Raw genomic sequence first — 72,089 nt, 5'->3', positions numbered from 1 at the left:
TGTAGAATAGTTAAGTCTGCAGGGCCATTTTGTGAACATAGTCTTTACATCAAGTTTCCTGAAGCTGCTGGCCAAGCCAACTATAAAGTGCAATTCTATGAATATGGAGCGAGTGGTTGTATAGATGGATGTCATGTTTCCATCAAGTGTGTTACGACCTGGCTCTCTGCCGTAACAAAAAGGGACACACATACACCATGGATAATTGAAATAATCAAGAATTGTATATAATTAAAGTTGGCCAAACTGAACAATAATCCAATGGGGTATGATAATCAGTATGTCAGTAGTGTAAGTGAGTGAATGCAGTGGAAAGTATGAGGAGAGGAGGGTGTTGTATGGTGTAAAATAACATAACAAAAGACGCAAACGAGTTTTTGCCCTCTGAAAACGAAGATGTTTAAAAACGCCTGCCAGAGTGAAGATGTTTAAAAACGCTGTATATTCGCCGTATATTTTTGACGTGTGGACGAGATAGACGGAGCTCTTTGTATTCGTGACGTCATCATGCGCGTAGATTTCTATGATCATGCGCACTGCAGCTGTTTGCTGTTCCCTCCAACGTCATATCCTGGCACCAGTAACTACTATGTTTACAACAGGCAACGGTGTTCGAGGCTACACAAGCGAGGAAAATGGATGTGAACAAAGTGCTTCTAGTTCTTTCACTGTTAACTGGACTTTTAACCTGTTCACAGATAAATGCACAGTTAATGATCGAGAACATTGAGAGACAGAGGCGTCTGATTGGCCAGCGGGGCTATGGGGATATCGCCGACTACTGGTGTGGAATGCTCAATGACAGCGTTTATATTGCGTTCATGCGTATGTGGTATATTTTAAGTTACGTGAAACACACACACATACCATGGATTATATGTAAGGCCTTGTAAAAGTCTGATCTCTCCTGAACAAATGGGGGTTGAGACCGATTGTAAGCAAACACACACACACACACACACACACACACACAGACACTGATCATTAACAGATGTTAAAACAGAAGGGGCCGAAAGGTTCCTTGGGGCAGCCTGGAGACACACACACACTGACCACTACACAGAAGGGGCCGCGAGGTTCCTTGGGGCAGCTTGGAGACACAGACACACTGACCACTCCATGTTGGGGCAGGGGACGGGAGAAGGGGCCATCATTGGCTAGAGAATCTTTGACCATATCTCTGGTTTGGTTGGCTCAGGGATGAAGGGATTTGCATAGGACAAGGGATAAAATCCTTTGGAGAACCACTCTCTGTCTCTTTTTACTTCCTGCGACCACCCAGATGACCTGCTGCAGACCAGAGAAGATCATGCTGTGTAAACTGCTTTTTTGAATAAATAGTCTTAAATCTGCTCAAGAACTCTTCCTCATTTTTTAGCAGCAACAGATACCAGAATATACAATAAATGGCGAGCCTAATGGGAGTGAATAAAAATAGCCTGTGATTCACCGTCAGTTTTTGCATCTCTTCATTTCAGCGCAGAGGTGAGTACCCCTCCCTCCCTCGCTGAGTTTAGCCAGGCGAAGGAGGAGTTGTGCAGGATTGACTGTGACTCTCATAAGCTATAATCAAAATAATCTTGATTTGTGTTGAGTATCTGTTGGAAATATAAGATCATTAAGGTTGGGTGGGTTTGAACAAAGAGCCGGATTGGAAACCTGTATTTTGTAAATATATGATTTAATTGTACGATATTGTAGAGTATCGTGTGTGTTGTGGAGCAAAGAATGAATTGCTTCAGTGCTTGTCTTGCGGACGAGCTATTGGCAGAATACTGAGGAGGAGACGTTTTCCCAGTGGGCCGATATACGTGTATTAGATCAGAGAAAGTTCTGATGAGTGTATTAATGTGTTAATGTTAAGGGGATGCGTATTCCTACTTTGATAAGTGTAATTGGACTGTGAAGTCTATTTTGTAAGAAAAGAGCATACTTGAAGTCTATTTTGTAAGAAAAGAGCATACTTGAAGTCTAGTTTGTAAGAAAAAGTATACTTGAAATAAGGTGAAATAGATGCTGTTCTGAATTCGTAGCCCCCACCTCCTCCTCTCCTCTCCTCTCCAGTTTCAAAGAGAAAGGGGGGCTGCGGGTGATTCTTTACTGTGGACAGAGAATGGTCAATGGAGAATATTAGAATGGGATTCATTTGGTAAATAATCAGTTTAACTGCATTAAAAGATAATCTTGATATTGCTGTGTCGTGAAAAGCAATTTGTTTGTGAAAACAAGTTGTGTTAAAGAGGTTGTTTTAAAGCAGGCTACAAACACGCGGTGGTTTTTCAAGGAAAACGGGTTGTAAAGCCCCCCTCTTCTTGCCTCTGCAAAAGCAAACGTACACAAAAAGTGGAGCATTCCTTTAGAAAGGAACCTGAATTTGATTAATTCCATTACTTATTTCTTACAGATAAAGTTAAATTCATTCACATAGGTTGTGTAGTATTTTAAAGATAGAAAGATAGTGAATTGATCATCGGGGTATTTAAAGTAGTTTAAAGATATTTGTTAGAATTCATTCACGAGCCCCTAGTAGAAGTGCGCGCATGTGTAAACATTACACACACGGAGACGCGCGCATGTGCATTTCACACACACAGCAGTGAGCGCAGAGCTCACGTTCAAACCCTTTCTTTCATTTTTCATTTTGTAATAAGGTTGTGATCGTTGAATCACGAAAGTTAAGCATAGTTTGTTAAAAGTAAACGAATAGATTGGGGGCTTTTGATAGATTCAAAGGAAAAGAGGCCAGTCGTTCTGTGAGACATCTGTTGACTGTTTCCTGAGCAGAACACAGGAAGATATTTATGACCCCCAATAAAACGGCTCTGTGACTCTCTGCCTGCCTAGAATATTGACAGAGATCTGTAGAGAACATTCATAGAATGATGTTTGTAAATGACTGTTGAATATTACATTACTTGTTTAAATACTAATTGGTTAGGCAGGGGATTAGGCACCCCGAACCTAGCCAATAACAGGCGGCGGTGGAATTGCAAAGTTCCGAGGGCACGTTAAAGACAGTATATAGTGCTGGGGAGAGAACTGAAGGCCCCCGTGTCTGATGAAGTATGAATGAACATACTACCGTGGTACCGTCTAGTCGGCGCAGCTGTCGCATGTAGGTGTGTGGGCAGTGCGTGGTACGTGGGCGACAGCCCACACCTAGCGGGATGTGAGAGGAAGCTACACCCGTGAACAGGCAAGGCTGGTGTAAACGGTCAAAGTTTCTAGACCCATAGCGAAGTGGGCTAGGGATCAGACCGTCGGTTCCCACCTGGGCGGCTAATCACCGCTACAGGGCCAGTGTTATACATTGGCAGGGGGTCGCTATCGACTGGGTCACCGGCCGGTTGGGTCGCTCAAGAACGTAAGGCCATATGATATGGCAGTAGCTGTTCTGTCTACTGACGCCGACAGAAAGGCTGGACTGAGAGACACGGATACCATTCAACTCGTTTTTCTTATTCTTTATGAAAATTGAATAGATTGTAAAACCTGCGAATGCAGACAACAAAACATACATAAATACACAGCTCTGACACATTCAAAGACTAAAACAAAGCGTATAAATGTTATACAAAGCACGCATCAAACACACTAACTGTGGCATCCCTCACGTCCTGGCATCACACAATGAATCCCTACGCATGGTCTCCCACTATTTAAGCACCTAATCACAGCCCCCAATATCCCTACGTACAACTGGTTTCTATACTCAAACAATTCCCACGCAGTTATGAGGCTTAACCCAAAATAATGTTACTAATAACTAATAATTAATAATTAATAATAACTAATAATTATTCAAATAACATTTCAAATAAAATGTCACATTTGTCCCATTTTATAGGCTAAAATATGCACACTGAACACACCCCATCCTAACTGGACAGCACACCTCCCACCTAGCCGATCTAGCTACTAGTCTAGGGAGGCTACCAATGTCCCTTGTTCCTCAATGGGGAGGAGAACAACCATCCTCCTGACATCCCGGTGGAGGACGACCCCGGGCAGCTTGCCAGAGCCTTTCTTTTCTCTTGTTTTGGCTCCTCCTGGAGAGGCAGGGCCCTGGTGAGCGCTCCTGAGAAGGCCTTCCGTTTGAGCTTGTTCACACTTTCTCGAGCATCAGCTGCCACTTCTGCCGCTGATTTCACGGGCCACTCCTCAAAAGGCTTCTCCAGGAATCCAGGTCCATTTGCCACAGAGAATCTTCGCTCAGTTTTTCAGGAACTGCTCCTCTTGTGCTGATGTCGGCCACATTGCACATCCACGACCACTCGGTTGAAGACCCTGTCTTCCCAGGGTCCCACGTTTCCTTGGCTGAGCTCCCGCCTCCTGCCTCTTGTTTCAGCTGATTTGGTAGCACCAGGGTTTTGGATGTCGCTCCAGGCCTCTCCCCTCCACAGGTTCTGGCGTCGTCCTTTCTCCTCCCACCTTGGCCAGACCGGACCCACGGCTTTAGAAAAAACCCTCCAGCGCTCAAGATCTCCTCCACTCCACTTGTGATGGTGTCGAGCATCTTCAGATCATCATGGGAAGTCAAGATGTCGTCGACGTAGCTGTCTTTCTCCAAGACACGATGCTCTTCCTCCCTTTCAATGAACTGAGGTAGCCCTGCTGTCTCCCTCATTGCTAGTTGAGCAATGCAACCAGCAGGACGGTCTCCAATGTTCTCCCTCGTGATGGCGTACTCCCCGATGTCCTCTTCAGGATCGTCTCTCCAAAGGACCCTGTGCAGGTGTATCTCTCGGTTCTTCAGCCACATAGAGTTGTACATTTTGGTGATGTCGCCCAGGGCCGCATGCTCCCCAGTCCGAAACCGCAGGAGCACAGCCCTGATGGGGTTCAACACGTCTGGCCCCTTTAACAGAAGGTCGTTCATGCTGACACCTTTGTATGATTGGCTACTGTTCCACACTAACCGGACCGGTGTTGTCACAGAATGGGGATTGGGTGCAACCAGGTGGCTCTCGCACCAAACCGGACCTTTCCACTCTTGAATCTTCTCTGGTGTGAGCCTCACTGCTGCGCCCCTCCTTACCATCTCGTGAACCTGCTCTCCGTAGGCAGTTCGCCACTCCGGCTGTTTCAGGAGGCGTTTCTCCGTTCTTAGGAATGTTGCCATCACAGCTCCTCTGTTGTTCGGTAGACTGGATGGATCCTCTGTCCAAGGGTAACTAGCATCCCAATGTGGAGCATCGCTGTGGTGATCGCTGGCGACATAGGACAGACCCTCCTTTATCCTCTCCAGCTCCTTTTCTTCCGCCAGGGTCATCTCTTTTTCACCCGGCTGGCACGCTCCACAACGACATCCCCCGCATTTGGGTTCACAGGCTGCCCCGATGCTCTCCCACTTCCACCATTCCAACACTTCTTTGTTGGTTGCCATTGAGCTCCGGACTCTTGAGTCGCTTTCCTGCCTCAGTCCACTCTCCATGGTCTCTTCGCAGCACCCGATACACTTGACGATTTCCTTATACTTGGCCGCTGCTGTTCTCATTGATCGGGCGAAGTGTGTCTTGGACTCGTAGGTCACCGTCTCCACATCCTCAAACAGATTGGGATGCGTCCCACTCACAATCTTTCCAAGTGGGCCTTCCCACAGGACCAGGTCTCCTACTACCTTCACGGGACAGGGAACCAGCCGCCCCTCTCTTTGGCTGATGAGGAGCTCAATACTCTTTGGCCGGACCAACTCCCGGGTCTTGACCTCGGGGAAGAATCTTTTCAGTTGCTGTGGTTCGATGGCATGGTGCACGTTGGCTATTTCATCTAAGCCGTAGCAGACCAACTGGTGGGCTCTTTCACCTTCCGGGGTCCTGAACCTCACCTTCAGGGGGTACCTTTTGGTGTTGGCTGTCACAGTCATCCCTCCGACGCCCTGCACCACTAGCGTGATTTTCTCGCTCTTCAGGCCAAGCCTACTTGCGGCCGCGTGGGTAATGTAATTTGTATCTGATGCGAGGTCCATCAGAGCACCAATTTGTTGCCCGTCGTTAGCAGTGACCTTCAGGAGCATCATTATTACCGGACACTCGTTTACTCCATTCTCTTCCAGGAGCTTCCCGGATTTTGCTTCAGTGCAGCTTGTAACTGCTGTCTTATTCGTGAAGGCTCTCCTGACTTTTCTCTCAATCTCTGGAGCGAGTTGGGACAAGACCTCTTCCTGTTCAACGGTCAAACTCCTTGCACGTTCACCGCCGCTACTTGGATTTTCTCTCTTTTCCCCACCATCCTTCTTACTGTCTCTACTGGGGCAGAGAAGGTAATGGTGGTCTGACGACTCTCCTTCTTTGCAGCCTCTCTTGGTGCAGAGGAATTTAAGGTTACACTCTCCGTCAGCGCCATGTGATGAAAGGCAGAGCCGGCAGGCTCTAGACTTCTTCACCGCGGCCTTTCTTGCTGCCAAGTCGAGGCCTCTGAACTTCTTACAGGTGAACAGCCTACTTCTGTGTTTATCTTCGCACAGAACACAATTGTCATCAGCGCTGCCTCTCTCAGTGGCTCTAGTGAAAGCAAACTTCTTCTCAGTCTTCTTCTCTGGGATCTCAGTGATCTCCATCTGCTCCAACTGTTCGAGGATGCTTTCCTGCTTTTGTAGGAAGTCCAGGAAGGTGTCAAAGTATCTCTCTGGCTGGAAACCATTTCGGGGGTCTATTTTGAAAGTAAGCCACTCCTTTTTCAAAGTGAGTGGCAGTTTGTTCTCAATGGCTCCAGTTACCAGAGGGTTTTTGATGGCTACTTCATTGTCAAGATCTTTAAGGTCTGCTAGAGCTTTCTCTGTGATTCGGATCAGATCAATCACCTTCCTGAATTGGTGCTCTTTGACTGGAGAAATCTTCTGCAGCTCTGCTACGATCAGGTTGGTGATTGCATTCTTGTTTCCGAAACGACTCTCTAGCACCCTGAAGACATCTTCGGCAGTATTGTGGCTCGCGAGCCTAAGATCCTTCACTATGGTCTCTTCTATACTTTCCAGAAGTTGAAACTTCTTAACTTCCGGAGACCCGGAGGGATCGCCTTGTTCCTGTAGGCTTTCCCAATCCCTCCTCCAGCGGTAGTATTCCCGAATGCTACCTCTAAACGTCGGGAGACTTGTAGGCTTCAGCCTCACTTTTGGAATGCCTCTCGTAGCTGCATTTCCACCCTGTGCGCCTGCTCCCTCAGTCTCCTCCAACGCTTTTTGCTGGGCTTTAACAAGCTCTGCCCGTGCTTCAGTCTCCGCCTGTTGAGCCAGGATAAGCTGGGCGCGTCTGGCGCGTTCTTCCTCTTCAGCCCTCTGGCGCTCTCCTTCAGCTTTTGTGCGGCGGGCGCGGTCTTCTTCCTCAGTTGCCTTTCGAGCTTTTCCTATCTCGGCGTCTCTATCTCGCCTGAGCTTGTTCTTTGAGGACATTAAATGATGCAGCCGTCCCTCCACGTCTTCTATAGCAGCGACAGGGGCCCAGTCTCTCCAGACAGAGAGCTCTTTCTCTGCTCCTGTAGTGAGCTCCTCTAAATGGTGCACTTGTCTCTCATGGCAGTCATGGTCTAGCTGGCCCAATGGGACCTCTTCTGTCTCTTCTTTAGCTCGTTCAGCCTCCCTGATCGCGAACAACACTCTTATTTCACCGTATCTTGACCACAGATGGAGTTTTACGAGATCGCCAACCTCCGACAATTTAGTCATGCAGTCTCTGCTCATCTTCTCGATGTCTCTCGTCTGTTGTTCTGATAGTTTGGTGGGGTCCTCTTCCGCTTCTGCAAGCAGACCCTCTTCATAGCTACTATTGGCTGCCAGGAGCTTCTCAGCTTCATTAGAGAAAGCCTGCCACTGGACTTTTAATTCGCTCTCGACCATGGAGGGTATAACTCGGAGCATGAAGGCAGATTTTTTGCTAAAGTTGGATTTAGCTGAATTTCTCTCTTTTTTCAGTTGAGCTACGGACTGGTCCTCTTCAGCCATTTTCCTATTTCTTTTCACAGACTATCAATGTTTAAATTTGTATTCAAACTCTGTTGTTATTTTCTTTAACAGATTTAAGTCCCTTCAAACTGCTCACTTAGTATTTTTACTTTCGTTTTATTCAACTGTGACGTTTTACAGTCAAAACTGACATTGATTTACTGCCAGAATAAATGGGACTCTTATTTTGAAACTCCGGATCTTCTGTGTATATTTACCTCCTTTATTTACTGACAGAATAAATGGGACTCTTATTTTGAAACTCCGGATCTTCTGTGTATATTTACTTCCTGGTTACTGCAAGAATAAATGGGACTCTTATTTTGAAACTCCGGATCTTCTCTCGTGCTCGTCAGTGACGCACTAGTCTCCTCCTCCTCTCACAGCTAGGATATATCACTCCGCCTAGCCACTTTAGCCGATACAGTCAGTCCCACGTTAATCACTCTGGCTAGCACGGCATGTCTCTATACACGTCCAGCAAGGCAAGTCTCTAAACATCCAGCAAGGCAAGTCTCTATACACATCCAGCTTGAATTAGTCCGCTGGTCAGTTCTGTTGCTTACCCGACCGCTTTCCTGGTCTTGCTGTCCTCTCTCGCTGTCTCGCGCTGCCGACACTGTCACTTTTCCAGTAGGCTCTGCACAGACACGCTTCACAGACAGCACACCTGGCTAGCTAGCTCCGGTTAATTGCAGCCACTTTTCCGAGTTCCCTCGACGCTTGTATTCGTCCCGCGGAGAAATTCTCTCTGAATGTGGCTGTCAATTTACTTCTCCACCACCTCGGGAATCTTTTCAAAGATATTTCTTTGACGCCCGGGCCGTAGGTTTTACAATTGTACTGTCTACTGACGCCGACAGAAAGGCTGGACTGAGAGACACGGATACCATTCAACTCGTTTTTCTTATTCTTTATGAAAATTGAATAGATTGTAAAACCTGCGAATGCAGACAACAAAACATACATAAATACACAGCTCTGACACATTCAAAGACTAAAACAAAGCGTATAAATGTTATACAAAGCACGCATCAAACACACTAACCGTGGCATCCCTCACGTCCTGGCATCACACAATGAATCCCTACGCACGGTCTCCCACTATTTAAGCACCTAATCACAGCCCCCAATATCCCTACGCACAACTGGTTTCTATACTCAAACAATTCCCACGCAGTTATGAGGCTTAACCCAAAATAATGTTACTAATAACTAATAATTAATAATTAATAATAACTAATAATTATTCAAATAACATTTCAAATAAAATGTCACATTTGTCCCATTTTATAGGCTAAAATATGCACACTGAACACACCCCATCCTAACTGGACAGTACAGTAGCGCTCAGCTCAACGTACAGTCAGGCCACCATAAGCTGAAAGCGACGTACAGCTAGTAGGCGAGTGGTGCTTTCTGTGATCAGGGCTCTGAAAAGGAGACACCTGGGAAGCAGAGAGGCTGAGATGAGATGTCCTTTGGAAAGGACCTCAGCGGAAAGGGTTCCAGCCTGAGACTGCGCCCTGGGAGGGGAGGTCTGAAGGAACCAAGTGTAGAACAATAATTCAGATCATTCATTGTCTGTTTCACAAAACAATTGATTGATTCCACAGGTTTGATCAAATGTCTGTGACTGTCTAATGAAAACCATTTTGTTTGATATTTTGATAAAAGATAATTGACTCCACAGGTTTTAAATCAATGTATATGATTATATAATGAATAATTCTAACTAATCATTCATTCCTTTCACTTAACAGTTGATTTATTTACGGATTGTAATTAATATTTGTAAGTTACATCTTTTATTTTAGTTAGAGGGTCCACAGCTTTTGATTAGGAATAGCAGAATAGTTCGTATTGATAGTTGAGCAGTAAAAGGGTTTTTATAGATCAGTGAATACTTTTGTTTAGCAAACAAGGCAATAAGGAGGTGGGTTGTAAGAAAAGTACACCTTATCTCATATAGAATATTTTCAGCATATTGAGATCGCTGAAGCATTGTGTTTGTTAGGAGACAATAATAGGTTGTGACTTGAGATCACGACAGGGCGTTTTGAAGCAATCGATACACAAGTCGGTTGCTTAGCTCCATCTGCTGGCCAAAACACGACAAGACATTTTTAAAACATTGGTTCTCTGTAAGTTGATGAAATACAACCCTCCTTCATTGATGGATGGTTGTAAATGATTGTTATATATTACACTACTTTAATTAATTTAATTAATTACTAATTGATTGAATTAATTATTCAGATCATTTCATTTTCTGTTTCACAGAACTTTGATCAATTGTTTTGTGATAATCTAATGATAACCATTTCTTTTTTTTAATATTTTGATAATAGCTGAATGACTTCACAGGTTTACATCAATGAAGTGTACGATTGTACAATGACTAAGTCTAATTAATTATTCATTCCTTTCAAATAACAAGTCGATTTCTTTACAGATTGTAATTAATAATTAATCATTCATTCCTTCCAAATAACAAGTCGATTTCTTTACAGGTTATAATTAATATTCGTATTTTACATCTTTTTATTTCAAGTTAAGTTCTTATTCACAGCTTTTGATTAAAGAATAGCAGAACAGTTTCTATCTGAGGATTGAGCAGTCAAGGGTTTTGTGAATCAGAAAGACTTAGAGCGTGACCTGCCTTTGTAATTTGATAATTGTGTTGACCAGCCTTTGTAGTTTAATAATTAAGTTGACCTGAACTATAAATAGTATTGAATGGGCAATTAAGTGACACACATTCATACACAATAAGGAAAAAACATTTAGGTGAAAAAAAACACACACATAAATTACGTTTAGATTAAAACACACACACATAGATTACATTTAAGTCAATAATACACGACACCACTGAGGTTGTAGTGATTCTGTGTGGACAGCTGATATAGTTCAGACATGGGAGCCGAATCCAGCAAAATGATAAGGGCTGTTAACACAGATAGTGGAATATTGGCAACTTTATCCCCTGTGGCTATAGTGGAAAAAATGAATCCTCTTGTTAAGGAAATTAGCAAAATGTCTACGAAATGGAATATTCGTTGGCCAGACATTGAACAACCGTGGCCAAAAGAGGGCACCCTTAATTTACAAATAATTGCAACATTGGAGATACTTATCAATGTACACAAGGCAAATCAGAAAGGGAAAGATAGGTCAGAGAAACGCAAGTTAGAATTAGACATCTTAGACCTCTTTAAGGTAGAGGGGCAGAAAGTAGCATCAGCTTGGAATGAGAAAACAGCTCACATGAATCCAGAAGAAAGAGATGAATTGGCCAAAGCAATGGAAGAGAAAGTGAACATTCCATTCTCACACATATCTCCAGTCTCCAGTCCTCCTCCCTATGCCAAGGTACTGGAGGACAATTCTCAGCGGATCTACCCTCAGGTCCCCGTCCTAAGTACGAACGGAGCCTTCACTATCCAAGATGAGGATGATAATGTACTAGAGAGGGGAAGAGCGAAAGTGACCGTGGATTTCGAACCAGAGAACAGGTCAGGTGCCAAACAAAAGAAGAAAGAGAAGCAATTAGTGAAGTGTGACAAGAAAAAGGTCAGAAAGGAAGACCGCGAGGAGGACAAGAGTAACAAGACAGATGACAGTGAAGATGGCAGTGGAGGTGATAGCGAAGGTTCAAGTGATGACAGCAATGCACAGGGAGGCTACAGTGCTCAGGTCAGAAAACTAATAGCCAGGGCCGAAAAGCAGGGAGGGACAAGACGCTATAAGAAGGGAAAAAAGGAAAGTAGTTCTGAAGATGAGCAGAGGTCTCTGAAGGTAGGAAAGAAGAAAGAGAGCTTAAAGCAAAAAAAGAAGAGGCTGCAGAAAGAGGAGGAAGAGAGGGAGGAAGAGGAGGAAGCAAGGGTGACGAAACGCCGTGGAAAATCCCTAAAAAAGGATGAGGAGGAGTCAAGAGAGAGGGCAAGAAAACTCCATAAGAGAATCCTAAGAGAGGAAGAAAGCCACAGACGACAGATGCAGGAACTAGAAGCAGAGGAAGCTCAAGCGGCATCATCACATACATCCCAGTTTAACTTCCCAAGGTCCGCAGCGACACCAAGGCGGGACGAAAAAACGAAGCCACTAGTAAGCGATTATGACCTAAGGAACCTCTCTTTAAGGAACAAAGGGAAGGCATCGGAGGAAGAGGAAATTCAGGGGAACTTCCCGGTGCTGATTCGAGGTAACCAGATAGAATATCGTCCTTGGAATCATACAGATCTGTCAGAAGTGATAGAAAAACTCCCAGTCCTGGAAGATGGTGGCCACCCATGGACTACGGAAGTCGACGTGAGACTGACAGGAACGCAAGCCGCAATGGGAGACCTGAAAAGACTCTTAGCTACCATTACAGGATTGGACACCATGCAGGAAATATTGATGAAGGCAGGACTTCATAGATATATCGATACATCAGTTTATGACCCAGAGCTCTTCGCAGCAAACAGAGGCAGGCTGTGGAAGGCAATCAGAGAGACATACCCTACTCACATTCACCCAGACAATATCATTGTGAAGCCACTGTGGGGAGATGAGAATCGCAGGGGTTTTGTTGCCCGTGTGCACTCTCAATGGAGAAGTGTGACAGGGAAGGACGCTGAAGATAACCCGTTAGAAAAAGCCATAATCAGGGAAAAGATACAACAAGGTCTCCCTACCCCAGTCAAGAACAAGTTAGCAGAAGTGGTGGGGCTACGACACATGAACAAGGCTGTTTATATAGACAACGTAGCACACCAAGTAGAATTATTTAGAAAGAAGATTCAGATACAGAAGACACAAGACGAAGAGTCACTCAGAAAATTAACTCAAGTACAATTGACTGAAGGCAAGAAAACCAAAGAGAGAGTGCAGGCTGTAGCCCTACAGGTCCCAGCTCAGCCACAGCAACTGCAAACTGTCCCTCCCCAGTCATACCTACAGGGGCCACAAGGGGGGTATCCATACCCACAGGGGCCACCAGGGGTGCAAGTGGTTCCATACCAGCCATACAACCAGCCTGGCCAAGGACCACCACAAGAGGGATGGACCGCAGCAGGGAAGAAGATGCTAGGACCATGTTGGCAATGTGGCCAGCATGGACACTTAGCCCGTACCTGCTGGAAGAAGAACCAGGGGGGCGCAGGGGGGAAACAAAAAGGAGGATATAGGCCCCCTGCTACACCGGCTCCAGGAGTGGTGAACCCCTACGGAGGCCCAGCAGCTGGGCTATAGGGGTGCCCAGAAGATCCGAGAGGGGGGTGCCAGCTGGTGGTGACAAACAGGCCTGAAGATGAACCTACAATATGGGTGTCGGTCAACCAACGTCCATTAGAATTGATGGTGGACAGTGGAGCAGCCTATACCTGTCTGAAGCCTGAAGACGCCACGCACCTTCCTATGTCCGGGAAATAATATGTGAAGACAATCGGATTCGAGGGAATTAAACAGCTGATCCCTACTACTGAGCTTGTAAGCTTAGAGTACAAAGGACAGAGAGCAGATCTGTCAATACTTGTATCAAAACACACGCCAATAGGGCTACTAGGGAGAGATGCACTATGCCAATTGAACTGTACAGTGAAATGCACACCTGACGGCTGTCAGGTGACAGTGCCACAAGAGAACAGACAGCTGTCTGTCATGATGGACAACAACGCATCTATGGTGTATTGGGTGGGAGGGCTTAGCCCAGACCTAATGGAACCAGCAAGGATGTGGGACAATTATATCCTGGCACACATGTCAGAGGCCAGAAGGCCTACTGATCCATTGCATTGTACACTCCAGTATTTTAGAGAAGTTGCAGACGCAAACCCAGATGAGTGGCTGAAGCATCAGCCAAAACAGGTACAGCTTAGCACAAGTTGTATAATCCTAGGGCCTCAGGGAGTGGCTATGAAGATAAACAGTGACACTTATCTAGATCAGGAGCATAAGGTTGAGGGTAGCATCCCTCATGTGACACTTATGATATCTGAACACTATGAACAGAAGCATTTAGGGGCAATGATGGCAGACTCAGAAAAGGCCAGATTTGTAACGACAAAAGAAAACCCTGCTATCTGGAGGAGCATTGATGGACAGTTTACAAAACTGATGATCTCTGCTCAAGGAATGGGACATCCGCAGACTGTGAAGCTAATGAACCAGCTAATCCTTCCTGTACAAGCTGAAAAAGACCTCAGAGAAGAAATTATACAGAATGTGCCAGCAGACCTGTGGGCAAAGAACAGTACAGACATTGGATTTGTGAAATCAGCTCGTCCATTGAGAGTTGAACTCATACCGGGTGCAAAACCCCCTTGGAAAAATCAATACCCATTGAAACAGGAAGCAATTGATGGAATTGAGCCACAGATCAAAGGATTGTTAGAGGCAGGAGTTTTGAAGATAACTCAATATCCGTTAAGTAACACACCTCTTCTGCCAGTGACGAAACCTGATGGTTCATATCGTCTGGTACATGACCTACGGGCTGTGAATGAGGTAGTTGTCAGCTATCCAGCTGAAGTTCCTGATCCTCATGTGCTGTTGACTCAGATTCCATCTACAGCCAAAGTGTTTACAGTGATTGATTTATGCGGGGCTTTCTTTTCTATACCTCTTAGTGTAGAAAGTCAAGGGTTAGTTGGGTTTACCTACAAAGGTCAACATTATCAATATACCAGAATGCCACAGGGGTACAAACACAGTCCTCATGTTTTTAATCAGGTCTTGAAGGAGGACTTAGACGGGTTAGGGCAGAAGTAGAAGTAGAAGCAGTAGTACTGCCATTCAGTACATGGATGACATACTCCTTTGTGCCCCAGATGAAGAAACATGTCACAGGGATTCCGTTAAACTGTTAAAGGTTTTGGCGGAGAAGGGACACAAGGTGTCTAAAAAGAAGCTACAGTATTGTCAGGAAAAGGTAACTTACTTAGGGCAATCTATTACACAGGGACATCGCAGTGTCACTAATGTACATTTGGAAGCTATTCAGAAGGCTCCAAAACCACGAACGGTTAGGGAAATGATGATGTTTTTGGGCATTACTGGGTATAGTTCAGCATGGGTGGAGGATTACACTAGACTGGTCGCTCCATTGAGGGGGATGATTAAGGAAACAGGTAGTGATAACCTCCAATGTTGCATTACTTGGACAAGGGAAGCTGATTTGGCGTTTGAGACAATTAAACACAAATTGCAAGAAGCGCCAGCTTTAGCGCTTCCAGATTATTCCAAAGAATTTGGATTGTATGTTTCTTCTTCAGCCGAAGGGAAGTATGCCTGCGCTGTTCTTACGCAACCAACAGGCATTGGACCTAGTCCACAGCCCATAGCCTATTATTCTGTCGCATATTCAGAGGTAGAAATGGGTTTCGCGCCATGTTACAGAGCAATGGCCGGGGCATATCTTATGTACGAGAAGGCAACAACCTTAACAATGGGGTACCCAATTACCATTCTCTGCCACCACAGTCTAAGGAATCTCTTGAATCAAGGCAAGTATACTTTGACGATGCCTAGGATTAGGGATTATTACAGGATGTTGGAAAGGGAAGATGTAACATTACTAAGATGTAACACACTTAACCCAGCAGAGACCTTGCCAACCCCAGAAGATGGGGAGCCACACGATTGTGTGAAGGAAGCCACAAGGTACTCCAAGCTTAGAGCAGATCTACTGGCTTTGCCTTTAAAGGAAGCCGACGTTGAGTATTGGACTGATGGATCTTGTTACCGGGTAGGAGAAAATTTACGTGCTGGGTATGCCATAGTCCGATCCCAAAATTCAGAGTTCATTGTGGAACAAGCCGAGGCTGTTCCTCAGCCTTGTTCAGCTCAGTTGGCTGAGTTGATTGCCCTCACAGAAGCATGCAACTTGGGAACCGGACGAAGAGTGACAGTGTACACCGACTCTGCCTACGCCCATAATGTGTGTCATTTACATGGAGCTGTATGGAAGGGACGGAGTTTTAAGAAAACTGATGGTTCGCCTATTCAGCACCACGCCCAAATCATGAAGCTGTTACAAGCCATGATGAAACCAAGGGAATTAGCCATAGTGAAGTGTGCCGCACACAGATCTGACTCATCACATGTCACACAAGGTAACAGGGCTGCAGATGATGCAGCCAAAGCCATTACAGGAGCAGACAAAGCAGGTAAAGTTCTGCTGATCACACATGAAGCACAGTTACAGGGCATGGTCACGCTTGAGGATTTGTTGATGTTACAGAGTGGGGCAAATGCGCTAGACAAAAACCTATGGTTAACAAGGGGGGCTAGTCAGGATGACACAGGTCTATGGAGAAATCATGAGGGACTGGTTGTGGCACCCCCAGATTTAATAGGCATGCTGATACAGGAAGCCCATGGATTAGCACATGTGGCCAGGGGGGAGGTAAGACGCAAGATCACCAAGGAATATGGTTTTTGGGCTCCATATTTGCTGGAACAAATAGACCATATCCTTGGTCAATGTGTGGTCTGTTTGAAAAACAATATCAGACCTGGAATACCAGTGGGAACTGGGCATATCCCTACCCCAAACGGGCCAATGAAACATTTGGTGATTGACTATGTGGACATGATTCGTCCTGTTGCAGGATACAGGTACATGTTAGTTGTAGTGGACAGGTTCAGCAGATGGGTAGAAGCTTGCCCCACTCGAAGAAAGGATGCTCAGTCTGTAGCAAAGTTCCTATGCAGGGAATTCATACCTAGGTTTGGAATTCCAGATAGGATAGCGTCAGACAATGGAAAGGAATTTGTGGATAAGACGGTAAAGCTTATACTACAAAAGTTGAGGATCAAGCAGAGATTTGGGTGTATTTACTCACCTCAAAGCCAGGGGATGGTAGAGAGGATGAACGGGGTCCTTAAGAACCGTCTTTCTAAGGTCTGTCAGCATACAGGTCTTAATTGGGTGGAAGGACTCCCTCTTGCATTGATGGCCTGTCGTTCCAGTGAGATTCGAGGGCTGCACTTGACTCCCCATGAACTGGCTATGGGGAGAGTAATGACAGCTCCCTGTGCACGAACCAGTGGGAAAGGGCCAAGTTTGGCTCTCCTGGAGAGTGACATGAAAGCCTATGTACAGTACATGACTAACCGGCAAAAGAGTATCTCTTCTTATGTGCTCCACAAACAGGAACGTGAAGAGGAGGTGAACGCACAGGAGAGGAAGGACGCGTTGCAACCGGGTGACAAAGTATACGTGAAAGTATACCGACGGAAGTGGCATGAGGCTCGACGGGAAGGACCGTACGAGGTCGTTCGGTGCACTGGGACTGCCATTCAAATCAAGGGGTCCCCCACTTGGTATCACGTTCATCACTGCATCAAGGCACCCAATGAGGAAGATGAGGGAGAACCTCAGCAGGATGGTGAGGAAACCCCTGGGGACGAGGATGTCCACAGCTTGGACATCCGGGCTGACGAGGATGTTGGTGAGTATCTGCGTCATGATGCAGCTGATGCCGGGGGCCTCGTCCCAGACCCTGTCCAGCCCAGAGATGAGTGGGCCAATGGAGATCGTGAAGGATCCAGTGACTGCGACACCCCTCTTGGGGATTCTACCAAGCCTGGTGTTGCCCCTGTTGTCACCCCTTCCGACCCAGACAATGCTCCAGACGGAGATGTCAACAACCCGGGCGGCTGCCCGGACCAAGGTACCATTGAGAGACACAGACCTGTCAGTGATACACCCCAACCAGACAGACCCCGTGATACACCAAGGCCAATTAGGAGAAAACTCAAGCCATGCCGTTTCAGAGACTAGTATACCTCTTAGTGTTCCTACCCCATTGACTTCTTTGGACAATGTTACACTTCAGTCACACACTGTTATGCCTGGACGTGAGAGAAGAATGACCTCATCAAGTAGATCTTTTTCTTGCCCACATTCACGTTGTATTGTTGATGATTGTTTGCTCTATACCGCCGAATATGACGAGTGGTATTTACTGAATGCTAAATATGTTACACTTAAGCATCAGCATCACGCAAGAAACTCGTGTGACATTAACTAATGTTGACAAGGAGTTGAACCCGTATTGGTGTGCTAGACGTAATATCGGTGATCAGGTGTCTAATAAATCCAACAATTTCAAGGACCTAGTTTGTAAGTCCACTCCTGACTTTCCACACGTTTGGCAGTTGGACTGTAAGGAATTTGAGCATGAATATGTTCAAGTTGTGTTACCAAAGAAGGTAAAAAAAAAAAAAAGTTGCTGTGATTGCTTCTACGAAGGCGCCTGTAGTCGCTACTGAATCAAAATCAAATCAAATCAAATTTTATTTGTATAGCGCATTTCTTACAAGATGCAACTCAATGCGCTTCACACAATGAAAATGTTCAGTCAATCAGTCAATCAATCAATCAATACTGACAGAGCCGCGAGCAGGCAAAAGTAAAAAACCTGTATACTATGTAGCCAGGAAAAAATTCCCTTGCAGCCCTCTACCAATAGAGCGACTACTAGCCAGTTTGCTTACCAGTACCCAGCGGTCCCCCAGGGGAGGCCAGGACCACCGGCACAAAGCAAGCAAGCAAGGGCAAAAACCTGTACACCATGTATCCAGGAAAAATTCCTTGCATATTATCGGCGTACACACTGTCCATACATTTTGTGTTGTATTTGCATCGTTCTGCATCCAGTATGGTCACAGGTCCTGCCAAAAGAGAAACTTAAGCACAGTTATAATGCAACAACACAATAGAGACAGTAAAGATGACAGCAATACAACCTGATGGTGGTCCTGGTACACTCTTGTACCGGTTCCAGTACTGCTCTAGGTGCTATTTGGAGCTGACAGTGCCTCATCAGCACCCGGGTCCATTTTCCTGTCAATACAAATCTTAAAAACACGAGTATGGTGTAGTGGCCTAGTGATCCTAGTTCTATAATGTCCAATGTCTCCCTTAGTATCAAAAGGCGACATTGAATAAGTAGGTTTTGAGGTCACGCTTAAAAATGTCCTGAGTTTTAGACAACCTCAGGCCCTCAGGTAGGGTGTTCCACAATCTAGGAGCATATATGCTAAAAGCTGATCCTCCAAATCTCTTTGTCCTAGCCTCTGGCACTATTAAAAGTTCTGTGCCACTAGACCGTAAGGGTCTAGCTGGTGTGTATCTTATGAGCATGTCCACCATGTAATTGGGTGCATCACAGTGAAGTGATTTATAAACTTGTAAAAGGATCTTGAAGTCTATTCTATGACTGACAGGGAGCCAGTGTAGTGATCTCAAGACAGGTGTGATGTGCGCTCTCCGTTTGGTCCTAGTAAGGACACGAGCAGCAGCATTTTGAACCATTTGTAGTCTATTTATCATTTTTTTGGGGAGACCTGTCAGGAGAGCATTACAGTAGTCTAGCCTACTAGTAACAAACGCATGCATTAATTTTTCAGTGTCTGCCTGGGAGAGAAATGATTGTACCTTAGTGATGTTTCTTAGATGGTAGAAGATTATTTGTTGTTTGATTCTAATCAGCTGGGGACACGGTCCCCCCCTAATTCTGCCACTAGTATCATGAAGGATTTTGCTTCAAAAATGAATTATTCTGATTGCTGGATTTGTCAACAGGTCCCTGTAAGTACGTCTGCTCCTATGTTTTTCCCCATACCGTTAACTAAAGCAGAATGTTTTCATTATAATTGGCAGGGTTTAGCCCATTTTGTTTTACAGGGCAAGGACCAGAGCTCTTCTTGTCAGCCCAGCACGATTCTGGTTCCTTTAAATTCTTCCTATGCAGGTGTCGATGTTGGTATGTTGGAACGTCTGACAGCAGAAGTTAACGAACACCATAGGCCTAGCGGTTTGGGGAGGGTTATTATTGATAGGCTTACACATTTGTCACAACCAACAGGTCCGAAGATGATGTATATTATCCAAGCTATGTTCGTTCAATTGAATGGTACTGCATTGAGTCCTCATCTGTCATGTTCTGGGATTGTGACTTCTACACAGTGGAGAGCTTCAGTTGTTATTTCTGGATTGAAATGTAAAGTTGTTGATTGTGCTATGGTGCCTCAAATGAAATTACATGATACCAATACTACCAGACGGCAGAAAGGCACCACGCAGCTTAAAGTCATGCCTCTCGTGAATGTTACAACCTGTATTGACATTCAATCTCCGCTCAAGGGCAGCGCGATTCGTCAGCTAGGGGACGCGTCTTGTATAGGCCCTAGTTATGTTTTCTCGTATCCTGGTAAGGAGCTTCAACTCCCGGAGGGTGTGTTTCTTGTGTGTAATAATGATGCATTCTCTAAGCTTCCTGCTTTGAGTGAGGGTATTTGTTATTTGGCTCATCTGATACCTTTGATTAGGAAAGTTACTCGGAAGGAGATGTCTGTACTTCACAAACAAGCAACCCATCGTAGTCGTAGGGAGTTATCTACTGCTCAGAAGTTTTTGGGCCTAATACACCATAAAGTTATGGTGTCTACAACTCTCAGACTGAATTAAGTGCCCTGTCATCCGTTCTTGAAAAACACATTAATGCTTCGGATACTGTGATATCTGCCCTGGCTACTGAATTGACTGAAACTAAGAATGTTGCTCTCCAAAATAGAATGGCTTTGGACATTATTTTGGCCGGTCAGGGTGGTACTTGTGCATTGATAGGCGGTGAATGCTGCAGTTATATTTCGGATTCTGGTAAAGCTCTGTATGATTTTCATGAATCTAACAAGAAGGGTGTAGAGGATTTACATAAAGAACATGGTTGGAATGTATTAGATTTCTTTGATTCTGCTTTTTCAGGTATTGGTAATGTGATCAGGTCCGTCGCTATTATTTTTGTTGTCATTATCATCTGTATTATGTAACTTGGTATTTTAATCAAATGTTGTGGAAGGTGTATTTCTGATGTTCCTGTTAATGCTTTAATGTTGACCAACATAGCTGATGAGCAAAAGCTGGATTCTGTTTTGCTTTCTGATTTTGTGACCTCTTTTGATGATTTGTTTATTAAGTGATGTTTTGTGATTGTTTGCTTCGGTTCCTGTTTGTTTCTTTCTATACCATGTGATTGATGTCGGTTGAGGAGTGATGTAATGGTTACGCGAAGCTAGGAGAGAGGTTCTGTTCCTGGCGCAACGAAAATGGGAGCTCCTGACTATGAAAGTGTTATCAATCTGAGACAGCGGTAAAGGCTGTTCTCCAACTGGGGTCACGTGCTAGTAACCTCTGACCCTGACGATTCAAGGACGAGGACAACGTCGGTCGTTGGAAGTTTCTGTATTGATTTATGCATGTTGACCTGTGTTTAGTTTGATTGTGATTGTTATTTTCAAGATTCTTTTATTATTGGTTGTTTTCTATTTTTTGTATGTGATATCTTTGGTTCCTGATACTGGTCCTGGGTTGGTCTGTGTTATTGTGCTTCTTGTGTTATGTGTTGATGTAGTTTTTCTGTCTGTTGTTGTTATTTTTTTGGGCTGCGGTATGTGGGGTTTGTGTTTTTGTTTTGTTTTCTGTGATCATTTAGTTTCGGAGCACCCTCTGGGTATTCCGAGGGGGGAATATGTGGTATATTTTAAGTTACGTGAAACACACACACATACCATGGATTATATGTAAGGCCTTGTAAAAGTCTGACCTCTCCTGAACAAATGGGGGTTGAGACCGATTGTAAGCAAACACACACACACACACACACACACACACACTGATAATTAACAGATGTTAACACAGAAGGGGCCGAAAGGTTCCTTGGGGCAGCCTGGAGACACACACACACTGACCACTACACAGAAGGGGCCGCGAGGTTCCTTGGGGCAGCTTGGAGACACAGACACACTGACCACTCCATGTTGGGGCAGGGGACGGGAGAAGGGGCCATCATTGGCTAGAGAATCTTTGACCATATCTCTGGTTTGGTTGGCTCAGGGATGAAGGGATTTGCATAGGACAAGGGATAAAATCCTTTGGAGAACCACTCTCTGTCTCTTTTTACTTCCTGCGACCACCCAGATGACCTGCTGCAGACCAGAGAAGACCATGCTGTGTAAACTGCTTTTTTGAATAAATAGTCTTAAATCTGCTCAAGAACTCTTCCTCAACAGTTTTTCTTCTTCAAAAAACTGTTGAAGACATAAAAGAAATGGAAAGAATTACTTGCAAAGTGGGAGGCCGTGAAGAGCAATTCACTATGAACTGGAGTAAATGGACCGAATGAATGAGTAGGAAGGAAGCCCCCCCCCCCCCCAACCCTCCCCGATCCCACCCCTCCCACCCCCCTCCCTTTGTCTCTTACTTTTCTATTTCTATCCCTATAATTTCTCTCCTTTTTTCTTTTTTTTTCTTTCTTTTATTTTTTCTCTCTAGTCTCTATTCTTTATTTTCTTTATTTCTTGTTCTCTCTATAAAAAATAAAAAAAACAAACAAAAATGTTGCAGGATGAACTTAAACAAGTGAAGAACTTGTAAAGTGTGTGAAATGAATTTGTGAAATGTGATGTAAAGTCCTGCAATAAAGTATAAAAAAAAAAAAAAAGAACTCTTCCTCATTTTTTAGCAGCAACAGATACCAGAATATACAATACGTATGCATGTGGACACAGACATTGTTTATAAACATGCTGGTGTGGACGGTAATATTTTTATATATGAAAAACGTTTATCAAAAAAACTTATAGGTGTGGACAGGGCCAATGTTATAACCAGGAGACCCAGTCAGCCCCCTAATCAGCCTGATTGGGCTCCAGCCCCACCCACCAGGCAGCCTACCCCCTTGTTAAAACACAAACAAAGGCTTCGTTCACACGGCAGTGAAATGTGACCCAAATCCGATTGTTTTGCCGACATGCGACTCAGGTCTGATTTACGCATGACCATGTGAACAGTGCAAGTCACATGAAATCTGACTTTTTAAAATCCGACCTGGGTCTCGTTCAGAGGTGGTATTATATCGGATACATATCTGCTATTTAGCAATGCACCCGGAGTCTGAACTGTCAAGTTGCGTTTAATGCGACTTTTACATCACTCTAGCAGGGTTGCCAGATGGGATTGACATTTGCAGCCTAACCAGTCTATAACCGCTAAATCCAGTAGTCCATTCGGCAGTAACCCGCCCCATCTGGTAACTCTGCACTCTAGACGCAAATATAACAGCGAGTGCTTGAAAATGAAACCGGTTGTAACGTTATCATGTTATCCATGGTTACTTCCGTAAATAGTGCGCTGCGCGCGACATCCTGACGTCATTGTTATTGTCCTTCTGCACATGCGGGTCTGTTCAGGGCCATGGAATGTTCACACGGGAGTCAATGTAGGTCAAATATATATTTTAAAAGTCATGTGAACTGCCAGCTCTCCACTCCTCTCCCATCCTCTCTTCTCCTCTCCTCTCCCTTTCTCCCCTCTCCTCTCCTCTCCACTTCTCCCCTCTCCTCTCCTCTCCCCTTCTCCCCTCTCCTCTCCTCTCCTCTCCTCTCCTCTTCTCTCCCATCCTCTCTTCTCCTCTCCTCTCCCCTTCTCCCCTCTTCTCTCCTCTCCTCTCCCGTTTTCTTCTCAACAGTGGAGAGAATTTCCACTGGGTGTTGTTTATTTTGTATTGTCTTAACAGTTTCTATGATTCATTTGATGACATGAAAGTTCTTGCTTCTTCTTGTTTTTGTATTTGTGTTAAACTTTGAATTTTAATCAGTCTTATTGCAGTGCTGTTCTGTTCTGTGTGTTTCTATGTTGCTGTTCTGTTCTGTGTGTTTCTGACATTTCTAAACCATTTCCTACCAGCATATTACCCAATCAAACGTGCTGTATTTACAGTGGCGGGCGGTGCATTTCACACCTAGGCCTTCAGTGATGTCCGACACATTCCTACCTGAATTATTCTACCTCTTAATACCATCGTTATGACGCCATGGCTCTAGAAACTAGACAGAAACACAGTATAACCGGGCGTTGCATCACCTTAACATAGTCAGACAAGTACAACAGAGTTATATTAATATTTCCGAAGCATTTTTAATCAATAAATCCGCATTTACAATGAAGAGTGTTAAACTAACATCTTTAAGATCGCTACATTACCCACGTCTGTCGTCTCGTCCACCATAATAGCGACAAAGGGTGCCTTTTTAATCTCCATTTTGATCTCTTCTCCCACTTCAGCAATAGCAAAAATCAGGTCGTTTTGTATTTTGCCTGACGTCCCAGTAAACACTTTGTTTGTGGACAGGTGGTAATGTAAATCTGGGTTGTTTTCAGCCAGAAAAGAAAGAAGCTCAACGTAGTTTCCTGTTTGTGGACTCGGCGCTTTTATCGTGTCCCCTAAATGAAAGTTATTGTTTACCCAAAAACAGGACACAATCGATCAGTATTATCGATCAGTCAACGTAAGCTTTCGTTGTGGCGCTCCGTTTCCCTGGCACTTTCAAAAGTTTCACATCTACCGGCATAGTTACACATCTCAATAGTGAATATCAATAGTGCGTATCAATAGTGCGTATCCAATCAAAAGACGTGCTGGGTGCTGACATCATTGAGCCTTACAGCAGGCGCCGTTGTTGCTTTTGCTCGCATCTACGTAGGTTTACTAGGAACGCCACAGGTTTTCTCGTTCCAACGTTAAGTTACAGGTCGTATCCGCGGCACCGTTTAGCGTGCAGGCTGGGCAGATTTTGGAGCCCCCTAGCAACACATTTTGATTGGATAAAAGCTCTAACATAAAGGCCAGCCCTCCAAATCTCAATCGGAGACTGGAAGCAGCGCAACCAAGAGGAAAGCTATGAAATGAAGAGAATAGACTATGGGGAATCATTAATACATATTTGTGGAAAAAATATATTAAAATAAAATGTATATTCTGATGATGTTTAGGCCAGCAGAGAAGGCCTTGCTGGCCCTGACGGCACACCACTGTGTATTTATAGATTCTGACCTGAACTGACCTTCCAGCCACTAGATGACAGCATTCACCTGGAGCCAGCCTGGGACTTCAGTCACAGCAGTGTTGCATGGCTGAGTTCAAACAGAGGTGTGTGTGTGCGTGTGTGTGTGTGTGTGTGTGTGTGTGTGTGTGTGTGTGTGTGTGTTAAGATATATGTAATCATTATTTCATATAATATATGTTGAGGCGTCGTTTTCATTGGCGTTGAATCTGAAGAAGTAGACTCCTCTCACTGGTGCTGTGAAGAATCCTGTATCAGAGGAAAGCAGAGAGAGATCAACACTGTCTGTGTCTCCTAGACACCAGAGCAACATGACTGTTAGTAATGGTGAACACTGTCCCTGTAGCTGACCCCACAACCCCACAATGGAAATAACCTGGGACTTTGTTGTGTTCATCCTGCATAACTGTTGTCGTAATGTTGTTTCCAACAGGATAACCTTTGTATATCATTTTAGGATTCACACATGTTTTTTATCCATTCATTTATTCATTCATTCATTCATTCATTCATTCACTCATGCATTCATTAATTCATTCATTCATGCATGCATGCATTCATTCATTCACTCATTCACTCATTCATTCATTCATTTATTCATTCATTCATTCATTCACTCATGCATTCATTCATTCATTCATTCATTCATTCATTCATTCATGCATGCATTCATTCACTCATTCACTCATTCATTCATTCATCCATTCATTCCTTCATTCATTCATTCGTTCATTCATTTAATCATTTACTCATTTTATATCTGTTGCCGTGTGTCAGCAGTACCTGTGGTTGGGCTGTAGGCATGGCCGATGTTGGTGATGATGTTTTTGTAGACCACAGTGGTAATACCAGAGGCAGGTCCCATCTGAGCACCTAGGGCAGCAGAGAACGCCACCTTCGGTCTCTCTGTGAACACAAGGGAATAACACATGGATATCTCCTTTAAAGCAGCGTACCATCTTACCAGGCCAAACTGTTCATTATGATCATATTGTTTAAAAATATACACTACTTTGTGAAAGATATATTCTGAACATTACCTCATGGGGGTAGGGTAAAGTATGACATTATTTTTAATAACACGAATCTGGAAGTCAGTGTTTGTCTCACCTTCATTCACTCTCTTCAGCTCCACCACCTGACCCTCGCTGGCTGTCACTCTGGCCCCCATGGCCGACAGTTCTGCTGCTTGGTCTGGAATTAAAGGAAACATACAGTACCAGTCAAAAGTTTGGACACACTTTCCCATTCAGTTGCTGTTATTACAATAATATTCATGATTCATGTACCCCCCCCCCCCACTCACACACACACACACACACACACACACACACCTTTACATACACAGACACCTACATTGAACACACACTGCAATACTGTAAGAACATACCTGCATTCTGTATCTGCAGTTCCGTCAGTCTGGCCCCCATGGCTGACAGCTCTGCTGCTTGAGCTGAATTAAAGGAAACATAATTACAATCATACACTAAGCATGAGAGTGATTCATGTATCCACACACACACACACACACACACACACACACACACACACACACACACACAGTGTCTCAGGAGTTAGAGGCTGTGTCTCAGGAGGTAGAGGCTGGTGGAGGTAGAGGCTGTGGAGGTAGAGACTGTGTCTCAGGAGGTAGAGGCTGTGTCTCAGGAGGTAGAGGCTGTGTCTCAGGAGGTAGAGGCTGTTTCTCAGGAGGTAGAGGCTGTGTCTCAGGAGGTAGAGGCTGTCTCAGGAGGTAGAGGCTGTGGCAAGGTCGGCAGATCGGCGGTTCGAGCCCCGGCTGGCCACATGTCGAGGTGTCCTTGGGCAAGACACTGAACCCCAAATTGCTCCCAGTGAGCGGGCCGGCGCCTTGCATGGTAGCTTGCCGCCATTGGTGTGTGAATGTGTGTGTGAACGGGTGAATGAGAGGCCGTTGTAAAGAGCTTTGGAATAAGTCAGTCCACTTACCATTGATCTCCTCGGGGGTGTTCCATCAATGTAGCTAAAGGAAATCTAGGCTTTTTAAAAATAAATCTCACAAGACTTATCAAAAATAAGCCTGGATCTTCCTTTAGCGAGGTTTTTGGAATACCCCTGACCTGTGTCTCTCTCTCTCTCCACTCCCCCCCCCTCCTTTCTCTCTCTGTCCTCCCTCTCTCTCCCCCTCCTTTCCCTACCCCCCCCCCCCACACACACACCCCTGCACACACACACACACACCCACACAGACAGACACACCCACACACACACACACACACACACACACACACACACACACAGACACACACACACACACACACACACACACACACACAGACACCAACCTGGTCTCACACGGCAGACGTCAGGATTCGACGTCTGTCCATCGCATCCAAACGTCGAATTCCGACGTGAGATTGCATATCCAAACGTCGAATTCCGACGTGAGATTGGGGTAGCTCGTTCTGAAAGCGCAGGGGTGCGCCTGTTATGTGCGCCTGTCGGGCTGCACTTGCATTAATTAGTTAGGCCAGATTTTGAGATACAACCAACGGAGAACAGATTTTAATAGGCCACATTTTGAGAAACAACCAACGGAGAACAGAATAACAACAGCAGAAAAAATTGTCATCTTCACGGTTTTATTCGCTGTCAATAGGCCTATCAAACTAGGCTATTTTACAACCCGACGGCAGTGCGGGTTGTAACATTTTGAGATACAAGCGCTTCAACGTTCATTCATTTGGAACTGCGAGAATGAGTAACGTTAGCCCGATTGCACTTGCATTAATTATAGGCTACATTTACCCGATCTATTTATACAACAAGGGACACCGCACTTTCCCGTTTTCCCCATATTGTCAGGGTATTTGAGCCTCGGAAAAGAGCTATATAAATTTAATTTATTATTATTATTGCGGCACCGGAAACACGTCACGATTTAGGGGTGCGCCTGTTATGTGCGCTCTCGGGATTATTCCATTTTGAATTGCACTTGCATTAATTATTAGTTAGGCCACATTTGGGATTATTCCAATTGCACTTGCATTAATTAGTTAGGCCACATTTTGAGATCCCGTTTTCCCCATATTGTCAGGGTATTTGAGCCTCGGAAAAGCGCTATATAAATATATAAATATAATTTATAATGACACAAGCCTGATCCTCGTTCGAGGAATCACCTGAGGCTTGAATTCCAATTCCGAGTTGCCTGATCGCAGGATTTCTTTTTATCGCCGATATACTAATCAACATTCGTGGAATAGCCCCCAGGTGATTCCTCGAACGAGGATCAGGCTTGTGTCATGAGTGTTCACAAAACACCGGCTTAGAAATCCTCGATATGGGCGCGTGCACGCAGACATAAAGAGCCCCGAAGAGTCGAACTGTCGAAATGAAGATAATCCACTCTGCAGGGGTCCTACTTTTGCGCAGCATTCTGACTTATTGATCTTTATGAAGACGGAAAAATAAGATGTAAAATAGTGCAATACTGCCGCAATTAACAAGGCGAGGGAAATGGTTTGGCAAGAAATTGCTGACCGATTAAATGCGTAGGTCATACTAGCCCCAGTTATTGTTATATGTTCATATTTTAATAAATTAATATTTACTACTCTGGTGATATCAGCAGCAGGCTACAAATCGTAATATCGTTAGATGACCTAGTGGTATTGACCGCTGCCATGGTATATGTTCGTTATTTTAAGACGGTGGTTCAAATCCCTCTTCAGACACACTTTTTTTTGCATTTCGTTGTCTGAATCTAATCTAAAATCTCATCAAAAAAATGATATAGGCTATACAATGATGGTGCAGGCAAATTTACAAGAACTGACACGATTACAATGGTGTTTGAAGCCTTTCTGAGTAGTAAATGATGTTCTTCTAACTGGACCCTGGATTTGGCATAGATTATTTTGTTCTTATGATTACTGATGGATAGATGATTCACTTAGACAGATATATATATATATAGTAAATCGATTTGCATGAAGGCTTCGGTTAAATGTAAAAAAAAAAAAAAACATTCAATTAAATCAAGTCCTGAACACACAACCTTCAGAACTCTAGCTGGCTGCCTTAACCACTGCACCAGCCAAACCGCTGTGATGACAGCAATGCAAGTTAATAGACAGCTAATTTTAATTTTATTTTTTTTTACGCTTTTTTATTTATCTATCGATCTATCTATCTATCTATCACACTTTCAAAATATCAAGTTATCTTTCACACAATCAAACTATCTATCTATCGATCGATCACACTTTCAAAATACCAAACTATCTATCTATCACACAGTTAAACTATCTATCAATCTATCTTGTAAAAAGTGGGAACTAATATTTCCTAAAAGACACTTGAGGAACTTTCGTTCGGGATGTAGTTTCCGCCTGTGAGAGATTTTTGACGCACGCATTACCTAAACCAGCCTGTAAGTCTGCTCGGGACCAGAATTACTCAGAAGGATTGGTTGCATAGCAACCAAGCAGGGAATTATTTGAGCCACATTGATGGAACCGACCGCAAGCTTAAATTAGCGCTCGAATCTGATTTAAACCTGGATCAGAGTTAATCGCCATTAGTGGAATACCCTCCATTTCATTACATATTGTAGTGACCCACAGAGTAGCGGGTGTATTGATAACCATGCACAGCTAACTCTTCTAACTCTTGTTCTATATTTATGAACCTCTTCCTGAAGGTATTTCACAGACCTGCGGCGAGCCTATGGTCTGTTCTCCATGTCCTCTAGCCACATTGATGGAACCGACCGCAAGCTTAAATTAGCGCTCGAATCTGATTTAAACCTGGATCAGAGTTAATCCCATTAGTGGAATACCCTCCATTTCATTACATATTGTAGTGACCCACAGAGTAGCGGGTGTATTGATAACCATGCACAGCTGCCCCGCATTCCCCTATCAGGCGGATGGCCCAGGGAAGAGAACTGCAGGCTCGTTAGCCCCACATGCCACACCTGGGCCTCCTCCTAGGGACTCACAGATAAGGAGGAGCCACTTCTCTGTTCCACTGATCACAATAAAAAGGACAGGAGAGACCAGACATCTTAGGAACTAAACTAGACATCTTCTGGATCAACTTACAGTACATCTGCCGTTTAGTAGAACTGACAAGGTAGGTTCTCTAGCATGACATACGGTGAAAGCCATTTTGTCCATTAATGCCATACACTTGCAATTGTAGAGAATGCATTCAAGGAGAATGCAAACCCATTTAAAGTGTATACTTGCATGTACACTGAAACCCTAATGTCATATTTGTTGTAAACATTGCTGTTGATGTATTGTGAACAGATGGAGAGACTCTTTGTGGTGCTGGTCATGTTCACCATGTGCTGGGCCGAGCCTCAAGGTGAGACATCTGAACATCCCGTTGATTTACTTTGAACATGAATGCTCATTTGACATACGATCAGTATGCATATGGCACTACACGCATACCTGGAAGTACATATCATTTACATTTGTGTATGCACTGGAAATCTCTTCAGACAGTACTAACATTACAATTCCAAATGTGCTTTGAATGGTTTGTTTTGATTTGATGGACTAAATCCAGTTTTTCTGACCAGATCTCACAGGTAAAGTGTTTACATTTACACAAGAAACGAACACTGCACACGTGAAGCTGACACCATTAGGAGAGACCCCTGGCTCTGTGACCTTATGTCTCAGGTAATCTAGTGTTCAATACTACTGTCGTCAAGTTAAGACAACTCAAAACACCTTGACTGACGTTGACCTTGTGTCTGTATGGTGGATCCAAAGACATATTACTGAACGGGCCTACCGGGCCCAGGCCCAGGGGCCCCAGAGATCAGGGGGCCCTTTGCATTTCTTGTCGCAGGGATGCCGGTAGAAAATGTCCTACTGTAACTGGGACAAATGAGATTCCTTATATGAACGTAAAAAAACTATTTTGAATATACTTTTGAATATACTATTTTGAACAATTTTATAGGGGCCCACGTCTTGCAAAAAAAAGAGAAGCTTGTGTGGGCTACATAGTTTCTATAGCCTACTCAGATTCTAATGCGAATACAGGCTACATTCTCATTAGATTAATGAGTAGGCTATAGAAACTAGACACTAGAGGGCCCCATTAAAGTTTGTGTACTGGGGACAGGTCACGAGGTCACACTGGTGCAGGTCTTTTACAGATCTTTTATTAAGGCTGAAGATGATAAAAGCCCACAAGGACTACTCCGCGTAATTATCGATTGTGGCCTGCAATCTACGTTTCCAAATGTCTATGTTGCGCTGCGGCTATTTTTGACTCTGCCTGTAACCAATTCCGAAGGGGAGCGGTCATTCTCTGTGCTGTCCAGGATTAAAAATGAATTGCGGACTAAAATGACGCAACACCGTCTCAAGGCTCTTTCTCTCATGGCAATTGAGAGCGAACTGACCAAATCACTGGACTTTAATGATATCGTGGATGATTTTGCACGAAGCAGAGCCAGGAAAAAATGCATTGCATAAGGTAAGACTATTTTATGATTAATTTAGTCTTATAAAGCCATCCTGTGGTTGCTATATATGACACCATAGTGTTGCCAATTGTTTTTGGTTGAAAGCGGTGTATTTTGTTACTGTACATGTACTGTTGTTGGCTTCAATTGAGTGTGGCATGCCTGTGTTGTAAATCCTGTGTCGTTGAAATACAGGTGAATTTTTTCTAGTTATTGTGCTGTTGGCTTTGAGTGTTCCTCCGCTGTAAAACCTGTTGAGATGCAGGTAAACGTAGGCTATGTCGTATATGTTGTTGGCATTGTGTTTACTTGCGCTCTAAAAAAAAAAAAAATTTGCGCTGGGGAGGGGGGGGGGGGCCTTTCTACACGTCCAGGCCCAGGGGCCCATTTTTTCATGATCCGTCTATGGGTGGATCCGTAGTTATATTAAACAATTATTGTTCTAACTCTTCTAACTCTTGTTCTATATTTATGAACCTCTTCCTGAAGGTATTTCACAGACCTGCGGCGAGCCTATGGTCTGTTCTCCATGTCCTCTAAAAAATGCTTCAACAACCTGCTGCTGATCAAGGGAAAGGAGGTTGGAGACCTGCAACTGGCGGTCATGGATAAAGTTGTCAAATATAAGGGGCTGCCAGATGAGCTCAACGTGTGCATGTCAGTGTGTGGGACCTGGGACTCCACCAATGGGCTCACTCAGCTGTGGACCAATGGGAAGCCCAGCACGCTGAAGCAGGGCTACACAGGGGATAGAAAGTTTGATGGTGTTCCCATCATTGTCCTGGGTCAGGACCAAGACTCCTATGGGGGGGGCTTTCAGAAGGACCAGTCATTTGTTGGGCAGATCACTGATGTGCATGTGTGGAACCGTGTCCTGTCTCCTTGTGAGATTCAGCACTTCACAGATAATGTAGACTACAGCCCAGGCAATGTGATTAACTGGAGGGCTCTGACTTACACTGTGACTGGGCCGGTGTTTGTAGAGGACAAGCAGGGATCCTGTCAGGAGAAAACAGTGTGTTAGGTGAGAACCATCTCTACTTTCTACTACTGTGGTGTTTAATCTACTCAACATTCTCAGATTGCTTAATGTGACAATACCTCATGATACCACCCCCCCCCCCCCCCCCCCCCTACAAGTTGTTGAATGTATTCTAGCTGAAATTGAGTCAGTTGATGTACAGTACTTGTACCAATGTTTTATTCCCCACTGAATCTAATAAAAGTAGTTAAGCAGTACACTGTTATTTCTTTATTGGAGTACAGAAGAGGCTGTATGCACACAGTTTTGTTTACCTTTTATTTGTTAACCTCGTATGAGTCTCATAGAATCCTGATTCAGTGAGTGCTCATATTGAACACACTGCATGTTAGATAGCCTATACACTTTGGGAGCACAGTAGTTAATGCAGCTTATTTTACAAAATGCTTTTAGTCAAGGCTGTCCCCAGTCTCAAACCAATTCAAATGGCAAAACATACAAAGACTTTTTTTGGGAAAAACACACAACATAATCCAGGATTTAACTGGGTTTCAGAACCTCTATGACCAGCTGCTCCTCCTCAACAGCAGACACCCTCTCTACCTGTCTGTCTGCCCTGGAGTCAAAGTTACACTCAACCTGTCTGCCTATTATTATATATTATATGAACAGCTAGCGTAGCGTCAGACAAGCTGAACTGTTCTCTAACCCTTTGATGTTTTCCTCTTGAATGTCATGCCACAGTTAGGAAATGCCAACCACCAGTTATGACGGTAACTGTTTACAGGCCACCTAAACCATGCAGTGACAGTGAATGCAGTGGTATAAAGGGTTCAAACAACATCACTTGATTAGTCAATGCACAACACCTGTGTCAAATATATCACCTAGTGGTATTTCATAAGTGTTCATGAGACCGATGCCGAGCCACTAGATAAGATATTTGACACAGGTGTTGTGCATTGGCTAATCAAGTGATGTTGTTTGAACTCTATATACCACTGCATTCACTTATCACTGTGTTATGCCTGAAGAAGGTCTATGACTGAAAGCTTGCAATAAACAACTTTTTTGCACAGATTTGAGTGTGGATGCTGTTATTTTTTCACTCTATTTGGCTTCGTTCACACGGCAGTGAGGTGACCCAAACCGATTTTTTTGCTGACATGCGACTCAGGTCTGATTTATGCATCACCGTGTGACCAGCGCAAGTCACATGAAATCAGACTTTTTAAAATCCGACCTGGGTCGCGTTCAGAGGTGGTATTATATCTGATACATATCTGATATTTAGCAACGCGCCCGCCGTCTGAACTGTCAAGTCGCGTTTAATGCAACTTATACGTCACTCTAGCAGGGTTGCCAGATGGGATTGACAATTTACAGCCTAACCAGTCTATAACCGCTAAATCCAGTAGCCCATTCGGCGGTAACCCGCCCCATCTGGCAACCCTGCACTTTACAAAAAGCCATATAGCTAAGCATTTGGCTCTCTTTTTCCTCATCCTTCACCTCCATTTGCTCATATCTTTGCTGGCTTCCGCTGCACAAAAACTTGAAAATGAAACTGGTTGTAATGTTATCATGTTATCAATGGTTACTTCCGTAAACAGTGCATTGTAATTGTTATTGTCCTTCTGCACATGCGGGTCTGTTCACACGGGAGTCAATGTAGGTCAAATATAGGTCACATTTTAAAAGTCATGTGAACTGCCAAACAAAAAAATCGGATCTGTGTAAAAAAATCGGAATTGAGCATCAAGACCTGCCGTGTGAACAAAGCCTTAGAGATCACTGTCAAAAGGAGCTTCTCAGCAGCCATATCATGATGTTGTTAGAGTAAATTATTCAATATTGGCAGCCTGTTTCGTTTCAAGATGTATAAGAAAAGATATTTAATATTCTTCTGCAGAAGGAGGAAGTTTACAAGCACGTCAGACAAGTCTTGACAGTGAAAGTTCCTCGTCAAAGTGAAGTTCATTCATTTCATCTCAGTATTTATACAAACAGGTATCTTCAGGTAAGGGGTCCGCCCTCAGGTGAGGTTTAGACCAATCATGAGCAATGGGTGTGGACCTGTACATTTGATGAAGATGATTATGATGAAGGCTAGGGGGGAAGCGGCCCCCACTTTCTCCCAGGGAGACAAAAGGTGAAAACGGAACACAATGGCCACAACTGGTTCAGTCTGGTCTTAGAGCACTGGGTCTGGGGCAACACAAAGGTCCGAAACTGCTCTAGATGGTAGGGCAATCAGGTCTTTGTAATCATGTAAATGTGTCTATTGTCTTAGCCCATGTCAAGCCTCAAGTAGAGAAACTGGTTCTACTGTGTGACAACAGGAAATCATCTTCTACAGCCTGCTGCAGACATTCAACCCAAGATGATGTTTTTGATTCTTAAATGTAGCTTATTACATATAATAATTTTCTCTCACATTGTTGTTGTTTTACATTTCATACTCTTCTCTTTGCCAAACACAGACTGCTGAAACCATTGCGATGGTTCTTCCCATGTAATGTAAGTATGTCTTCATCACTGTGAGGTCACAGTCTAAATTAAACATATTGTTGAGCTGTTGACATTTACATTTTACATTTTTGGCATTTAGGGTTTTAACACAGGCTGTGTTCGGAATGGTATACTAGCCAACCTGGTCTCACACGGCAGCCGTCAGGATTCGACGTCTGTCGTTCGTCTCCAAACGTCGAATTCCGACGAGAAAACGAGCTATGAAAGCGCAGGGGTGCGCCTGTTATGTGCGCCTGTCGGGCTGCACGCCACATTTTGAGATACAAGCGCTTCAACGTTCATTCATTTGGAACTGCGAGAATGAGTAACGTTAGCCCGATTGCACTTGCATTAATAAAGCGTTATATAAATATAATTAATTATTATTATTATTGCCTACAGCTAATTGTTACAAGGTGAGAGCTAAAATAACATACGTGTAACGTTAGCCAGCAATAGCTAGACTAGATATATATAGCTAGATATAGTCACTATATAGTCTAAATGCAACCTGGTCTCACACGGCAGACGTCAGGATTCGGATGTAATATTAAACTCCCATATTTATTCTTTAAACAAACAAATCTGGGGGAGTGGTCGGAGTTAACGAGATATTGTTCCAATCCATTACCTGGCCATTACCTGCCTGTGAAAAGTATGAAAAGTTTGCATTGCCTAGCGTATCAAATACCATGACATAGATTCAGACTTTTATGTCTTGAAATCAGAAGTCCTCCCAAGCCAAAGACAAGATAGGTTGTCTTCAGGGACGCGGGAAGGGGGGTGCTGAGGGTGCTGCAGCACCCCCTAGCGGCAAGCAGAAGGAGCTCCTCCTGCCAGAATTTTAAAAATAAAAACATTATTCAAACAATAATTTAAAACAATATAATAACTATTGTTGCTTTTGGGAATAAAAATAAATGTGTTTTTTGTAATAAATGTAAAAATGTGTTTGTTAGTTTTAATGTTAGTGATCACATGGTCATATCTTGCTAGGGACTTGACATCCGAGTCTTGACACCCCCACCCCCACCCCCGTTTGACGAGCCGTGTCGACCAGACATACGTTTTCCTGGGAGGAAAATTGGAACAGAGACATTCGAGTTTCATTTCATTTAAAAAAAGCTGGTTTACCAGGTGGAAATGGTTGCATTATGTCACTGAAAGAGACCCTGTTCTTTGCTTCTCTTGCAGTAAAGCTATATAGAGAAGGGGTTAAGGCACCACGACAGAAAGACAAGTGCATTTACAGTAGGAGGCTTTTGTAAGTTTAGCCAACACGAGATGTCTGACATACATTCAGAATCGGTGAGATTGCTTGCTTCGCTTAACAACACTCCCATTAATGCTCTACTGTCGGACGTTGTTGAGAAAGAGCAACAGACGGCCAGAAACGTATTAGAACTGATATTCAGATCCATCCGATTCTTCGGCAGCGAAGGGCTTCCGTTAAGATGCAATACCAATCGACATGGAGTGCTGTCTGTAATAATGGTCAACATCATGTTTGTGGACATTGTGGGACACTGTGAGCTGAGTGGAAATTACTGTAAATTCCAACACATTGTTGGTAAAATATTTAACGTTACGTCTTTGTAGTGTGTGGGTGCATGCGTGCGTGCTTAACTATTATTGCCCGTGCATTGGGGCCCGTCGTTATGCCACTGTGTGCGTGTGAGCGAACGAGCAATCAGCGAGAGGGAGGGAGAGAAATCGTTATAATTTTTTCCCTGTCAATTTTTTTCCCTGTAGCGTATATAGACAGCACCTCAGCACCCCCAGTCAAAATACCTTCCCGCGTGCCTGGTTGTCTTACAATCCGTGCGTTTAATTGCAAACTCCCACATACAAAACCGCCAGTTCACCGAAGCTCTCCTTTCCTCAACGCAACACCCGCCCGCCATTTTAAGCGTACCTAACTCTATGGAGGGTGGATCGTGCCACATTTAAATGCAATACACACATCGGAATGCAATACACACATCGGAATGCAATACACGTGTAACACTAAATACAATGCAAAAATACGGCATATTTGTGCCAAAATAAAATCAATGTGTATTACATTTGAGCGCAGCGTATCACATTTGGTCATGAGTGTATTCCATTGAGCATGTGTATTACATTTGGTCACGAGTGTATTCCATTGAGCATGTGTATTACATTTGAGCGCAGCGTATTACATTTGGTCATGAGTGTATTCCATTCGAGTGTCGGTGGAAGAGTTTGAAGCAGCGGAGACAGGGTTGCCAGATGGGCTGTTTTTTTGTGGATTTAGCTGTTTTTAGACTGGTTAGGCTATCCCATCTGGCAACCCTGAGCGGAGAGTCTATATAGTATGTTTACAGATATCGCACTGCTGGAGATGCACTCCACACGTTCTTAAAATAAATAAAGCTTTATTGTACAATATTTCGCATGTGTTTTTTGAGTTCTTTACATCAAATTATATACATCATGTCAGCTGTGTGCCAATCAATCAGGGCACCCCCCTGGCCAATCAGATTTCAGGGGTGGCACGTGCTACCCCAGGCCACCCCCTGGACACGCCCCTGGCTGCACTTGCATTAATTAGTTAGGCCACATCATTAGTTAGGCCACATCATTTTGAGATACAACCAACGGAGAACAGATTTTAATAGGCCACATTTTGAGATACAACCAACGGAGAACAGATTTTAATAGGCCACATTTTGAGATCAATCGGGCTAACGTTACTCATTCTCGCAGTTCCAAAAGAATGAACGTTGAAACGCACTGCCGTCGGTTTGTAAAATAGCCTAGTTTGATAGGCCTATTGACAGCGAATAAAACAGTGAAGATGACAATTGTTTCTGCTGTTGTCATTAAAATCTGTTCTCCGTTGGTTGTATCTCACAATGTGGCCTATTAAAATCTGTTCTCCGTTGGTTGTATGGTTTTGTATGTGGGAGTTTGCAATTAAACGCACGGATTGTAAGACAACCTATCTTGTCTTTGGCTTGGGAGGACTTCTGATTTCAAGACATAAAAGTCTGAATCTATGTCATGGTATTTGATACGCTAGGCAATGCAAACTTTTCATACTTTTCACAGGCAGGTAATGGCCAGGTAATGGATGGGGAGGGGAGGGTGGGGGTAGCAGGAGGGACATTGGCCCCCCTGGGGGACGGGGGTGGTGGTTGTAGCCGGGGGGTGTGGAGGGAGAGGGCGGGGGTGGGCGGGAACCTCTCTTTCTCAAACCTACAATAGAACTCGTTCAGCTCGTTAGCGAGGGGGAGGTTGTCGGACATCAGCGGGGACCTGGGTTTGTAGTTGGTGATGGTCTTTAGGCCTTTCCAGACGGAGGCGGAATCCCCCTCAGAGAGCTGTTTCTGCAGCTTCTCCGAAAAGCGATGCTTCGCCTCCTTCACCGCTTTGGCGAACCTGTACTTGGCCTGCTTGACCCGGTCCACGTCCCCACTGCGCCTAGCCACCTCCTTCTCTGACCTCAGACGCCTGAGTTGGGATGAAAACCAGGGCTTGTCGTTGTTGAAGGACTTCCTGGAGCGGAGGGGGACACACACCTCCTCGCCAAGGCTGATAAATGATGTAACAGTGTCTGTGTATACATCCAGATTGTTACCAGCCTCTGGCCCCGCCCACTCCACCAAGTCCTGGTCACAGCCTGCACTCTCCAACCAGGCGCAGAGTCGCTCACATGCCTCACTGGACCACACCCTGAATCGCCGTACAACAGGTTTAGAGAGTTTTAACCTCTGCCTGTAGCGAGGGATCAGGTGTATGAGGATGTGGTCACTGTAGCCCAGTGCAGCACGGGGGACAGAATGGTAGGCTTGACGAGCTGTACAGTAGCAATGGTCCAGAGTGTTCACCCCCCTGGTGGGACACGTGACTTGCTGCCTGTATTTGGGGAGCGCCCGGCTAAGATTAGCCTGGTTAAAATCCCCCAAAACAACAACAAAACTGTCCGGGTAATTACGTTCCACACTCATCAATTGCTCTGCCAGTGTGTCTACTGCTGCGGTGACGTCCGCATCAGGTGGAATGTAGATGTAACGGAGTAGAAAGGGCAAGTTCAATTATAGCTAAAATAGGTATAAACTGCGCCTTCTAGGGGTTTAATGACGTGGTATATCCGGGGTGTGTCCGTGACCCGGACGCTGTGTCCGTGACCCGGATGCTGTGTCCGTGACCCGGATGCTGTGTCCGTGACCCGGATGCTGTGTAAATATAGCTGGACAGTGCAATAGCACGGGACGTAACGTGATCTCCCTCAGTGCATTCTTAACCACTGAGACGAATGTAGCTCGATGACCCTGCAAGTCCCGTGTCCAGAAATTGATGCACTGTTGTTCTGCAGAATAAATGAACGTGAGCCATCCAGCTGAGAGTGATTCATGAAAAGATACACCCCGTCACATTGGTGCCGTGACCTGTGGACCTGAAGTCAACTCTTCACCTTGACCCGGGACCACTCTACTGGATCACTCTGCTGGACCGCTCCTGCGTGCTGTCTGGTGGGCGGCGTATGGTTTCACTCAGTTCATTCGGTGATGTTATGCACAAATGGATTGTTGAATTAATGAATGTGATCTGTGATTTATTTTAGTTTTATTGCTGTTTTGGTGACATTTTTCTTTACTGGTCTTTTATCTGATTAGTCTGTATAGTACTGTTTTCTTGAATTGTAATTCAACATGAGCCACAGACCAGGATGTTTCAGTACGCCACTAAGCAGTAGCATTGGGAGGGGTAGAGCGATCCTCCTCAGTGGAGGTAGGGGGATTCCAGTGTTGAGTTATGATAGTCCTGTTCAGGGGGGTGATGTTCATGTTGTGGGTAGTCAGGATGCTGCTGGGGCCCTTTCAGTTAGTGGGGACACAGTTCCTTCTCAGAGCCACGACATTGATCATGCACCGAGCACACGGGTCAGTGATGCTCCATCCCCAATCTCTGCTTTCCAGTTATCTAATGTAGTGAGCCAGATGAGTGACATAATTAGAGATGTTGGTCTACAGCTGGCAGATAGCATACTTGCACGCCTTGACTCAACGCTACCTCCTCTTAGCACTGCGCATGTACAGACCACGCCCACTGATACATCCACCCAGAGTCTAGACCTGTCCCAAGTCCAGTTGGTACCTCACAGGAGGGTGAAGGAGCCTCCAACGTTCAGAGGGGATGATAAGGACGCAGTGAATGTGCGTGAGTGGGAAGACATAATGAGGAGTTATGTGAAAAAGGCGAACATCAAAGCAGATCAGCAGGCGGAAGAAATATTCACCCATCTCAGGGGCAGGGCTAAGGATGTAGTGAAGTATGGGACGAGGAGCAGTGGCATTAATGTCGCTGAAAACCCAGAGGCCATCTATGGTCTTCTACGTAAGCATTTTGCTGCTGTTCCCTGTTCACCTATCCCCCTAGCCGACTTCTACACCACGCTGCCTAAGAGTGGTGAGGATGCGTATGACTACTGGCTACGCCTCAATCAAGCTGCAGATGTTGCCACTGATCGCCTCAAAGAACAAGGTAAAACACTTGAGTGCCCTCTCCTGGAGGTGACACGTATGTTCATCAGGAACTGTCCATCCAAAGAGCTTGCCATGACTTTCAGATCAAAGACGATCGATAAGTGGACTGCTGTAGAGGTCCAAGATGTACTTGACGAGTTCCACACTCAGGTGTGCTCGAACGGTGTTGCCGCAGCCGTGAGTAAAAGGCCCAGTGAGGGTGTGCTAGTGAACAGAGTTGAGATGTCAGGCACTGATATGTGTTCACCTGAAAAGCAGGATACTCGCCCAGACAAGGGGGCAGAGGCCTTTGAACGTATCATCTCAATGCTAGAGAAGGTCCTAGTGGAGAAGTCTGCTCCTGCTAAGGACATGTCAAACAAGCAGTATAGACCCAGCCCCCCCAGGATTGAGGGTCTGAATAACCTGCCGTGTGCTGTGTGTGGCGACGCTAGACACTCTGCTTGGACTCACTGCCGTGACCAGAGGCTCTGCTTCCAGTGCCATTCGCCTGGACACCCCAGATCCAAGTGTCCGATGCAGGGGCGTGCCCAGTCGGCGCAGCAGGGAAACTTATAGATCTGCATTCAAGGGAGGACTGTGCAGATCCTGTTGATGTCTCTCCCAATGATGAAAGGGCTGATTGTGAGTCAACGTACAAGTCATTCATCTCCAGAGCGCCTTCGAACAAAACAGTAGTATTTCAAGGTCTACACCGAGTCCAAAGGTCTGATAGTTTATTCTACACCACTGTCTCCGCTGCAGATGTCTCTCTTAGAGCGATGATAGACAGTGGTTCTATGGCATGCACGCTTAGCGAGGCTGCGGAGGCGCGTCTCTTGCAGCGTAACCCTGATCTGAGAGGATGCCCCGCTGATGATGTCATTATCATAGGATGTGGTGGTCACCGAGTTGTACCTAAGGCAATATACAATGTCGATGTGGTGGTGTATGACTGCAAGATGGTCATCCCAATGCTTGTGGTGCCTGGACAGACCGATGACATGATACTGTAAGGCGATCAACTTCTCCAGTGTCGATTTAATTGAGTCGTCACTTACAAGCGAGTTCGTTTAATCTCAACGAGACGTTCTTGATATCACTTCTTAAGATGATATGATCCAATCAAATATTAGGCACCACTACTGAACTGTTCATTAAGATAATATTTATTCAAGCACATCAGCAAGCAATAATAGTTCATTTCCATGGAAAAGAGTCTTTTCTAGTTTCACCTCTGCAGGCCTATCTCAGCTAGCCGTCAACAAGTTAACTGCAGTGGCTCCACTAAAACCAGAGTCCCTCTCCCCTCCGTACATAGTCCTTTATACATTTGATTTAACATTTGGGGCTGGGTGGTGCCTCCCCCCCCCCCCTATCTAGTAGTTTTCCAATTGTCCGTACAAAATCCGTTGCAGCTGCTCGTTAGCATGGCCTTCAACTTCTCTCTGTGTGGGTGCGTGAGAGTGTACTGTGTGTTATCAGCAGTGTGTCCTGCTGGCCTCCCGTTCCCATGGTGATATCGTACTTTGTATGAGCAGAGCATTGTGTCAGTGTCCTTATCAGAATGTCTTGTGAAAACACAACTTATTGAAGTTACACAGTAATATTAGGATTCAATTTACAAGTTAGAAGAATAGACTTATCATTAATCATTAGTTATGAAAGTACAGAAAAATAGAATATTATAACAGCAGGTGTAAAATGGTTGTTAGCACATAGGTAAAAATAAGTAATTTACAGGCAGTTTGAATCATAAAACGTTCTTTTAGTCAGGAGCTTGTATTTCTTCTTGTCGCTCAAAAACAGAACCTCTCTTTTGGCTTTGCGTGACCTTCCTATTGTTCTCAACTGACCGCATTCACATATTATTTAAATGAGCACATAGTACATGATTTATGACTTCTAGTTATTTTAATACAAATTCCCAACAAATCCCCCCTTTGGTCATTAAACAAAATTATGACCATTACTGAGAATTTGTAGCCAGAAATGGTGAGATGGGTCGTAGACCGCAAATGCCTTTATTTACACCATTCCTTCACAAACCTCCATAATTACAACAGATCTTCAACTCCTGTATCATGATCCATGATCTCCTCACCCTCCAACAGTGACTGCTGCTGTTCAGCAATAAGCATTTGTAATTGTCTCTGTGTACCAACATCAACCTTGGTTAGGGCCGCAGTAATCAGTCGCTGGGTCAGGCCTCTAATGCAAGGGATAGCCAAACAGGATCAAACAGGATCAACAATGTGGCAGAGATGAGGAGGGCAGTGAGCATAGACATAGGCAGATTTTTTAATTTAACAAAACTGTCACCAATAACAGTGCTAACTCAAGCGTTTGCATACACCTCTTGTAAACATCCTCATCACCATCTACCAAATTTCTCATTATCAGCGGCCAAGTGTCTCGCACCGACCCACGAGTGGAACCATGTGCCTCAGCACCAATAACATTCATTAGACCTGCACGGGCCACTATTCTTCCATCATGCGCTCTCCACAACCCGTAGCCCTTTTCAGAGGACCAGCTTTGCGTCACCCCCCTTGTTACCCACACTGACCTTTCTTGGGGGGAGGCGGCCCCCTGTATGTCATCTATAGTCTGTACAGAGCATTTAGGTTTGTCTAGCTGGATTGAGACCAGCTGATGTTCTCTGGGGACATATCAATGGACTGCGCTTACATACCGCCTTTATCCAAAAGCGCTTCAATGGCTTCTCATTCACCAACACACACATTCACACACCAATGGTGGCAAGCTGCCATACAAGGCGCCGGCCCTGGGAGCAATTCGGGGTTCAGTGTCTTGCTCAAGGACACTCTGACATGTGGCCTGCCGGAGCTCGAACCGCCGATCTGCCAACCTTGCGATCATTAGATGGCGGCTCTACCTCCTGCATCACAGCCACCCCCTCCTGATTTAGTGGCTGCATCTGCAGCATAATTTCCTTTTTCTTCGTCTGTGTCGGCTTTCGAGTGTCCCTTCAGCGGTGCCTCCAATCTAAAGGCAGATATCTATGGGGTGAGCCCCCACCTTTCCAAACATGTCTGCTACAGGTTTACTGAAATTGCCTGGCAGGCACGCATTCTAAGGAAGCAAAACAAATTGCAAGGCATTTTGGACAAGAAACTGTAAAGTGATGATTAGGCCCAATGGATCTCCTGAAACCTCCAAAGGGATTATGGTGAGAGAACAAATAATGACTGTGAAATACCTGAACAGACAAATGACTCAAATCTGAGTGGAAATACTTGAACAGACAATGACTGTCAAAATGGGAATGGACAAGGGTTATTAATTTCCACTAAACGATATAAATGATGATGAGTTTGGAGAAATGGGATCACTGGACTGTGTGAATTATAATCCAGCTGCACCTAAAAACTATGAAGAGTTGAACTTTGAAAACCTTTGATTTTACAGAGGACAAAATGTATGACATTAAGAACAACATCGACCACTTCTACAACAATAATAACATCGAACCACTTCTACAGCAATAATAACCGTCTGCAACTTTGAGTATTACACAGAGGAACAATTCAAAAGTGATATAATATTGGATGGTATTTTATCAACAATACACTTCAACAGTAGAAGTCTTTATAGAAACTTTAAGAAAACTAAGGACTATTTGAGACAGTTCACCAAGTTCAGCATCATTGCTGTATCGGAGACATGGCTCAGTAAAGAAAAAGAAGCCGATGTGGAACATGAGGACTATGAACTATTTACCTCCAACAGAACAAACAAGAAAGGAGTAGGAGTTGCCTTGTATGTAAATAATGACTGTGACTGTAAAATAGTAAAAAAAAAAAAATGGCAATAACAATAGAAAACATTATGGATTGTGTCACTGTAGAAATAAAATAAGGAGAACTCTAAGACCATAATAATACACTTTGTATATAGAACTCCAGGATCCTGTCTTGACACATTCAAAGATATGATGGTTGATATGTATGATAAACTAAATGACAGAAAGACGGTCTTTGTATGTGGGGACTTAAATATAGATTTGTTGAACCCAAATGAACCCCAAAAAAAATGTTACAGACTTCATGGACACAATGTACAGTCTATTTCCTACAATCTTAAAACCGACTAGAATAACAAGTAACAGTGCTACTTTAATAGATAACATTTTTACCAATGAAATTGGGAGTAAAATAGTAAGTAGAATGCTATTACCGTAAATAAACAGAGCTGCCTATCAAGACCCAACTAACAAATTATTCATAAACCCCTATGATCTCAAATTTAAAGAATTGGTGGACTTCAAAATGGCACACGTAATTCTACAAAGTAAAAAAAAATATATATAAGATGCTTCCAGACTTTATCCAGAGACTGTTCCAAGTTAGACAGACTAATTACGAACTCAGAGGAATATGTATATTTATGAAAACAAAGATTAAAACAAATGCAAAACAAAGATGTATAACATTTAAAGGAGCCTACCCATGGAACACCGCCGAAAAGGAAATGAAAATGTGCAGCACACCAAAAGGACTAAAAAAATCACAAAAAATAAGATGATTAACAAGTATAAAAACAGAGGCATAAACACAGCCCTTGTTTGGTATCCTTGAACCCCCCCCCGCCAACATGCGCAAGTAAAGTCCTGTTCACAAATGTTTCCCTGTCTTGACCATGCACTCATGAACATATTGCAGAAGTGCGTAGCATTAAGGCGTCCCACGTCGCCCCCCTTTCCCGTCCTGTGAAGGCAGTCGTAGGCTTTTTCTAAGTGTAAAGGGTGATGTCCCTCATATATCATGGGGCCTTTAGTTCTATTCATACCGGGGCAGCATGTTCTCCCCCTCGTCCCATCTCTACTGGAGAATTTGAACAATCATCAGGCTTGTAGGGGGAGGGAAACAGTGTACTCTCTCTAGGTGGTTTCAAGCAGACTAAACATGTCACATTAGAAATGGTGGATATTGTGTAGTTAACCCAGTTAATTTAATAATTAATTAATTAATTGTATAAATAATTGTGGCTATAACCCAGTTGTACCAAACATTTTAATTTGATTTGATTTGCTTCTCCATTTATCTCGAACATTTCAACCACAAAAACACACAAATCTTCAACAACAAAAAACAACAAAAACAAACCCCAAAAAATAAATACAAATACAAATAAATTAAGATATAAATTGAAATAAAATATATCTTCCTCGACAGGGAAGCAACAGTCGGCAATGGCCCTGTTCGAGAAAAGACACAAAGAAACAAAACCCACCTGATCCTGCCCCTTCCCCACAATATCATACCATTACGCAATAGATTGTCTATCAATATCAATAATAATATGGCTATCCACTATAGCGAACCAGGAACCAAATATCCACAAAAATACCAGTTCACGTCATTCTCAAGCTCCTCCAACCTATATCCCTCCAAACCACTCAATAGTATTACTTGTTTTCATTGTTACATCAAGGCCATTCAAAATGGCCACCCCACAAACTGAGATGCACCTGCCCCTGAGCGCTGCACGGACAACAGGCTGTTCTACATTCAATTTCCCTCCTAGACTACAACCCCCATCTCTGCTCATGAACAAAACAATTTTTGTAAGTTGCCAGGGACCTTATTTTGTGTTACTTTAAACATGAATCGTGCAGCTCTGAATTTAACCAATTCTCAACATTTCAGAGTTTGACTTTTATTTTATTTTATTAATAATTGGTATGACCTCTATACCCAGCATGAAGTACAATTCTTATAGCTCTTTTTTGCAATGTGCATATCTTTTCTAGGTTGGTTTGTATTTCCCCAAACTTCAACACAATATGACAGATAGGGTACAATGAGTATACAATATAGAGTGTATAGTGATTTCTGATTTAAGATGTATTTAATTTTACCCAGAACTCCCAAACTTTTCGCAATCTTTGTGCACAGATATTTTCACTTTGTTTCCAGCAGAGTTTGTGGTCTATTTAAGACACCCAAAAACTTGATTTCATATACTCTATTGATTTAGACATTTTCAATTTCCAGATGGAGTTCTGTATTTATATTGCAATTTCCAAATAGCATGAATTTGGTTTTATTCAGATTTAATGATAGCTTGTTTGTCTCAACCCAGCATTTTAATTTGTACAATTCCTTCTTTGCCACCTTTAAAAGCTGCTGCAGATCTTCCCCATAACATAACATATTTCTGTCATCTGCCAAGACAACCTATTCGACCCCTGTGGGACACCACAGGTAATATTTAAGCACCTTGATTTGTTCTGGCCTATTTGAACAAATTGCTGTCTATTACTAATATAGCTTTTAAGCCATTCAAGTGCGACCCCTCTGACACCATACCTGTCCATTTTTTTTTTTTTTTTTTTTTAAGTAGAATCTCATGATCTATTGTGTCGAATGCTTTTTTAAGGTCAATGAATATGCCCAATGCATATTTCTTTCTCTCTGTACAAGTTGTTATTTGCTTCTACTAGCTCCATTAATGCCATGGCAGTAGATCTAGCTGTTCTAAAACCATACTGACTATCCATTAGTAGTTGATGTTTTTCAATGAAATTGGCCAGTCTTTCATCATATAGTTTCTCTAACCCTAACCCTAACTCTAACTGTTATAATAAGGATACCGGTCTGTAATTGGTGAAGAGGTGTTTATCTGTTGAAGTTTTGTTCATACATTTGTTTACCATATCAGTATATCAGTAAAATATTTTTATTTTTTCCTATAGTTCCCATCGATATTGAGTCAGTGATTCTCTCTCCACAGTCCTCCTCAGCAAATCTCTTTCCAGTGCCGTTTATTTCTTTAACTAGTTTTGGCCCCATATCAACAACATATATATACTTATATATACTGTATATATATATGTTTTTTTTTTTTCTTAAATCCATCCACCACCTAATTTATAAGGCTAATTTTCCCGTCATTGTCTGTAAAATGTTCTACTTTGTTTATTTAACATTATTTTTTATTCTCATCTAATAATCTGGTATAATAATCTTTCTTACATATTCTCATAATACTAATTCGTTTGTTTTTTGTATTTCTTATATTTAACCCCTGCCACGTTGTTTTAGTGCATGGGCCGTTTTTTTTTTTTTTCATATAGAACTTTAAATGTTTCTAGGAATAACCCATACGCTTTGTCCACATCTGATTCTTCATATATACTCTTCTAATTCCATTTTAATAACTCATTTCTAAAAGCAGATATGGATTCCTCAATTCTTATTCTCTTGTATGTTATTTCCTCCCTCTTCTTTCTATAATTACATTCATAAAATGAAAAGACAGGCAGGTGATCGCTAATATCATGGATTAATACACTTGTTGTGTTACTTTCCACATTATTTGAGGCTAAGTGCATGCTGACAGAGTCGCCAGGAATTTGAAAATGTTATACATGTGGTGGGTCTGCTTTGGTACAGTGTGACAGGAGAGGCCATTCTGTACCCGGTTTACCTTCGACTGTGACAGCGTGTGAGGTGGTCAATATACCTCCCACGGTCTTGTCCACATAGGTGAAAGTGGGCCGGAACGGTCCGGTGCTGCGTTCCGGCAAGACTTTCTGTGCCGGAACGCCGTTGGGGGAAGAGATGCAGCTGCCTGTCAATCAAAATCCGATTGCTGCAGAGTGCAGAAGCAATCACGATTCACGATCCATAATTTCCAACAAGGAAACACATGGCTGACGTTATGTTTCCTTGCGTCTATTTTAATACCTTTGAAAAGGACATGTTAACTTAACCCGCTTTACAGTAGACCCGACGCGACGTGGTTGGGTGGGCAGCACTGGGCACTGAGACAGTCCGACCGGGATTACAGTCGCGCCGTATGGAAGCATATAGTGGACTATATTCAAATGTTAATACAATTTGAGATTGCATTTGCATGTTCCACTTTTGCATGCATTCTTTCAGACAATATTCAAATTCAAATGCAATTCTAATGATTTGCATTTTCATTTTCATGTACCTGATGTGCACATTCGCTGTCAATATTAAAATGATAATGCAAAGCCATTTGACATTTAATTTTCAAAGTCATGCACTGCTTTGTAGCTGACAAAATTCAAAAGTTCATTCTAATGTGAAATTACTATGCAATCCCAAAGTAGTATATTCATTTGCCACTTTTGCCTGCGTTATTTGAGTCAATATTCAAATTGTAATGCAATAATGTGATACGCAATTACATTTACATGTTCTAGTAAACACATCCGCTTTGTAGCTGACAAAATTCAAATTTTCATTCTAATGTGAAAATGACTATGCAATCCCAAAATAGCATATTCATTTGCCACTTTTGCCTGCGTTATTTGAGTCAATATTCAAATTGTAATGCAATAATGTGATTAGCAATTGCATTTATATGTTCTAGGAAACACATACGCTCATTAGAATTGCATTTTAATTTGAATATTGTCTGAAAGAATGCATGCAAAAGTGGAACATGCAAATGCAATCTCAAATTGCATTAACATTTGAATTTAGTCCACTATATGCTTCCATAAGCAAGCTGTGTTGCCAGATTGGGCTACTTTTGGTCACACTGGACGGGTGGATTCGACAGCTTTTAGACTGGTTGGGCTGGAAATTGTCAATTCCATCTGGCAACCCTGGTAGCAAAACTATGTGCATACGTATCTGGTAGCCTACTGGTACTTTCAAATCGCATCGTATTATTATTATTATTATTATTATTAATAATTACAATTTACAATACAAATACAACAATTGGGGGTCCCTCAAAGAAAAATTGGGCGCACTGCGCGCGCACAACATCAACCTCCAAGGCTTGATTCTGACCCAGGAAAAACCCTGGTATGTACTGTATAACATGATAGCCATCTATGAGCAATGCACTGACTGTATATAAGATGATGACCAAGGGTCTTTCTGCTGCTGACCAAGGGGTTGAGTTCACTTGATGAGGCCCAATTTTGTTTTAGACTCTGTAGGCTACTGTATTTAAGATATATTATCTGAATTTCTCTTGTTTTATCAAATGTTCCAATTATTTTCATTTCTTGTGCTGGTTTAAAATTGCAGGAAACTAGCACAAATAATTGTGTGGGTCGCTCCACCACCAAAAACTCTCACTCCAAACTCTTGGTGAAACTTGGCAGCCCTAAAGTGTTTCTAATTTCGACACCAACACCACGATGTGTGTGTTCAGGGATGCATGAAGCTGGGGGCCGGAGGAGAACAATATGAAACGATGAAGGTTGGGGTAGTAGCCTATAGTTCCTGTAAGAAACTCAAACCACTTTCACCCCTGCGTTGTCCACCACGTCGCCTGGGTCTAAAATAGGAGTCTGTTTTGCGCCGTTGTCTGCTCTCTCCGCAGCATTCAGTTCCTGTGAAGAGAAAACTCGATTGAGATTAGTTAGAGTTTTGACATATTCATTTTCATGGAGAGGAGGTCGAAGCCACCTCCCTCTGTCTCTGTATCATGTCGGCAAGCTTTCTTTTAATAGATTAGGGAAACTAAACCGTGTTATGAATTCCTTTAAGAGGCACTTTATTACAGACTGCAGCATCCTCCCGTTTACACGGATATGCTTCAGGCCACCTTGAAAATCTATCAATCACTCCCATGTCCGTGAAGTCAATAATCACTTGGAATGGACAGGGAGGCATCGGATATGTGTACATTTAAGTACTGTTTTAACGGGTTGTGTTTGTTACACACATCACAGTCTGAGATGAAATTCTTAACCATCTCCAAACCATAAGGGGTCCACCAATCTTATTATTGCCCCCAAAATACTACTATTACATACGGCGATCACCGTGCGTCAATAGAGACACTCCTTCTAGCGGAGCCACTTCTCCTTCTCTTGTCCGCGCTCAAATGGTGTGACACACTCGCTCCACAACACTTTTTTTCTTTTTCTTTTTCTCCTCAATCGAGGCATAACATTATTTTACAACGTTTGCAAGTGATATTTGAGCGATATCAAGCCAGGGAGCACTCAGCACCAGGGGAGCACCCCATCAACGCCGCCAAAGGAAAAAACCCGGCCCACCTCCGACAACTCCCGCGAGACCCAGAATATGCCTGGATATTTTTAGGAACTCTCGCGAGACCCGTCAGACCAAACCCGGACTCTCCCCCAGCGACGCCGATGGAACACCCCCCAGTTGCTCCAGGGCGCCTCACTCAACTATCCCTTTTAATAGTAATAATTACAATAATAATAACAATTCCAACTATGATTTACATACAATATTACGTAACACCTTTGCATGAGTTTAGAATTATAAGGTTCTATCTCCGTTTAGGGTAGTTCAGAGACACTGAGCGTCAGAGTTTTTACATTCCACTATGTTCCGTGAGATGGAACCCTTGTATTTTATGAATTACCCACTCAAAATGTCAACATTTTAAAAATAACACCACACATTAATAAACCACTTAATGGATCAGATTATGCAAAAAACTCAATTTTGACTAAAACGATGATAGAACCTTATAATCCTAACGTCACAATTGTTTTAGCGCCCGCTGTGAGAGGAGGAACGCTAATACTAGGACCTCTACCGGACTGCAGTCCTGCCGTAGACGCTACCCTACTCGCAATGACCTCACTTCTCACTTGGTTTGCAAGGTATTTCAACCTTCGGGACACCGTCCTTTCTTTAGACCTCGTCGGGTCTATCCTGGGGGCTGGTTACCTCTTAATATCCAGGACTGTCGTGTCTTTCCTTACCTTAGACCTCGGCGGGGCTATCCTGGGGACTGGTTACCCCTTTTTATCCAGGACTTAGCTACTGTCCCTTCTTTAGACCTCGGCGGGTCTATTACACGTTAATACAAGATGTGCTTAAATATCAGACAGTGGTGTTCAATAATGTATAGAATGTCAATTTAATTAATGATTATCCTTACTTTGTGACGGATCTTCAAAGACACAGATCAGAATGGGTTTGACACACGATTCAGGCCCAGCACTTTCCACCTAAAACACTATTGTCTACCTAAGCAGATTTCATTAAATGGCTCTGCTCACCCCTTTTGTCTTGGTACCGTGGAAGTGCTCAGTCCGAACCCAGCCTCGCCCACTCCTCCTTGCATCCCGTTGAAGATCACGTCGGGGTCACCAATTTTGTAAGGCGATCAACTTCTCCAGTGTCGATTTAATTGAGTCGTCACTTACAAGCGAGTTCGTTTAATCTCAACGAGACGTTCTTGATATCACTTCTTAAGATGATATGATCCAATCAAATATTAGGCACCACTACTGAACTGTTCATTAAGATAATATTTATTCAAGCACATCAGCAAGCAATAATAGTTCATTTCCATGGAAAAGAGTCTTTTCTAGTTTCACCTCTGCAGGCCTATCTCAGCTAGCCGTCAACAAGTTAACTGCAGTGGCTCCACTAAAACCAGAGTCCCTCTCCCCTCCGTACATAGTCCTTTATACATTTGATTTAACATTTGGGGCTGGGTGGTGCCTCCCCCCCCCCTATCTAGTAGTTTTCCAATTGTCCGTACAAAATCCGTTGCAGCTGCTCGTTAGCATGGCCTTCAACTTCTCTCTGTGTGGGTGCGCGAGAGTGTACTGTGTGTTATCAGCAGTGTGTCCTGCTGGCCTCCCGTTCCCATGGTGATATCGTACTTTGTATGAGCAGAGCATTGTGTCAGTGTCCTTATCAGAATGTCTTGTGAAAACACAACTTATTGAAGTTACACAGTAATATTAGGATTCAATTTACAAGTTAGAAGAATAGACTTATCATTAATCATTAGTTATGAAAGTACAGAAAAATAGAATATTATAACAGCAGGTGTAAAATGGTTGTTAGCACATAGGTAAAAATAAGTAATTTACAGGCAGTTTGAATCATAAAACGTTCTTTTAGTCAGGAGCTTGTATTTCTTCTTGTCGCTCAAAAACAGAACCTCTCTTTTGGCTTTGCGTGACCTTCCTATTGTTCTCAACTGACCGCATTCACATATTATTTAAATGAGCACATAGTACATGATTTATGACTTCTAGTTATTTTAATACAAATTCCCAACAATACTAGGCAGTAATGCCATCAAGAAAATCCTAGAGTTGATGAGGAAGACTGACAGCTATTGGCGGCTGATATCTGAACATGGTGGTGGCAGTGATGGGGACTGTCATCACTTCTTCTCTCTCCTTTCCAATACAGAGAGATGGAGGGGTGAGACAGTGCCTGAGAAGGTTGGCACACTGAAGCTACAACAGTGTGTGGTGCTACAGCCAAATAGTGAGCATCTTGTATGGGGCAGACTCCCTGTGTCGGCACCTATATCAGAGGGCAGTACGGTGGTTGTGGAACCAACTCAGTCCAGATGCAGACCGAATAAAGTTCTGGTTGGCAGAGTTGTTACGCCGATGTGGGGCGACCGATGGCTGCCTATGAAGGTTGTGAATCCCACCGGTGAGCCGGTAGTGCTGAAGCGAAACACCAAATTGGCGGACGTGTTCCCCTGCATTGCCGCTGAAGATCTGTCCCCGCCCGACCACATTCAGTCTTCCCCACAATCCGTGACTGGTGAGTCTGTAGCAAGGCCCAAAGAAGACATCAGAAAGGCACTGGAGGAACTTGGTCTACGCGACCTAGACTTGGACGCGTGTGAAGTCTCTGACCTGTGGAGAGAGAAGCTTTGTCAGCTTGTCGTGAAATACGAGTCAATCTTTTCACGCCACAAGTTGGACTGTGGTGAGGCGTCTGACTTGGTGCACAAGATACATCTGGTGGACGAGAGGCCATTTTGCCTGCCCTACCGCAGAGTGCCACCGAACCACTACGAGAAGCTGAGGTCTGCCATCAACGACATGGAGGAGAAGGGCATAATTCGTAAGTCCAACAGCGAATATGCCTCGCCCTTGGTTCTTGTGTGGAAGAAGGATGGAGGATTGCGCATCTGTACGGACTTCAGATGGCTTAATGCGAGGACAACGAAAGACGCACATCCGCTGCCTCATCAGGCTGACGCGCTGGCTGCACTAGGTGGTAATGCCTACTTCTCCACAATGGACCTTACCTCTGGTTTCTACAACGTGCCTTTACATGAGGAACACAAGAAATACACTGCGTTCTCCTCTCCCTTTGGCCTGCATGAATATAACCGGATGCCTCAAGGGTTGTCCAACAGCCCGGCTACATTCATGCGGATGATGCTCTCGATCTTTGGGGATCAGAATTTCACCAGTCTATTGTGCTACCTAGACGATGTTATGGTCTTCGCTCCTACAGAACAGCTGGCACTCGAGCGTCTAGAGATGGTTTTCTCTCGTTTGAAGTACAACAATCTCAAATTGGCTCCAAAGAAGTGCTATCTTCTGCGGAAATCAGTACGGTTTCTCGGCCATATCATCAATGAGTCAGGAGTGCAGACGGACCCTGGAAAGGTTGAAGCCATTAGCCAAGTACAGGTATCCGATCTGATGGACAGTGATGGGGTGTCTCCTTCACAGAAGAAGATTAGGTCCTTCTTGGGCATGATGCTTTACTATCAGCACTTCATTGAAGATTGTTCCTCTAAGGCCAGACCCCTATTCAAGCTTCTCTCTGGACAGAACGCTGGAGAAAAGGCACGCAGAGGGAGAAAACCAGTGAAGAAATGTCACAATCTTGTAAAGCTCAAACCAGCTGACTGGACGCCCGAGTGTAGGGATGCTTTCGAGACATTGAAGCGCGATCTCCTGCATTCTGTAACCCTGGCCCATCCTGATTTCGCAAAGCCATTTATCCTAGCAGTGGATGCTTCATTCGATAGGATTGGCGCCGTCATCTCTCAGCTCCAGCCTGGTGATAAAGTTGCAAGACCAGTTGCCTTCGCTAGTAGGACGCTGTCACATGCTCAGTTGAACTATCCAGCTCACCGACTTGAGTTCCTGGCATTGAAGTGGGCTGTATGCGAGAAGTTTTCCCACTGGCTGAAGGGAGTGCATTTCACAGCGTGGTCGGATAACAACCCCTTGACCTACATCCTAACGAAGCCCAAGTTAGATGCATGCGAACAGAGGTGGGTGGCCAAACTTGCTGCATATGATTTCGATCTGAATTATATCCCAGGGCCTAGGAACATAGTCGCTGATGCGCTGAGCCGTGAGCCATTTGTTAAGTCCTGTGTGAGCCATCGCCTGGTGAGGGAGCCTTACCTGTCCTTGCTGGATCAGGTGAATGGAGTAGTGGCTGGTACGGTGCAGGACGCTTTCCGGCTGACTACCAACTGTCAAGGTGTCCAGCACACTGATGTCGACACAGATGAGGTCCTGAGTCCTGAGTCTTCTGGAGGTGCCATTAGTGCTGAGGAGGTGTCTGCTGTCATGGACGTCCATCGTACTGGGGGTGTTTCTCAGCTGCCCTACATTAATCCGGAGTATTTGCAATTGCCCGAGGAAGACCCTTCCATCGCCATCCCACAGAGTCAATTACACAATCTCCAGCAACAAGATGCTGTAGTGAGCAGGGTTCTCTTTTATATGCAGCGACATAGGAAACCAAATGCACACGAGAGAACAGCTGAGTCTAGCTGTGTGCTCAGGCTGTTGAAACACTGGAAGAAGTTGAGAGTGCGTAGTGGACTCCTCTACCGTGTGAAGAGAGACCGCATCAGGGACAAGAGGATCTTTCAGTTCGTCACTCCAGAAGCTCTGAAGCGACAAGTCTTGCATGGAGTCCACGATGCTGCTGGCCACCAGGGTCGCTCAAGATCATCCTCTCTGGCCAGTGAACGATTCTTCTGGACAGGCATGCAGAGGGATGTTGAGAATCACGTGAAGCACTGTCAGAGATGTATTTTGGGGAAGACTCCTGAACCACACGCCCGAGCACCTCTTGAGAGCATCCGCACTTCAGCTCCTATGGACTTAGTGTGCATCGATTTTTGGACCGCAGAACAGAGCGACAAGAAGACCATTGATGTTCTTGTTGTTACGGACCATTTTTCTAAAGTAGCTCTTGCCTTCCCCTGTCGGAACCAGACTGCGAAACAAGTTGCCCGCTGTCTATGGGACAAGTTTTTTTGCATATATGGGTTTCCCAAAAGAATCCATTCGGATCAGGGAGCTAACTTTGAGAGTCGGCTTCTAAAAGATCTACTAGAGATGGCAGGTGTGCATAAGTCCCATACGACTCCATACCACCCCATGGGCAACGGCGTCACAGAGAGGTTCAACAGGACCCTCGGGGGCATGATAAGGGCCCTCCCTCCACTGAGCAAGTCCAGGTGGCCACAGATGCTCCAGACACTGACCTTCTGCTACAACTCCACTGTGCATGAGACCACGGGCTTCGCGCCATTCTACCTGATGTTCGGACGGGTCCCACGGCTGCCCGTGGATGTCATGTTTCATCATGTGCTGGAGGATGCTGCCGTTGTCAGTCGTCATGAGTTTGTGCAACATCTGAGGAGAGATCTTTCTGAAGCAGCACAGATCGCTCAAAGGAATGCCATCAGGGAACAAGATCGTCACGCCAAACTGTACAACCGGAAGGTCAGAGGACTGCCGTTGGGTGTTGGTGACAAAGTGCTACTTGCCAATCGAGGTGAGAGAGGAAAGAGGAAGATCGCAGACCGGTGGGAATCAACTCCTTTCGATGTGGTGTCTGTGAGATCGGACATCAACGTGTACAGGATCAGAGATGTTGTCACGAATAGAGAGAAGGTTGTACACAGGAACATGCTGCTTCCGGTTGACTTCTTGACAGTTCCGGAACAAGATGGGAACCCGGCATCCCTAGAGGAGTCGCAGTCTATAGCTTCCTGTGCCAGTGTTCAGGGCTCTGTCACCTCTGATGTTGAAGAGGCCTCTCGGTTGCGCACCAGGGACTGGGTCTTGGAGTCGCCTGAGCACGCGGGGGCAGAGAGAATCCATGAGGAAGAAGTCAACGGAGGGACTATGCCCGTGCCGAGTGCCTCGAAGGAAGACCGACCAGATGAGTTGCTGGATAGTGTTCCTGATGACTCTGTACCTGACTGCCACACTGATTATCCCCCTGACACAGTATGTGACACAGTACACTCACCTGAAGCTAGATGTGATGCCCATGGTGACCTTCCAATTCTAGTTGAGGTTGAGCCGGAGCAGGTAGTTTGCACACGTTCACAGAGTGCTCAAGTTCCATCAGTTGTCACGAGATGTGGGAGGAGTGTTAGGAACCCAAATAGGCTTATTTGTGAGATGTCAGGGCAAATGCTTAAAGGGAGTACTGAGCCTTTCATAAGTTCTGCATTTAGTTTCATTGCGGCGTCTATGTAGGGGCGTAGTGCATCCAGTTTTTTTTCTTTATTTATTTTGCTTCCGGTCTGAGTCGTGACCTAGAGTCATGAGATCCTCTTGTAAGGGCAAAGTTATGTACAACTGTGGGATGTAGATGGCATCTCTTTCTCCTCTGTGATAAGTACGGGTTTTGGTACCAATCTGTCCTTACACACTTCTTATGGAAGAATTTATAATGTTGAGTTTTGGTACATCAGTGCTCGAGATCCACGTTGTTTTTTTGTTTTGTCATTTGTTTGTTTTTTCGCTCCTGTTTTTTTTTACTGTCCTCCGGTTTTCATGCTGTTGCCCCATTTTAGTATAATTTAAGGGGGGTGTATGTAACGGAGTAGAAAGGGCAAGTTCAATTATAGCTAAAATAGGTATAAACTGCGCCTTCTAGGGGTTTAATGACGTGGTATATCCGGGGTGTGTCCGTGACCCGGACGCTGTGTCCGTGACCCGGATGCTGTGTCCGTGACCCGGATGCTGTGTCCGTGACCCGGATGCTGTGTAAATATAGCTGGACAGTGCAATAGCACGGGACGTAACGTGATCTCCCTCAGTGCATTCTTAACCACTGAGACGAATGTAGCTCGATGACCCTGCAAGTCCCGTGTCCAGAAATTGATGCACTGTTGTTCTGCAGAATAAATGAACGTGAGCCATCCAGCTGAGAGTGATTCATGAAAAGATACACCCCGTCACATAGACACACGCGAGAATGAATGAGCTGAACTCACGGGGGGAATAAAATGGACGGCAGAGGATGAATAGGGATTCTATAGCCGTGGAACAGTGTTTGTGGAGCACTGTCACCTCGGAACTCCAGCGCACGTTAACAAAGAACATTAACCCCCCTCCCCTAGACTTGCTCACCGCCTCGAAGTCTCTGTCAGCCCGGAACGCGGAGAATCCCTCTAGCTCCACCGCCTCGTCGGGGACAGATGGAGATAGGTGCGTCTCCGTGAACGCGAAGACAGCCGAGGAGTGGAAGTCGCTGTTCCTTGCAACGAGACACCGGAGTTCATCCATTTTATTGCATAGGGAGTTCACGTTGCTCAGGAATATGCCCGGGAGTGGTGGTCGCGTTCCTCTCCGCCGAAGGCGAACCAAACAGCCAGCTCTCCGACCTCGCTGCCTTCTGATCCACCTCACAGCTCTGGCGAAAAACGCGGTCCCCCTCACAAGCATATCCAGAATGTCCGTGGAACGGGTGAGTAGTTTGGGGAAGATGTCCGGTGGGGTTAAACCCCTCATGTGCTGTAGAACGTCTCTTGTGTACGACGTTAGGCAGGACACAGAGACACAGAACAGACAGAACACAACAAGCTGTATCGACATAGCAGCCATGGTCGGCGCCATCTTGGATTACGTCGGCACGTAAGGTGAGAGAGAGAGAGGCTGCCGTGTGAGACCAGGTTGATACTAGCATACTGCATACTAGCATACTCAGTGAGTATATACTGCATACTAGCATACTCAGTGAGTATATACTGCATACTGCATACTAAATTCATAATAAGTATGTGAAAACCAGCTGACCGTTTACACAGTATTCATACTGCCTCCCAGAATGCATTTCGCCGGGAGCGGCGAATTTAAACCTCCATTTTAAACCTCCATAAGCTAAAATATGTAATTTTGGCTTTACAAGTGTTAAAATGTCATTTTATGAAGTTGTAATATGTTTTCAGGCGAGAAAGTAACCACATATATTCCCAAAATGTGTCCAGTTTACCAAAATAACCCGTTTATATATCTGATCTGACGATTTTTTGCGTCTTCTGTTCGCTAGCTGCGTTCGTAAATTCGCCCTGGAAATATGATCAGCACTCATGGAATGCCTCTTGTCCAATCAAATTACCTGGTCCCTTTATGACGTTGCACCCAGTGTGCGCTCCGGCGCTCTCTGAGCGATTTTAACTTCTCCCTTCATCCAGGACACCTTGTGCATAGTCTACCCACAAATAGAGTGCTTATATGAATGAATGAATGGTCTTTATTGTCATTGATATAGTACAGGTACCAAACAACGACATTTGGGAGGGGGGGCTCCCCTGGTGCTAGGAAATAATAATAAAAAAATTAAATAAAATAAAAGAAGGGAAAGGGGCTGGTTTACATAAATAAAGGCTATGTACACTATCCACTATCCACTATACTGTACAAATAAAACACTGTGCTGTACTCTATGCTATGCTATACCTATTCTAACATTTCCTATTCTCTGCAACCTTATGTACCCTAGTGTTGTCATATTGCACATAGTGTTATTGCACCTTCATTTAAAGTGTCGCAGTTTGCAGGCTTGAAATGTACACATTTGTGCCTCAGCACTACACCTGATTTTCAATCCAGCAGCTGCCATCAATCTGTCCAGACTGTCCAGGGCCCAGAACCTAGGTCTTTGCTGTGTTCAGGGCCTGGATGGCCCTGGGGTAGAAGCTGAGCTATTCCGGATATATAATAAAGTTCCATGAACAAGAGTGCTCCAGGCACAGGCATATGGATGCTTAGGGTCATGGTCCTCTTGCTCACGGCCATACCAGTCTGAATACGACCTGTCGTAAAAAGTTTGGGATAGCAGCGTGAGCTCTTGGAATTTGTTTGTGTGCATGAGAGTTAAGTGTTTGAATATTTGCATAGTTTGTGTGAGTGAAAGGATAGTTAGTGTGTGAGAGTTTATTCCCCCAGCAGCTTGCTGTTAGGGGGGATATTTTTGTTTTTTCGTTTTGTTTGTACTCGGATGGCTCAATATGGTAAAGGTACGCGGAACGACAGACGACACGGCTAAGAACACGGACACAGGCAAGGCGAAAGAAGGAGAGAAAGAGAGAGAGGAGATGGAGAGACAGAAAGTGAGAGATGAAATAAGAGAGGAGAGAGAGAGAATCGCGAGGAAGAAACAGGCGGCGGAAGCGAGGGCGCAAGCGGAGAAAGAGGAACGAGAGGGAGAGAGGAGAGAGGAGCGAGAGGTGCCAGCCTACAGCAAGGAATTGACGGTGGCGGTGGAGCTGGTCGGCGAGGAGAAGGTGACCATGATGGCGCTGCTCCGGGCGACGAAGGAGGTGTGCGGGCTCGTCGTGGGCTGCAGATACATAGGATTAAATAAGTACGAGATCACGATGAGCCATCCGAAGGGGAAAGAGAGGCTGCTCGACGGCTTCAAGATCAAGGAGACGAGGGTCATGGCGAGGGAACTGTGCGGGGACGAAATGGTGGTGTCCTTCATCGGACTGCCGGTCTACACAAAGGACGGGGACATTCTAAGGAAATTAACGGACTGGGGGGTGCACGCGGTCTCCCCGATAAAGAGGAGGATGTGGCCGGGGACCAGCATATGCGAAGGAACACGGTTTGTAAAAGTGAAATTTAATGATGTTGTAAAATCGCTGCCGTACTCGACCAAGTTCGAGACGGACAATGGGTCTGATTTTTTTCGGGTGATTCATGACAGACAGGTGAAGGTGTGTAGGATGTGTCTGCAGCCAGGGCACATCCTACGGGAATGTCCCGAGTTCAAGTGCAGAAGGTGTGGGCTCAGCGGGCATTATGCGAGGGAATGCGCGACTTTTGAAAACAAGTGCAGGGGGTGTGGGGACCTGGAATCCCAATGTAAGTGTAGGGAGGAGGAAGTAGTGACGAGTCCATCCACTGTTTTTAGACAGAGGGAGGAAGAAGGGAAGGGGGGAAAGGGGGGAGAGGAAGAGAAGGGAGAGGGAGAGAAGGGAGAGGGAGAAGAGGGAGAGAAGAGCGAGGGAGAGGAGGAAGAGAAGAGCGAGGGAGAAGAGGAAGAGAAGAGCGAGGGAGAGGAGGAAGAGGGGATGGAGGAGGGAGTATCGTTGACAGCTCAGACTGTGTCAGAGACTCAGAGCACGAGGTGGTCGGGACTGACAGGAAAGAGCGGGAAGGGGGGGGGCATGGGGTCGAGCCTCGACAGCTTTATGGGGGTAACCCAGGCATCGGAGTTGCAAGGGAGCGCACAGATGACCGGGGGGAGAGGTTCCCAACAAGAGCCTTTGCCCCCGAGAGTCGCGCGCCCGAGAGAAGCACAAGAGGCAGGCAACAAATCAAAGGAGGGAACCCCCATGAACTTACGGATACGAGGGGCCGTATCCGTAAGCCCCCCCCCGAAAGCATCTGAAAAGATGTTAACAAACAGTGACGATGGGTGCGGGGAGCAAGACGAGTCTGAGCTGTTGACGATAGTGGGAGGGAGGAAGAGGGCGCTTTTAGCGGGGAAACTAAAGCGCAAATCAAAGCAGCAGAACGTGGAGGGAAAGAAGAAATGAAATAAAAAATGGCAGTAAACATATTTATCCTCCTACACTTGTTTTCAATGGTCACGCTTTTCTCCATAAACATCAATGGGCTCAATAACATGGAGAAGCTGGAGGAGGTGCTGGTGACTTTCACATCTGATGTTCTGGTACTGCAGGAGACAAAGTGGACAGACACCAAAATGACAGAAATCAAGGGGAAATGGAGGGGTATGCTGTTTACAAATAATGGGACGAATAAATCATGTGGGGTAGCGATATTAATTAAAGAGAATAGGGTAGAGAATGTAAGAGAGGTTTTGAATGACGGGAAGGGTAGGGTAATAGGGATAGAATTTAATATAAATAATGTTATGTTTAGATTAATTAATGTGTATGCACCAAATAGAGAGGTTGAAAAGAGGGATTTTTTTGTAGAACTGGGCTTGCACTGCACAGGGAATTGTATTTTGGTGGGTGACTTTAATGTATTTTGCACTAAGATGGATGTTTATAGAGTAGATAGTTTTAAGACAGATTCAGCTAGGAGAGGGTTATTAGAAATGATAGAGCAGAGAAATGTAATAGATGTATGGAGAGTTAGGAACACAAGTAAGAGAGAGTTTTCGAGAAGACAGGTAGTTAGTGGGGCTTTGAAGCAGAGTAGAATAGATTTATGTTTAGTGTCACAGGGGATAGAAAAGGAAATAGGAGATATACAACACAAATTCACGGGGTACAGCGATCACGCAGCAATCACGTTTCACTTAGGGGGTAGGCACACAGGGAAAGGGGGGTGTGTGTGGTGTTTGAACACAAGGGTATTAGGGGAGAGTGAGTATAGGGATATGGTGAATGAGCATATTAGTGAGCGAATGAAGTGTGGAATGTATGAAGAGAATGTGTGTGAATGGTGGGAGTGTGTTAAGAGACAGGTAAAACAATTAAGTATTAGTTATTGTAGAAAACGAGGTCAGGATAGAAAGAGAAAAGAAAGTGTATTGAGAGGGAGGATGGATGAGGAACTAAAAGAAATAGACAGGGACCCAGATAGAAGCGTAGTGAAATACATGGAGATTAGGGGGGAATTAGAAGCGTATGAAAAGGAGAAGTGTAGAGGGGCTATAGTTAGGAGTAGGGCACAGTATACAGTAGAAGGGGAGAAATGCACAGCGTTCTTTTTAGGGTTAGAGAAGCAGAAGCAGGGGAAAACATACATAGAAGAGATAGAGAATGAGAAAGGGGAGATAGTGAAAGACTATGTAGGGGTTTTGGAGACAGTGCAGGAGTATTATGAGAATTTATTCAAAAAAGGTAGTGTAGACAATGACAGTGTAGGAGAAGTTTTAGGGACAGTTGAGCATAGGTTAGCAGATAGTGACAGGGAAGGGTGTGATAGGGATTTATCAGAGGGGGAGGTCACCTTAGCCATTCAGAGCTCAAATAATGGCAAAAGCCCGGGCTCTGATGGCTTACCAGGTGAATTCTACAAGTGTTTTAGTGCAGTGCTTAGTAAGATTTTGTTTGTTTGTTTATAAGGAAATGGAAAGGGTAGAGAAGGTTAGTGAGTCGATGGCAACAGGGTTAATTACTTTATTATACAAGAAGGGTAGTAAGTTACAGTTAGGGAATTACACAGGGATTAGTTTATTGAATACAGATTACAAAGTGTTAGCGAAGATTTTAGCCAATAGGATTAAGTCAGTAGTAGGGTCCATAGTGTCATCGACTCAAGCGTATAGCATACCAGGGAGAGATATAGCGGATACAATAGGGTCAGTCAGGGATACAGTGAAACACATGAAGGAAGAGGGAGGGATAGTGTTGAGTGTAGATTTCAATAAAGCTTTTGATAGAGTAGAGCATGAGTTTATGTTTAGGACGTTAGAGAAGTTTGGTTTTGGGGAGAGGATAGTTCAGTGGATTAGGTTACTGTATAGTTGTGCAAAGAGTAGGGTAAAGTGTAGTGGAGTTTTGACAGATAGTTTTAGTTTAGAAAGATCAGTTAGGCAGGGTTGTCCGTTGTCCAGTCTGCTGTATAGCATTACAGCAGAGCCACTGGCGACGTTGTTAAAATCAGACAAACACATTCAGGGTATACATATTCCAGGGGGTGGGAGGAGTTTAATACATCAGTATGCAGACGACACAAACATAACAGTTAGGGATGTAGACAGTGTGAAGAGAGTAGTCAAGTTATTATAAGTATATGGGAAAGCATCAGGGGCCAAAATGAATGTAGAGAAGTCAGAAATACTGTGTGTAGGGAGTGTAGACATGAGTGAATGTGATATACCTTTGAAAGTGGCAAAAGGAATGATAAAAGTGCTAGGAGTGAATGTGGGTGTGAATGAAAAAGAAGCAAGGGATGTAACATGGACAGGGATTTTGAACAGGGTGAAACAAACACTGAATTCATGGAGAAGGAGAAAACTGAAACTAAGGGGAAAGGTGACGGTAATAAACTGCCTGATCCTATCAAAGGTGAACCATGTGTTGAGTGCACTAGATTTACCTTTGTGGGTCACGAAAGAATTGAATGGGGTGATAAATAGTTTTTTGTGGGATAGCAAGCAGGCACTAATTAGGCACAGGGTGTTAATAAATAGTTATAAGAATGGGGGGTTAAAATTGATAGATATAGAAGTGAAGAAAAGGGCACTTAGGGTCAAAATTGTGAAAACGTTTTTGTATGGTAGGGATGAATATTGTTGGATGGGTTTCTTTGAGGATTATTTGCACAGATATGGAGGGTGTGGTGTGAATGGTCTTTTAATGGTTTTTAATAAACCACGGTATGAGGGAATGTCACTGTTTTATAGAGAGGTGTTTGAGGCATGGGGGAAATATTTAGAGCAGGTAAGGTACAAGTGTGTAGGGAAAGATGAGGTTTTAAATCAGCCCATCTTTTTTAACCCCAAGATAAAGTACAATAGCAAGATGATAGTTAGTAAGCACTTTGAACAGGCAGGGTTTAGACAGGTAAAACATTTAGTGTCAGAGAACAATTTCAAAACAGAGCAGGAGATAGTGCAGGGAATAAGGGCAGTGAATAGGGATATAAGAATAGGTGGGATTGCAGGAGTGTATAATAGAATTAGGGACAGTATAAGTAGGGAATGGAAAACGTTAATGTTAGGACAGGGAGAGCCAGGTGAGGAAAAAAGGATGGTAGAATTAAGGGTAGAAAGGAAAGGTTTAGAGGTCAAGTTTGAGGATGTGAAAACAAAAGGGATATACATGGATTTACTGGGTGATGGGTTGGTGAGGCCAGCGTCAGAGAAGGTGTGGGAAAGGGTTTTTGAAGGTATTGATGTGGGAAAGGTATGGGCAAATTTGGGTGTGAAATATAATAGCGTAGAATGTGAGCACAATGATTTTAAGATTAGGCACAATAGGGTTTACACAAATGTTGTATTGCACCAAATGGATAGGAATGTCGGTAGGGTATGTGATGTATGTAAAGGGAGGGATGAAAATTTTGACCACTTTTTTGTTGAATGTCCAAGTTTGTCTGTCTTATTTGTGAAAGTAAAGGGGTTGTTAAGTGTACACTGTGGGGTTACCGTCATGAATGAGATTGAATGGAAGGAATTGTTATTGTTTGGGGTGGTGGGAAAAAAGAAAGAAGTGAACGTAGATTTGGTAAATGTTTTGTTGAGTCACGTAAGGTATGCAATTGTATGTAGGAGGAATGTAGCACATTATGAGGGGAAAGTTACCAGGGTGTGGGAGTTGTTTGTGTCACTATTTAAAAAGGATGTTAGGTTAGTGCACACACTGGGGAAAGCAGATTTTTGTAAACACTTTGTCAATAATAGCACTTTGGTGACTATTAAGGGCTCTGCACACAGCGTGCGATTTCTGTTGCGCGTCAACGTTCCATTTTGAAGTTTGAATGGAAGTCTATGAGAAAATCATAAAACATCGCATCCCAATGCACACAGCGTGCGATGCAATTTCTGTTGTATGTTCTCATAGACTTCCATTCAAACTTCAAAATGGAACGTTGACGCGCAACAGAAATCGCACGCTGTGTGCAGAGCCCTTTACAGGATCAGGGATGTTAGGTTTTAATATAGAGGATTAGTATCTGTGTTTGGTTTTGAGTCAGTGTTTATGTTTGTTTTATGTTTTTTCTGAGTTGACCAAGGGCTGCCAGGCATAGATAAGACCTGGTATGCTACTTGGTCTACTGTTGGTTTGTCTATTCTGGTTTAGGGTTAGGGTTAGGGTTGTGTCTGTCCCACTTTTTGCGCTGTCTGTCATGAATCACCCGTTTTTTATGTGTCATATCCTTTGCTTTATCATTCTTTATTGTCTTTTTTGTTTGGATTATTTTGCGTATGGTTTATTTGTTATGTTGACGTTATGATTTTTCTGATTTGACCAAGGGCTGCCAGGCATAGATAAGACCTGGTATGCTACTTGGTCTTGTTTGTTGTCGTCTTTTGTCTATTCTATGTCTGTCCCACATTCTGTTTTGTGCTGTCTGTCATGTCTCACTGTGTTATTTACGTATCGTATCTGTATGTGTTTTGTGAATAATGTAAATAACCAACTGAACAAATTATCTGTGAAATGTATAAAAAAAATATATGCCCGATCTCGTCCGACCTCGGAAGCTAAGCAGGGTTGGGCCGTGTTAGTACCTGGATGGGAGACCGCCTGCTGTAAGCTTTTCGTACCTCCACGTTACCGAGGAGAGGCGCGTGCAGCGGCCGAGGAGAGCCCAGTGAGCAAAATTGCGTTGAAAAGACATCTAAAAGACGACTTTCCCCTACGTCTATTCTACATCCGGATTTGGTTGACGTTGCAAGGTCAAAATACGTAGTTTTTAGGTCGTTGAAAAGACGTGGTTTTCAGGTCGTTGAAAAGACATGGTTTATAGGTCGTTGAAAAGACGTGGTTTTCAGTTCGTTGAAAATACATTGTTTCCAGTTCGTTGAAAAGACGTTTTCAGGTCAAATGATCGACGTCCTGCTTTTGGCCAACCTGATTATGTACGATGTAGGGAAAAAAACAATGCTCCCTCCCATACCTAGAACATTTCTGTAAAAAAAAATCTAACTCTTGAATCAAATCTGCCATACATGTACATGATTTTACATTGGCATAAGAAAAACAAGTACCATTTATTAAATACACATGTACTTTATTAAGCATAAAATTAAAAAAAATGCATTGAATACGTTCAGAAAGAACTGCTCCCAAGGCAGAACAATACTTACTAACATTGGAGTGATAGAGACCAGCATGGCCCCTGCGCGTGCAAGGATGACACGCACATTCAGGAAGCTTTCCTTATTTTACACAATTTCCCCACGGGGATTAATAAAGTATCTATCTAATATTGCAAAATACCACAGAATATTCCAAAATATTGCACACAAGAGTTTTTCCCCTGGTAAAAATACAAAAAACCACAGAATATAAAAAAGAATACAAAAAATACAAATTACCACAGAATATATACCACAGAATATTCCAAAATATTGCACAAAAATCGAGTTTTTCCCCTGGTAAAAATACAAAAAATACAAAATACCACAGAATATAAAAAAAAATACAAAATACCACAGAATATATACCACAGAATATTCCAAAATATTGCACAAAAATCGAGTTTTTCCCATGGTAGTCATTGTCCTTTGGGCCTTAGACGTTAAGGTGTAGGGTGAAGAGATGGGTCTTCAGTCTCCGACGGAAGATGGGGAGTGACTCTGCAGTTCTGACAGCCGTGGGAAGTTCGTTCCACCAGCGGGGAGCCAGTATCGAGAAGAGACATGACCGGGCACCATGGCAACCGCGTTGGCGTAATGATGGTGGGGCCAGTCGGCCGGCAGATGTGGAGGGGCGGAGGGGGCGGGATGGAGTTTGAGGGGTGACCATCGCTTGCAGGTAGGCAGGTTGCCTTCTCTATGCTTGTGGCACCTCTGCTCTGGGCTGCACTACAGTGGTGTAACCACCACCTCCCGATCTTCCAGGCGCATGCTTGAGGTGGTCCCCAACAGCGAGCCTAATCATGTGGTCCGTGGCCTTAGAATCCCACTTCTTGACTGCAGCTGTAACACCAAAAGACATATATATATATATATATATAGTTATATTACACAAAACATGCTTTCTGCAACTTCAGCGCACATTTTATAGGCAGAGCATATGGTGTGTCATAAAGTATGTTTCTTGAACTTAGGGCCCCTATTTATTAATCATCTCAGAGACAGAGTGTTGATCTAGGATCAGTTTAGCCTTGAGACCATACTGATCTTGCGAGCTCACATTTAAAAGTTTAAGTTAGTAGACTAAAATTGACGCAATAACAATTTAACAAGAACAGCACACAACAGGATGCGATTTTGCTTTCACAATCTCCAAATTAGCCATACCATTCAGAACGGTGTAGAGGTTGGTTGGTTGAAAAGCGGTCTTCGAGCGATGACCCTTCATGTTGAACTTGGACATGAGGTTGTTGGTGAAAAGCCTATAAGTACAGAAAAGTTATTGAAAAGACAGTCTAGGAAGAGACGAGTGGAAAATGTGGCAGCGGCTTTGTTTTATGGAGTGGTGTTTCCATTGTTTTGGGCAATACTTGTACAGTACTCCTGTGTACAGTACTCCTGTGTACAGTACTATCAAAACCCAAACTTTCACCAACACCTATCCCAAACAAGTAACACATTCGATTGCTGTGCTCCACCTTGTTTCCCATTCGGGGTACCACAATATATTCACAATGTAGCATACCTGTCCATGATTTTATTTGCGCAGTCCTTCACATCCTTTCCTCCAATCTTGCTTAGCTGTGAAATCTGAGTGGAAAATAATCAAATAATCAAGAATAAACATTTTACCTGATGTTATGCCATTTACTTGCGCATCAACTTAAAACACAATTTGTAAGTCGCTTTGGATAAAAGCGTCAGCTAAATGAAATTGATGTAATGTAAATCAAATGTCACCATCAGTTTCTTCTCTTCCTCACGTTGTAGCCCCTCCTCCAGGTTGTTGAACTGCTCCATCTCTTCCATTCTGTTGATGATATGACAAACCGAGGCGTGTGGCTCTGCTCTCCCCATGCGGCGGACCTCCTCATGAATAGCAACCAGCTTCTCCATAACACACTTAAATTCTGAAAATTGGACATGAAGACTAATATTTAGTGACAGTAGGCCTAAATACCAGTGCATCATCCAAGTTAAGTCAATTCTGTACTTACTGGCATGGTCGTCTTCCAGGTCGTCTACCCTTTCTGAAAGCCACCGTTCTGAAACAATCAAACAAACATTTAAGCTGAATTTAGGCTAAATCAAAAAGAAGCAATGGGGAACTATTTAGAATTGTAGAGGACAAAGCAACGTAATTTATTGGAATTGAACACTACTAACCTATATTAGATAAATTCCTCAAAAACAGTTAGTGGGAGAGAGAGGTACAATAGTACACTTAGTGCTCTACAAAAACTAAAATAAAAATATATATCACATATTGAACAACTGAACAGACTAATATACTTCTCTGTAATAAAACGTCAAGCTAAGCCCAGTATCTTACCATATCTGGGTGCGTCAGAGCGTCTTTCTGCATTGGACGGTCCCGATGTAACAGAGCGTCTTGGTGTCTCTGAGCGTCTTGGTGTCTCTGAGCGTCTGGGTGTAAGAGAGCGTCTTGGTGTAAGAGAGCGTCTGGGTGTAAGAGAGCGTCTTGGTGTCTCTGAGCGTCTGGGTGTAAGAGAGCGTCTTGGTGTAAGAGAGCGTCTGGGTGTAAGAGAGCGTCTTGGTGTCTCTGAGCGTCTGGGTGTAACAGAGCGTCTGGGTGTCTCTGAGCGTCTGGATGTATCGGAGCAGCTTGGTGTCCCGGAGTGTCTCTGTGTAGCAGAGCGTCCTGGTGTCACAAATTCACAGCCTGAAATACAACAAATGTCATGTTAGAAAGACACTGAAAAACAAGACCATGATAACGGTGTGAAACCTCAGATAGGAGCTTGTCGAGCATTACTTGAACAACAGCAACAACTCACCTTTCTGTGTGGGCCTCACCTCACTGGGTGGCGTGGGGAAAGGTAACATGTCTTGTATGCCTAAACATCAATATAAAAAGAAAATCATAAGTACATAAGTCATTACATTTAACTCTTAAGTTGGTAGTACTTAAAGCTGCGTTCAGTAATTGTTTACTGCTAGATGGCAGTAAGCGACTAAGAGACAAAAGGCTGAAACGTATGATATACATTGAAGGCACAGAGGCGTAGCACAGTCAGAAATGCTGGAATAACAGCAGCCAGGTGGTAGGGATGAGTCATTGATTTGAGGTAGGATAATATGTCTCAGTGAGACAATGTGATATCACTTTTGGAGGTAAGAAAACCATAGTAATTTCGAGGTAAATGCTCTTTCTACTTCTAACCTCCAGATGTGCTTTTTGATGTCTCATCCTCCTCTTCCAGGTAATCTGACAGATCTGCTTCTAGAGAGAAAGAGAGAGAGAGAGAGCGCTGAACAATCACCCCAGGTCCACAGGCACTGTGCTAGTATGAATTAACCTACCAATTTAAATGTTTTCAGTTCAGTAGTTAACTTACCAGGAACAAAACCGTCATATGTTCTTTTGATCTTCTTCCTCTTAGATGGAATTTCTTTGCCTCCGTCCTCTTCCTCCTCCGTTTGGCTCGTGTAATTGTGTTCTTCGCACTCATCACGAGAAGCTACAAGTCAAAAGATAAAAGGGAACAATACTAAGATAAAATATATATTAATCGTTTCTTCACTTGGTAGTGATTCTAAAGAATATTGTATTGGCAAGGGGAAGGCATTTCAGGAAAGTGTAACCATTGAATCATAAAAAATAAAAAGCTTACCTGACACAAGCTTTGTTTGGACAAGGGTAAAAGCTAACCAGTCGCCCTGAGGGGGATGGCTATATTTATGAGCTTCTGCTCGTTTGTTTTTCGGCCACCGCACAAGGTTTTTTTCGATCCAAGTGTACGGTATGACACCCTCCTCTTCCCTGCCATTCTCGATCCCTGCCTTGCATGCAGTACAACTCACCTTGTATTACAGTATGACCCGTTTGAGTTTCCACTGGGAAAGCTAAAGAGTAAAAAAGAAAAGAAAAAAGGTTAACATCTGGCACTCACAAATCTATTACGACAGTCACACAGAAAATGTACAACTATGGGTTTGTGTATGTGTCTGTGATTATGTGTGTGTGTGTGTACGTGTGTTAAGAGTAAGCTGTGTATGTGTGTACATGTGTGTGTGTGTGTGTGTGTGTGTGTGTGTGTGGGGGGGGGGGGTTAAGAGCTGTGTGTGTGTGTGTGCGTGCACGTGTAAGAATGTGCGTCTCGTGTGGACAAAGGAATTCGCGCTGGACAGTCCACTAGCCATCAGCGAGCGCCTCTAACAGCTAAAGACTATACAGTGGTTATGATGTTTCCTAAACTAAGATCGCCTTGTCTGTAATGTACGGATGTAGTGAATATAATGTGCCATCTTACCGTGGGTTTTTCTAAGCTTCCGTTGATGAAAAAATAGGTATCTTGTCTCTCCTTGAATGTAGCAAGTAGTTAGCCGTTAGCTTCGCCGTCGTTTTAAATCCCTACACTGGTGGGTTGTACGACATCACACTAACTTCCGTTTTCTCAGTGACCAATCAGAGGCCACATCAGCCTCTATATGACGGTAGAATAATTGCAACAGCGCCACCTGCTGTATTGGAATAATAGCGCAAACAATCGTGGAAGATCTCTGACGAACTAATTAGATTAGATTCACTTTTATTCAACTATATACAACAAAATGCAGTTTAGTATTCAACCAGAAGTGCAGTACTGATATTACATGCATGTTTCATTTACATTTTCGCAACTACACGTTCGCTCATATGTGGGAGACGTACCGGACGAACGGCTATATTCAGTCGAAATAACGGCCAGACGGACGGACCTTATTTCGCTGTAAAAAAGACGTCCACAGACGTCTGGTGCGCACTGGGAGTGCACTCTTTCAGGATAGACATTTATGCATGCTCTCGGGGTTCGAAACATTACTTCCCGGGGTGCCAGCGGGGTGGTTGATGGCTAAAAATGACCGTATAGCGATGGTGGAGTTAGCAAAGTAGTATTGTGTTTTTACCACCTTCCTAGCCGGTGTTATTCACGGACAAATACGGTGCCCGGGGCACACTCTTTGCGGGTTAATAACGTCGCTTTACCGGGGCTTACGGTGAAAATTCAAATGTGTCCGGACAGGGGAGAGGGGCGGGATTGTAAATCACTTTGAGTGGAGTCGATTGGAGACCCCCATCCAGGGTTCGAGTTATGTGGGAGCCAATGGGAGCTGAGCTCCCATAGAGATGGTCTGAGGCTCTCTGAGCTCCCATGAAGGCAGTAAAATCAAAAATCTGTGGGGGTCGCTAATAATACATTACCACAACTATTATTTGATCAAAATGTCAATGTAATGAATATTATTTAATTTATATTATAAATATTGTAAAATAAACACGTTTTTCAAAAGAACTACGCGCACCATTAATCTCCTGTGAATGACAGTATGCCTTTGACTGCCTGCACTTCACCACCAAGACACCATGGGGCGCAGTAGAATATTGTGCAACAGCAAAAGGTTGATTAATCAGCTGTGCGGTAAACCGTTGGAACACACAGTGCACAGCTGATTAATCAATTAAACCAATAGAGTGAGACACCAGTTGCCTTTCAGGAAGTAGTGAGATCGTGCACCTAGCCTATTATTGAGAAGCAAACATTCATTCATTAGCTATACAGGAGTATATACATACAGTAGCTACCATGCCGCCCAAAAAAAGGCCACTGCTGCCGACCGGGTCATCAAGCCTAGAAAATGTCGGGTTTTTATCAAAGAAACCTGCTATGACACCTAACGTTAGCCCTGCTGCTACTACTGTTACTACTACTGCTGCTACTACTGAGGACTCTGCTACCTACTGAAAACAGACCACTCAGCCTACTGAAAACAGACCACTCAGCCTACTGAAAACAGACCACTCAGCCTACTGAAAACAGACCACTCAGCCTACTGAAAACAGACCACTCAGCCTACTGAAAACAGACCACTCAGCCTACTGAAAACAGACCACTCAGCCTACTGAAAACAGACCACTCAGCCTACTGAAAACAGACCACTTTGGTCTATCTTGTCTCCGTAAAGGTAAGGTGGCTTTTACTTTTTACTAACCTAGTGTACTAACCTAATGTATTTTTCGCTCCTTCTGTATAGCAAAAATAACAAAATTATTGGCCGAGATACATGT

The 72,089-nt window shown here is 44.0% G+C and overlaps 1 protein-coding gene across 1 annotated transcript; it reads left to right on the top strand.

Annotated features, from left to right (window-relative positions):
• Nucleotides 1–30,129: 30,129 nt before the first annotated feature.
• LOC308162519 (C-reactive protein-like) lies at nt 30,130–32,331 on the top strand (the record flags this gene model as incomplete). Its single annotated transcript, XM_080536667.1, has 2 exons — nt 30,130–30,187; nt 31,808–32,331. The coding sequence occupies 2 exons, from the start codon at nt 30,130–30,132 to the stop codon at nt 32,329–32,331; spliced, it is 582 nt and encodes a 193-aa protein (XP_080392793.1).
• Nucleotides 32,332–72,089: the final 39,758 nt, after the last annotated feature.

Source organism: Nansenia antarctica (assembly GCF_963989245.1).
Source record: "Nansenia antarctica genome assembly, chromosome: 7".
Lineage (NCBI taxonomy): Eukaryota > Metazoa > Chordata > Actinopteri > Argentiniformes > Microstomatidae > Nansenia > Nansenia antarctica.
The sequence above is the reverse complement of the archived record's forward strand: the minus strand, read 5'-3'. Positions and strand labels throughout refer to the sequence as shown.